The following is a 72,089-nucleotide window of genomic DNA, read 5'->3' on the forward strand; positions in this document are numbered from 1 at the left end:
CTGGGGAGGCCACACGTGCTTGACTAGTTACGTGCACTGGACAGGTTGTTTTGCCTGTATGCTTTTCGAAAGCGCATATATTTTGGCACCATATAGCCTAAACGTAGCCATAGCGCTGAGGATAATCGCGTTTTCGAAATTCTATACACTGATATCGCTATTACTGACGGCCGGCTACAAATCTGTAATTGCAACCACCTGCTTAGCTGTGATTGTTAAGAAGTTAATAATCAGAAAATAGTCAATCAGCTTATGGGTTAACTCACCAGCTTTCCGGTGCCCGCCAAAGTGGTAATAATATACCGCAAAAGCTACATTTTCCCCCCAGAAGGACTATTTTTGGAAATTAATTCCCAGGAAACCAAACTCGGCTACAAGACGACTGGACTCATCTTGACTGTCCTTGAGTATAGGCAAGTGCTACTATAAGCAACTGCATCGACGTCTTCTTTGGGCAGTCTGCAAATCTGCCATACTGGCTTATTTCAAGAACCATGTGCCGGCATTTGTGCTAAGAATGTCGAGACATATGCTTCTTAAGCCAGTACAGCAGATCAACAGGCTGGCTAAAAGGGCATGTCTAGAAGACTTCAACACGCGTTCTGAACTCTGGAATTAGAGCCCATGCATGCGTTTCAGGGATCACACTGAAGGGCTTCATTGCAGTAATTTAGTCACAAAAAGAGTAAAAATGCTTCGATACGAAGTGCGTCTCATTCTTTCCGGCTGAAGGGGGCTCCGTGTGCTGTTGAGCAAATAAACTTGCAAGTATTTTTGTAATGTTGCCGTCAACAAGACTCACTGCAGCTAGAGCTGCACGCACTTGATTGCAAACTATCCGCCAGAAGCCCATACTGCGAGCTTTTGAGCGTCAGATGACGCTAAAAGATTAAAGAAAAAAAAAACAACACTTACGTTTCGCCCCACAAGTAAATACAATGAATTCTCTGTTTCAAAAGATTTGAACAATTTTGCTCGAATGTTACGACTCAGGGAATACTTTTGCCATAGACCCCAACTTACTGCGAGTAGAGAATTCTGTGTTACCAACCAACATTGGACTCCTAACATGGGAAGAGACAAACAATTGGACATGTATATTAATGCGGTCCAGAACGACATAATTCGCGCCTACAAAAGCCAAACTGCAGGGAGACCGAACCTGTCCAAAAAAGAACGGGATGTGTTGAAGGCTCCCAGCAGACGGACAGATGTAATCATAAAGCCAGGGGATAAAGGAGGCGGTAAAGTAGTCATGGGTAGCGAAACATACATTGAGGAAGGCATGAGACAACTCTCTAACACTTGTTTCTATCAGCGTCTTGAAGGAGGCTGATAGAACTCCACAATACCAACAGTATACAGCAGAGGCTCTGGATCCGCTTGCGAAAAATGGGGACATAACCCTACGGTTATCTAAAGCCCTCACCGCACCACACCCGTCGCCAGGTCGATTTTACTTGCCGCCGAAAATCCACAAAAAGGATGATCCTGGCCCTGGCAATGGTACGATTACGGAACCAATTTCCACTTACACTGACACATTAATCAGACATATTCCAACAAAACACCCATCCTAGAAACGCGACACAAATCATTTCCTTCGCGAAATAGCAGGCCTTAAACTCCCGGAAGAAGCCTTTCTGGTAACACCAGGCCAACCTCTCTGCCTTTCCTGTCAATAAACCCTATCTGTCTCTCTACGCTAACAATCCTGATTCCGATGGTATCACACCTCTGACCGAAGCGTACAAGCAAGATAGAAAGGAGGAGTCCCCTGCTCCACGTGTTCTAGAAATACTTGCAAAAATCGTACTCGAAGACAACAACTTTGAATCCAACAATCAACGCTATCTGCAAATTAATGGCACAGCCATGGGTACAAGTATGGCCCCACCTACACCAACATCATCATGCATAGTACTGAATCTAAATTTTTGCAAGATTCTCTCATTAAGCCCATCCTATACAAACACTTTTTGGATGACATTTTTTTTGAATTTTTTTTTACACAGAGCAGGAACTCCTATTTTTATTGAAGAATTCAGCCTTGTCAACCCCAACATATCGTTCACTCACGTGTGCTCCCACAGCTCAATTAACTTCCTAGATGTGGAGATTTTGGTAAAGGAACGCCCACTTACAACCAGCGTATATAGAAAACCGACGGTCCGTCAACAATACTTACACTTTCAAACTTGTCATCCTCGCCACTCTAAAACAAGTATCCCATACTCTCAGGCATATCGATTTACAAGAATCTGTTTCCAAGATTAAGACTTCATAAGGAATTTCAACCGCATTCGAGAAGTTCTCACCAAGTAACGATATCACCCGCCATTGTCGACGATGCAATTCAAAGGGCATCTAAATTGAACCGAGAGGAAATATAGTGGGACGTCAACGCAGCGAAGAAACAGATGGCCGGGCAAACTTGGTACTTACCTTCACAAGTGACCCTCCCCAACGTAAAAAATATCCTTCAAAAACATTTCGACATTCTCGAACAAAGTGAGCGCCTGGCGAAAATTTTCACTACTTCCCCTCACGTAGTCTACAGAGGACCGAAATACATTCAAAACATTCTAGTACACTCAGAAACGTATAACCATCTGGGGTTGGGGTGTCGACCATGCGCAAAAAGTAGATGCCAGGTCTGCAAACATATATAAACAACAAGCTGTGCAATAAGCACAGCCTCAGGCTTTGAATCAGGCTTTAATCTACCTCCTAGAATGCAGTGTGTGCAGTATGCAGTACATTGAGAAGACGGTTAACCCTCTACGAATTCACTTTAATAACCACCACTCTCAGGCCCTATCTCTACCTAACCTCCTCTTGTCAAAACACAATAATGAGAAAAAACACCCATTTGACGCATTTAATTTAACAGTGTTACAGAGTTGATTCAAAAACACCCGTGAACAGCAGCAACGCGAGTCGTACTTCATTTATAGGTTCGGAACAATTGCCCACGGCATTAACGAAAGCCTGGGCGTTTTGTCTTCCATCCGCCTCTTGCAAAGCCTGTGCTCACCTCCTGAGTCCCGGATTTACATACCTCGGCCGTTCCTCCCTTTTCGAATCCTTTTCAAGCTTCCGCCCATACGCTTACAAAGATGTCTTCATCCCACACCGCACTCTTCCCTTCCCCAGTTCGACCATCTTGGCGAGCGCGGCACAAAGAACCGTCGCTTAATTAAGCGCGCACGCGACTTTCTTTCCCAAAGTCGCCTACGTTTCTGATTTTTTTTTTGTTTTTGTGGGTGTGCGCATCTGTGCGCATCTACAGCCCACGTGTGTCTGGTTAAATTCTCCTGCCCGCCTCGACTCATCGTGCCGAAGGAGTTCCATAAGGGGAAGTACTCCGCGCTTTTCACATTTGTTCCGTTTTATTTTGTTTACTCGCTTACGTCGACCACACGTGAGTGCGTCTAAAATCTATTCTGTGCTTCGGCCACTCTCCGTTTCTAAGCATTTTTCTCGCTGCCGCTGCGTTGCGACCCTCCCGCACTTTTTTTCTCTCTATCTTTTCTCCCCGCGATCCCAGACGGGGGTGACGGGCGACGACACTTAATCACCCCCTTCCTGTACAATTTTCTTTCATTTTCAGTTTTTTTCTTCTTTTGAGCTGATCTTCTCTCCCTCATCGTTTGTTGTTTTGGTTCGTGTGTGGGACACATGTACAGAAGCCAGAATCGTCTAACTTCCGCCTTGTAAAAGGACAGGTTCTGTCCGAAACGTCGACTCGCAGTATTTGTTTACCTAAATGAAGCGTTTTAAATTTCGCATTTTGCCTCTAGCAGCCAAGCACGATTATCTTGTTGTGCTATATATATAGCGAAGTATACGCTTCGTTAAAGGAAACATATTTATTCGACTCGACGTTTCGATCGGAAGACCGATCTTCTTCAGGAGTGATTTTACTTTGTTAATGCATCCCCTTTTATAGGGGTGGGCACAGTACAGGTAAGTGGGAAACACAAAGCACATAGCAGGAAAATATACATAAAAAATTGTTAGAGGCTATGCGAGGCACACGAAAAAAAAGACGGAGAAAAAAAAAGGAGAGTGCGAGGAACAGGTACTATATATACAGGGTGTCCCAGCTAACTTGGGCCAAGGTTTATAAAAAAACTAAGCGTTCTTCAGAACTGAAATCGCGTGGATGTTGTTGATGTTTATCTAAAGTTACAGTACCATTTTTTCGGTTCTCCTATTTGAATAATTAGTCGAGATAAATAAATTAACTTTTTAAATATAGCTTGAAACGTTCAGGGGTCAATAGGAAGATTGTGGAGCTCCACAAATATCGACCAACCCAGGCACTTCCAACGAGATAGACTTAGCGTGGCCGTTTTTATTCAGGAAAAACGAAAGCCCGCGGAGTTTAAAAAATACCACGTGACAGAGCGCTCTGTGCGCCCGGGAGCGCCCCGATTACAGCGCTCTCATGAGTGCTTTGTAAGAAACATCACCCGCTTCGGACCTTTCGTGCTGCCCAAGACAGGGCTTCGCGATGTGCTTGGTTCCAAGATAAGCGCCAGAGGGTTCGGGCGGCAGTTGAAAGAAAGCGCGGCTCCCGTTTCTGAGGGCAATAACTGCACACTCACGTTAGCAGAATGCTTGCGGAAGAACGATGACAATCTCATGAGTTTTAATTTGGGAGGAAGATCCCAACAAGGAAAGACGTATATAACAAGACTGATAACGTCGTGTGAATTAAGCTGAAAAACAGGAGACGCGCTTTCTTTCCGCCGCCCGTACCCACTGGCGCTTATCTTGGAACCAAGCACATCGCGAAGCCCTTTCTTGGGCATCACGAAAGGCCTGAAGCGGGTGATGTTCCTAACGAAGCACGGATGAGAGCGCTGTAATCGCGGCGCATCCGGGCGCACAGAGCGCACTGTCACGTGGTATATTTTAAAATCCGCGGGCTTTTGTTTTTCCCGAATAAAAATGGCCATGCTAGGTCTATCTCGATGGAAGTGCCTGGGTTAGACGATATTTGCGGAGCTCCACAACCTTCCTATTAACGCCTGAACGTTTCAAGCTATATTTAAAAAGTTAATTTATTTATCTCGACTAATTATTCAAATAGGAGGAGGGAAAAAATGGTACTGTAACTTTAGATAAACCTCAATAACATCCACGCGATTTCAGTTCTGAAGAACGATTAGTTTTTTTATAAATCTTGGTCCAAGTTAGCTGGGACACCCTGTATGTATGTATATATATATATATATATATATATATATATATATATATAATAAGTTGGGGAAGTCACATTGAAAAACTTAACAGATTTATTCAACGTTTCGACCAGGGACTGGTCTTTTTCAAGAATGATCATACAGTGCATGGAAGGGTCTTCTTATAGCAGTGAACATGGCACACACAGGGCTTGAAAAAGAAAAATGAGAAAAAATCAAAGGGGAAAGAGGAAGACAGCCGAGACACGAAACCCAAACGTCAAGGTGCGCCAGCAAAGGCGCCGCCGTGAAAGAGGTGAAAGAGGGTGGTGGGCCTGGGCGGGCACGCGACTAGTTAAGGGGAAAAAAAAAGCGTAGGGGTGGTTAACAAAAGAAGGCAAGTGCCTGCCTATTGTGTGCGTAAGTATCGCCTCTAGCCACCTGTGTGTGGCCCCGCGCGACTCCAGAAGAAAGCACGAGAACGCACAGGTTGCAGTTGAGCTAAGTGTCTCCACGGGTGCCACGCGGACCCCCAAAACCAGATGAGGTTGCATATCAAGACCACATGGAAAGCTCCTTCTTTACAGGAGTAGAAAAAAAGAATAAGTAAAGACAAAAAAGACAAACAATGGCACTGCGATGGCCGAAGGAAACAAAACCACATGAGGGTCGCACGTGAGAACCACATGGATAGGCTCCTTCTTTACAGGAGTGGGAAAAAAAAAGTATAAATAAAGACAGAAAATGGCACTGCGATGGCCGAAAGGAACAAAAACACACACACGCACAGGCGACATGAATACACAGAATATACACAAAATTGTGTCACTTTTGTAGCATTCTTTAGCAGAGGATATGTGGGAAATGCGTAAAAGCCCACAAATTAAGTTAAAGGCAGCGCCAGAGTGTTAGAAAGTGTACCAAAAAGGCAAATTTCATTACAGGAAACAACGCTTAGGAATAACACAACAACAATATTAGAATAAATACAAATGGCACGCGAGATAACACAGGCGCCCAAAATAATAGAGTTCAAGAGTGTGAAAAATTGTCCCAAGAAACAAAGTTTACCCAAACGCCGTGATCAGCACCAACAAAATGATAATAATGCGGTGAATACACATGAGAGACGAGCGTCACAAAATTCGTGCTTAACCACAACAAAAATAATGTCAGTACCTCGACTAGAAATGAAAGTGTTAAATACATAACAAATCGTTATGCAACTGTCATCATAGTAGATTTAAGAAACAATATTTTCGATGCAAAAGAGTTCACAAGGAAAAGAAAAACAAACAAACAAAACATTGCAGGAAGATTTAGCCAGAAAGGCAGGAGAGTTTGCCAGCGCTTTCATTAATTCCAGCAGACAAGGTGTTAAATTTAAATATTAGATATGATTCACAGGCTTCCCTGTCGTAATGTGTCTGGAAGCCAGATTGGAGTATGGTGGCCTTGAAGTTTCCAAATGAATGGCCTTTTGTCGTTACGTGTCTTGAAAGAGGCAGATCTGGCAGTGATCTTATGTGTGCTCTGTGGTTATTTATTCTCAATCGGAAAGGAGTTTCAGTTTGCCCGATATACTGAGCACGGCACACACCGCACTCGAGGAGGTAGACTACGTTGCTGGTGTCACAGTTGAAGTCTCCTCGAATTTTGAATGAGAAAGACGACGCTGTGCTGCGAGCTTCTGTGACCTTATTCATCATTGGACAAAGTTTACAGCGCGGTTTATTGCAAGGTGTGCACCCTGAGACTTCACCGTTGTCTAGAGGACTTCGCTTCTAACTGTGAGACACTCCGCAAGGATTTGGTCCGACAGCGCTACCCGAAGCCTATCATCGACGATGCCTTGGAAAAAGCTGCAGTACAAGACCGCCGTACAATGCTAAATAACACCAAGACTGCGCAGACGAACTACACAACTAATCTGATATTAACATACTCTCCAACAGCACCGAATGTTAACGCTATTCTCAGAAAGCATCACAACATTCTCCTTCAGAGCGACAAAATGAAGCGCTTGCTTCCCGAACCACCCCGTGTCGTATATCGGAGGGCAAGAAATATCAAAGATGCCGTAACCTCCTCGAAACTAGACAACGGTGAAGTCTCAGGGTGCACACCTTGCAATAAACCGCGCTGTAAACTTTGTCCAATGATGAATAAGGTCACAGAAGCTCGCAGCACAGCGTCGTCTTTCTCATTCAAAATTCGAGGAGACTTCAACTGTGACACCAGCAACGTAGTCTACCTCCTCGAGTGCGGTGTGTGCCGTGCTCAGTATATCGGGCAAACTGAAACTCCTTTCCGATTGAGAATAAATAACCACAGAGCACACATAAGATCACTGCCAGATCTGCCTCTTTCAAGACACGTAACGACAAAAGGCCATTCATTTGGAAACTTCAAGGCCACCATACTCCAATCTGGCTTCCAGACACATTACGACAGGGAAGCCTGTGAATCATATCTAATATTTAAATTTAACACCTTGTCTGCTGGAATTAATGAAAGCGCTGGCAAACTCTCCTGCCTTTCTGGCTAAATCTTCCTGCAATGTTTTGTTTGTTTGTTTTTCTTTTCCTTGTGAACTCTTTTGCATCGAAAATATTGTTTCTTAAATCTACTATGATGACAGTTGCATAACGATTTGTTATGTATTTAACACTTTCATTTCTAGTCGAGGTACTGACATTATTTTTGTTGTGGTTAAGCACGAATTTTGTGACGCTCGTCTCTCATGTGTATTCACCGCATTATTATCATTTTGTTGGTGCTGATCACGGCGTTTGGGTAAACTTTGTTTCTTGGGACAATTTTTCACACTCTTGAACTCTATTATTTTGGGCGCCTGTGTTATCTCGCGTGCCATTTGTATTTATTCTAATATTGTTGTTGTGTTATTCCTAAGCGTTGTTTCCTGTAATGAAATTTGCCTTTTTGGTACACTTTCTAACACTCTGGCGCTGCCTTTAACTTAATTTGTGGGCTTTTACGCATTTCCCACATATCCTCTGCTAAAGAATGCTACAAAAGTGACACAATTTTGTGTATATTCTGTGTATTCATGTCGCCTGTGCGTGTGTGTGTTTTTGTTCCTTTCGGCCATCGCAGTGCCATTTTCTGTCTTTATTTATACTTTTTTTTTCCCACTCCTGTAAAGAAGGAGCCTATCCATGTGGTTCTCACGTGCGACCCTCATGTGGTTTTGTTTCCTTCGGCCATCGCAGTGCCATTGTTTGTCTTTTTTGTCTTTACTTATTCTTTTTTTCTACTCCTGTAAAGAAGGAGCTTTCCATGTGGTCTTGATATGCAACCTCATCTGGTTTTGGGGGTCCGCGTGGCACCCGTGGAGACACTTAGCTCAACTGCAACCTGTGCGTTCTCGTGCTTTCTTCTGGAGTCGCGCGGGGCCACACACAGGTGGCTAGAGGCGATACTTACGCACACAATAGGCAGGCACTTGCCTTCTTTTGTTAACCACCCCTACGCTTTTTTTTCCCCTTAACTAGTCGCGTGCCCGCCCAGGCCCACCACCCTCTTTCACCTCTTTCACGGCGGCGCCTTTGCTGGCGCACCTTGACGTTTGGGTTTCGTGTCTCGGCTGTCTTCCTCTTTCCCCTTTGATTTTTTCTCATTTTTCTTTTTCAAGCCCTGTGTGTGCCATGTTCACTGCTATAAGAAGACCCTTCCATGCACTGTATGATCATTCTTGAAAAAGACCAGTCCCTGGTCGAAACGTTGAATAAATCTGTTAAGTTTTTCAATGTGACTTCCCCAACTTATTATATTTTTATCAGTTGCCTTGAAGATTTTGTTATCCCTTATATATATATATATATATATATATATATAGGGTGTTTCACCTAAGATTTTACACAATTTTTTAAAGTAGGCTTTTTGAGTCAGAAGAGCGCTTTTTTCGGCAGAGTATCTAAGGGCTAACTAGCAAGCTGGTTAACTAATTTTGAATAGTTAGGTTCTATCTCTTACTGTTAGGATCCTTAACCATAGAGGGGCGTGTAGCCTGTCGTGAGCAATATCCATATCAGTTTTTAAAATTTCGAAAACGCGGGTACCCTCGGCGCTGCGGCCCAACAAATTTTGACATGCACTTTCGAGAAGCCTGCAGGCAAAGCAACTTCTGTAGTGCACGTAACTCATCGAAATAGCCAAAATTTCCTGGGCCACACCGGCGAGTGTACCCGCGTTTTCGAAATTCTGAAAACTGATATGAATATTAATTATGGTGGGCTACACGCCTTTCAATAGTTAACGAGCCTAAGAGTAATAGTAAAAAGTCAACTATTCATTATTATTTAACCAGCCCGCTATAGTTAGCATGTCCCAGCTGTATTCTGATGTACTCCACCGCGGACATTAATTGGCCGAAAAAGCGTTTTTCTAACTTAATAGGGCTATTTTAAAAAATTGCGTTTGGCCCCGTCCGGCATTGAAACAGACAAGACGGTCAGCTAGAATAATGTAACAAAGCTTAATGCAACGTTCCTTCCTTATTGTATTTGAATGCAAAAATGTTGTCCGCCCCTGCATGTTTCTTCCATTCCGATTAAGATTAATTCATTCGTTAGGTCGCACTTACACATTGAAAAAATACACCACTCTTGTACGAGGTAACTGTGCAATGCAGGACCTCTGCAGAGCCAGTCGCATCATTTGCCAGGTAAAGGCTGGCTTGAAGCCGTGATGGCCATGTCCGAACGCTGTTCTTGCTCGCATAATTATCAGTGAAGCCATTAATCAGGAAATAAATGCCAATTGTTCTGCCAGCAGTCACAACGATGCGCGAACACTTTCATGACGTAGCGAAGACACTCCCAAATCCCAATCCGCATGTACTGACAGCGACGGCATTGCGGCTCTGCTTGAAAATGTCAGGTTAACGGCACCGAACAAAAGCTATTAGTACCACGCGAATGCCTGTGATTACATGGGCTCAGGCTTATAAAAGACGTTCACTTTGGGCGAATGTCTTCTGCGGTTTAGGCTTGGCGGAGAGGCAAAGCGACATTAGGCTGCGGAGTACAAGCCCGTGGATTCGGTGCAGGCCGCGGAGTCGACTTTTCGACGGAGAGGAAACGCACACACGAGTCTGTACTCGCATTTCACCGTACGGCACTGAACCACAGGTGGTCGAAACTGAACCGGAGCCTTCGTCATAGGTGTGTCTCGTGGCACCCAGGTGTTAGTAGAGTAAAAAAAAATCAATTACAGATTGAACACAGACATCAGCCACTGCAGAACTGCTTACTGTCTGACAAGAGAATACAACGGTTACAACGCAGCGATAACATGTTCAGCTTGGTAGAAACTAAATTGAAAGCTCGCGAAGGCCGCAGAAGACTTTACAAAAGCGGTAAAAGTCTCGCCGCTATCTCCGCAGCCGTACCGAAGGAATGTTTGCGATGAAATAAACACACAGCGCCGAGAGATAAGAAGTTGATTTTCCGGCGGAACGGCGCAGACAGGTGTGATGTCGCGTACTCGATGATGCGCAAACAGGGTGCAAATAAACAACGAAAGCGCGCGACCGTACGCCACGTAATGATTTCGTATTCTAAAGCACGCCGTCATAGGGAGCATGCAAATAGCCACCAAGCCGTCCAGGAGTGCTGCAGCAGACTGTACTGACCAGTGTTGCCACCGCGTTGCACCAAACTGAATATGGCGCCACTTTCCCAATACAGCGGCTCCAATGCGCTACGTTCGTTTGTGCTATCGCCCTTGAGTTGCGCGGAGCGCCCTGGACGTCGCCCCGAACTCGACGATTTGCGATACGGCGACCCCTTGCCCACGGGAAGCGGTAATCGGCGGAAGTTCCGATCGCCCACCGATAGCTCTCACCGCCGGGTATACACCTTTTTCAGTTTTAGCCTCGCTCCCAGCGCGCCGAACACCGCCATGTTGCTTTCCTCCTCTCTGGCTGGTTCGGAAAGGCGGTGTCCGTGCGTCCCGTGCGTTCTCTGCGGTTCTCCGTGTTCACTGTATGCGGTTGCTTAGCTGTAGTAGCCCGATTTGGGTGTATGTGCGATTAAAGCTGAAACGAGGCCTTCGGGAAACCACTGCGCTGTCGTCTGCTGTCCAAGCAACTACAGGAAGCGAAGGCGGCTTGAAGTGGAGCAGTGTGAAGAACACAGAGAGCCACGGCGGCAGTGCGGTTGCGGGCTGTTTCAGCTACACATACCTTACACGCGAGCACCTACTGCTGATGTCTTTAAGATATGTGTCGTCTGTGACCCATGCAAAATCAAAACATAATAATTTGCGTAAATGATGCAGCAGCACTGCGGGTTACGTGAAACACTTCTGTTATAACTGCCGACATTGGCGACTGATTATTAACGACAACGGCACTGCAAACATAGCTATTTGACAGTACTTGAAAGCCATTATGCATTGCACAAATGCCACAGCTGTTTTCTTGCAGTAAATATCCGATAAACCAGCAGGACTTAAAAAACTGAAGGCCGCAGCTTTGACGTGTCCACCTTGCATCGTGACACCTCATGCTTCGACCAAATACTCTTTTCAACTGACGCCATAATGCAAAGTGCCGAATGTTAAAAAAAAAATGTGCCTATTAGGGACGTGCAATCAGCAAGCACGCGATATCCACCCGACCACACGCACGCGCTTTCTCTTTCTTTCGGCATTAATCAGCGGACGCACCCGAGACGGACCAAGCAGATACGCCCCTCAGGACTGTCACAGCAGGTGCACCAGTTTCGAGTGTATAAATTACATCGGTTTGAAGGCCAGATGCCTCTCTACTACATCTTTTCCCGAGTTTAGCGAAATGTCAGACGACGCGAAGCTCCAAATCCAGTTTCCTCTGTTCCTGCGACACTGCTTCGACGCGCGGCGCCGACGGATGCACTGGCGCTCCGAAGAGCGCTGCCACACACTCGCATGTTCACGCTAAGAGTAGACCACCCTACATTTGCACGCTTCACCAGTTATTTTACCGTTAGTACGAAGTAGTCAAGAAATTTATGCAAAGCCAAAAGCCGCAACAGAATTCTGTGCGCTTATGCGCTCCAGCGGTGCTTCTCCGTGTAGCACTAAAGAAAGTACCGTTTTTCGGGACAGTGCAGCGGGAAAATGTAGTGAAAGACGCGGTCGAACGCAATTTCAATCTGTTCGTGTCACCGGCGCAACGTAGAGCAGACCGCTTGAGCGCTTGCTGTTAGCTCGGAACGGAGCAGTTTTTCTTTTATAATTATAACTACAACATAGAAGCGCTAAGCAAGTTTCGTGCTCGCATTAATAAGTCTCCATCATAGATACCAGAAAGCCGTTAAATGAATTGCGCACACTTGCGTAGAAGCGCACCTCCAATGTCGATTTTCGGCACAACTTGCAGGGAAACATCCGCGTCGCCGCTAGCCGAAGCACGGGCCATTTTGTTCACAGTTGCTCAGTGCATACAGTGCAACACTTTGTAGGTGAAAATCATGCAAAATTCAACACTAGGATAAGGCTGAACCGCGCGGCGAGTACTCGCTGCCTGTATTGCAGCGGCGGCCGCCCAAGCCAACATGGCGGAGAAATCGGCCAGACGCAAGACGGCGCTGCTGTCGAAAGATGGCCGCGCGCACCTGAAAAAGGTCTATAGTGACCCCTCGTTTAGCATAGTCGAGTCGTGTACTATTAGTAATCAATGAAACGCGAACAAGAACACTAAGGTGCCTACATAAAAACACCGATATATTAGATTTTAGAGAGCAGATACAAGCGAGGTTGATTAACACTTCCCAAGAAGTGTCTTCTCGCTTTCTAGATGAAATTACCCTCCACTACTACTAAGCTTCCCCTGGCTAAGAGCTTATTATTTTGCTGTTTGTGGCTCAGTTGTCTTGTTTGCGTTTCATTTCCTGCGGATGGTACGCCACTAACAATGGCCACAGCGATGGGTGGCGCGGAACAGAGAGTGGCCTAGCTATCCAATAAGAACTGCACGATGCTGCCTACGCAGTCCATAGAATGAAGACGAACGACAAGCGAGGAAGCCCCTGGAGGGCGCAGGTGTCAGAATGCACTGTTTTCTTAAAGCGCCAGCTTTACTGAGTGGCCGTGACGTTCGGTTTCTGATCACTAGGTGGCGGCACTCAAGTCCCGTCCATGGAGGCCGCGTATTAGTGGAGGCGAAATGCAAAAGAATCATGTGTGCTGTGGTACGCAAGTGCAAGTTAAATACCTCAGGGGGGGAGGGGGTCGGAATTTGTCCGCAGCCGCTCCTTAGGATGCCTCGTTCTTCTTCCCTCATCTCACTCCTCCGTCATACCTTGCCTCGCTACGCGATTCAGATGTCCACTGTGAGTGCGACTGGTACCGCGTCATTGCTTTTATAATGAAACATTTGCATTTTCTTCCTTGTTTTCCCATGATTGGCGGCGTTAATGTAGAAACTCCAGCGATAATACCACCAATCCTTGCTTTCCTATTATTTTTGTACGTGCACCTGCGCCTAGCGTTTCCTGCGCCTCAACGAGCCACCGTGCCAAATTGGCCCTTGTTGCGGCGAATGAACAGAAACAATTGAGCTGAAAGAAACCTTTAGCAGATTTTTAGAACAGGTACAAACCGGAATGAAAGAAACTGACTCAAAGAATATAGAAGATTGCTAGAAGAGAAATATGGACATTAACCATGACATACATTTAGCCGTTTTCTGCCACTATAATTACAAAGCCAGTTAATATCGAGTTGGTGGCATCAGGGGCACGCAATGATGTGAAACGTTCCCGCAGTAGCACTTCTAGTGTTATATTTGTGAACCCTTGCGCCTTCGGGGGAAGTCAGTCCAAGGAAGCAGCTCAAAAGAGCATGCCCAAGGGTTTCGGAAGATATTAATACAGATGCTGTCTGCGAGAACAATGACCTGCTACACATTCCAGGGTATTTTGTGAAGAACCAATCCCAGTGCCAAAAATTCAGCTAAGAATATCACACTGTAAAAAATATTTATTGAAAAAAACAGAAATTTTCTGGCAGCTGGCCTGCCAGAAATTTTCTGTTATGCTGTTTTCGGTTTTTTACTTTTTCTTTCATTTTACAGATCTTTTCTGTTTTCGACTAACAGAGAATTTCTGTTAAGACGATAGAAATTTTCTGTTATGGTATGTTTTCTGTTTTTACTTTTTCTGTCATTTCACAGGGTTTTTTGTTTGCAATTAACAGAAAATGTCTGTGAGGATGACAGAAACTTTCTGTTTTTACTTTTTTCTGTCATTTCACAGGTTTTTTTCGGTTTGCTGCTACCAGAAAAATTCTGTGATGTTCCATTTTCTCTTACCATATTTTCTGTCATTTAACTGCTTTTTTTTCATGACTCGCAGAAATTTTCTGTGAAGCTCCATGTTCTGTCATTTCACACACTTTATTTCTCTCAGATCATCTTTTAATGACTGACATAAAAACAGATACAGAACATTAGGAGTGCTGCCACATTTAAACAGAATAAAATATTTCACTGCTTTTAAACAATCACAAGCAGTGGGAAGGTCGCATTCAAGAATATTGGAAAATATGCAGTGTTAAACAACGCGATCACGGCTGGTATTTTACTATACCGTAATGCCTTTCAGCATCACTGAATTGAGGTAAACGGTAGGTGGGTGGGCAAAGAAAAAAAGAAAATTACATTGCCCTGCCTGCAGGCATACAGTAAAAGCATGCAAAATATGCAGCAATGGCAAGTAAAGTAGAAACGAAACCTGTGCCTTCCTGTCATACAGAATGGCATGAATCACTCTAAAATAGCAAATACAATACAATGAATACGACGCAAAGTAATAATACCTGAACAATGAACACAACCAATCACTAAAGTAATGGCAAGCATAGGCAAAAGGAGAGTGTATTCGAAAAATATGCTTTGCTCACGACTAGTGCTGCATTAAGCAGCAAGATGCCAGCAACAGGACATAAGGCATGCCACAGGCTGTTTGCCTTATCACACTGTAACTGCAAAACATTTTTTACTCTACTTAGTACGTCCAATCTTGAGAGTACAATAAATTTAAAATGAAAATAGTAACACATACAATATAGATAGTGTTGAAATTCATACAACCAGCCACTAAAGTGTAACAGCAAGTATACACATAAATAAGGTATCTTGGGGAAATTGAGTCTTGGCTGACACTAGTACGGCATGAAGCAGGGAGATAGAAGCAACAGGACATAAGGCATGCCACAAGCTGTTTGACTTATCAGTGTAACCATAAAACATTGGTTCCCCATATCGCGTGTTGCGGAAATAAACGCGCCCCGTAAAATGCTTCTTTCAGCTAAACGGGCTCATTGTTCGAGCTCAAATTTCGCATAGAAATGGCATTTGGTCGGCAGAATTGTTTAATACCACGTTTGCTTGGGGTACTTACCTGATTCGAACAGAATAAGTCGGATATTCACATCGTCTGCGGCGACGACGAAGGAAATTAAGCTGCTCTCTGTCAGCTATTGCACCGGTTGTGCCATCTCGTTTGTTCGTCATGAAGAATCAGCAAAGGAGGGGGATTCGGGGGGTTTGAAGTCGCTCTTTCAACTAGTTTTTTAATGCTCACAAAAAATTTATCTTGCTGAAAACTTAGCTTGGCAAAACTAAGTTTTCAGCAAGTTAAATTTTTTGTGAGCATTAAAAAACCAGTTGAAAGAGCGACTTCAAACCCCCCAAACCCCCTCCTTTGCTGATTCTTCACGACCAACAAACGAGATGGTGCCACAGGTGCGATAGCTGACAGAGCAGCTTAATTTCCTTCGTCGTCGCCGCAGACGATGTGAATATCTGACTTATTCTGTTCGAATCAGGTAAGTACCCCAAGCAAACGTGGTATTAAACAATTCTGCCGACCAAATGCCATTTCTATGCGAAATTTGAGCTCGAACAATGCGCCCGTTTAGCTGAAAGAAGAATTTTACAGGGCGTGTTTATTTCCACAACACGCGATACATAGTACATACACTCTTGTGACTACAATATAAAAATGAAAATAGTAATAGATTACAATCAATACAATGCAGAAAGTAGTTTTACATTGAATACAATCAGTCACTACAATGTAATAAAAATGTACATAAAAAAAGTGTCTTAGGTAAACTGTGGCTTGCGCCTGAGACTAGTACTGCATTAAGCAGCAAGATGCAAGCAGCAGGACATAAGGCGTGCCATGGGCTGTTTGCATTATCACAGTGTAACTGTAAGCATTCAATCTTGTGACTGCAACAACTTTAAAAATGAAAACAGTAATATGGTACAATAGAATGAACACTACAAGTAATACAGCCAGTCACTTAACTAACAGCAAGTATACGTATAAGCAAGGCTCCTTGGGCAAATTGTGGCTTGCTTGAAGCTAGTACTGCATGATAAAGCATGCCACAGGCTGTTTGCTTTATCACACCGCGTAAACATAAAATATTGATTTAAAAAACTCGAATTTCAGGAAAATCAAAAGTCAAAGCTTTATCACACCGCGTAAACATAAAATATTGATTTAAAAAACTGTCGAATATCAGGAAAATCAAAAGTCAAAGTCTTGCAGCGATGTGATGAGGGAAGCAACCTTTGGAGAGAGGCAGTGTTGCTTCTTCTTTGAGCGCTCTACCTTGGTTCCCCGGACAGGGTTCACAGCGGCAATGGTCCTGAAGCAAGGGCAGAGCATTGTTACTCTTCGGACAGTGAGAATATCTATATTGTCTTCAAAGAAATAATAAACATTGCGAGAAGACTGCACCCTTCCTCCCCCCAAAAAATTAATCCTTTGAAGCCCACATTTCAGTTTCATCATGTGCACTAGTGAATGTATTCAGTAATCTTTAGTATTCGGTACAAAACAAGACTTCAAGCCAAAATGAACCTTTCCTAAATGTTCACTTTAATAAGGTTTTTAATGATCATAGTGCTTTGTTACTGCTTTGTTACTTGCGTGAAAGCTGCTCACTGAACTCCATCACTAGGTTTTAAAGGGTTGCAAAAACAACGCCATGCAACCTGTTGTTCTCGGGAAAAATCCACTTTGTCTGCACTTTCCCAATTTGTTGATGTCTGGGTAGCAGCAAAAAAATGCATTTATTGCTGAGAAAACTAAACTGAAAAATTTTCCGGTCACTCAATTCAAATTGTGGCATGTGCGCCGAAAAGAACTTCATGACCACATTTTGAAGTTAGTTGCGGGGCTCCTTAGAGCCTTGTGATCCGCACTCAGAAATCTGACTTGTCAATAGACTGCAGTCTACTCTTAGAAAATGAGGCAACTATGACAACACCTGTACTTTGTTTCTTCATTTTAAGTAGCTTATGAAAGCACCGCTTCAGTCTCTTTGCAATAAGACCACAGTAACCTGTTGACAAAGGTCAACTTAAGTTTGCATTCAATGTTCCTTCAAAGCGCTCTCTGACACCAGGGCAGCAATGTCTACAAATACACAGGCCGAATCATCAGCATGCCTATTTTGTGTCACCCAAAAGTACAGCCATGAGCAAAAATCTTTTTTGACAGGTAATAAGTTTGCAGTACATATTTACGTTCTCTGTTTTTACAAAGATCTAGATGCGTGACAAGGGATATGCACATTTTAGTGAAGCTGGAATTAGCAGAACTGAGCAGAGGATTGTTATTACTAATGCCCCACTAGTGATATGTGAGTCTAAAATGATGTCTAGTGCTGCAGAGCACGCTGTTAAGGGAATGTGACATTACCCTCTCACATCTGCACACAGCTTCCACTGTCCCAGAATAAAGTGCCTGCTGCATACAAAATATTCTCTGTAGGCAGAATCAAAACAAAATTAAGCAATAGCTTCAAATAAAACTTCTGGCTGAGCATTGGAAGTCGCACATTTTCAGTGCTGTAGCATTATCTCCAGACGCCATTAGTACGGTTAACATGCAGGCCTCAATAATGCAAGTATTAACAGCCTTTTTCAGTATCCTGGCTTACACTCAGTTTGAACTGGGCTGCAAGGAAAAGGTACTTTCACTATCATGCTTAGCTGTCCTCGAGGCTAGTCAACACAGCTGAGCGTGTCTGTACAGCATCCTGGGCTCCTCACTCCTTCCACATTTACATCCCCCTACAGATGCACTTTGGAAGAACTATGTGTGGCTTACAGCGCACCCATCAAGAAAGCTTCATGTCAAATGCAGCAATAACAATGCTGTATCTCTCATCAGCAATCCTCACGTAATTAACTGAGGAGCCAATTTATTCAGACAGCACATAGCGATGCGTGTGCCACCACAATATACAATGCTGGATGCATAGGTTATCCTGTATAGTATACAGCTCAAGACTGTAGGCTCAGATACCGCTGAAAGGGAGTCTTCCAGCTGATGGCACCAACCAACCATTATGATGTCGTGGTTATTTTGGCTAATTTGTGGTTAATCCTTTCCCTTTGCCAGCTGGTGTGAAGGATTAGCAAGTGCATGGGAATTAACCATGAAGTCATGAGAATCAGTCGACACCATTGGTTTTTTAGGGGCATTTGCCGGTGCATTCTTCAGCTGTATCCAGCTATAGTCACAGTGCCTAACAATTCATGCTGAAATGAATGCAAATCAAAATACGCAAGAGAAAAAACCCAAACTTTCCATTAGCAGTGAACCTTTGTCCGACAGGTGGGAGCCATGCCAGCTTTAGGGGAGGGTGACTGGTGCAATTGCACAAGACGTCACCAAGATGGGGATGTTGAGTTGCCCTGTGGGTGTCATCCTACACCCTCCCATCCTCTACCCACCCTCCCTCTGTCCCTTGACGTTCAGAACAGACATTTCCAGTGCTCTTCAAAATGAGGGAGATAATATGTATGCCTGAAGCTCGCCAAAATAATTGTATAACTCGCTGCTACAGAGGGTTGCAAAGAGTGCTTGTGCTTACAGACGTGGCATAGTTTCAGGCGTCGTTTGTTGCAGGCAGGACCATCTAAATGACATTCATTCCACCCATAAGCTTTGCTGCGGCAGAAGGGAAAGGGGTAGGGGAGGACAGTTGTGCTTACAGAGCTTTGTCAGTTCACGGCTTAGCCCTTGTCCCGTCTCAGTTGTGCTGGTTTGTTCTATCGAACTTAAAACTGCCTTCAGGACGCCCTTTGTATTATCTGAATTGGAACACATCTGACTGTGTCAAGCTGTATTGCCGTTAATGGTGGTAGGAAATAATGTGTGCACCATTTCTCCCTTGTGCATACTCTGCTCTGTGAGATTTTCATTATAACTAGTGCTTCTTTTAGGCACCCAGTGGTTGCCACTGCAAAGTGGTACTGCTTGATTTTAGGCATTAATTACAAACCTAAATGTAGACTAGGCATTGTGCTAATCATCACCTTTTGAAGCACAGGATTTTGGACTGTGAGCCCATATTTACTCGTCATAAGAAAAACTTGTTGTGGACAAAACAAATGTTTTCAATTCTGAATGGCAAAAGAAAATGGGCACAGAAAATTGGAATGATTTTGTAGAGAATGGTTGTAGTGCTACCATTGTTGCTATGTGCATAAATCTAGACAATAATTTTGTGCAGTGTTCTGGCAACTTAGAAACAGATTTAATTTCCTGTGCCTGGCATTATGTCGGCAGTGTTTGTTTTTATTTTGAAATTCATTTGCTTCCCCCAGTCTCCTGTCCTGCCTCTTGCATTGTAGTCATGGACTGTGCTAACGAACTCTCCAAACAAGCTGTCTTGCCTTGCCTTGCGCGCAGTTCTAAGCAAGACAATTTATGAAAGAAAAAGAAAGCCGAAGTGCTAGAATTGCTGGTGCGTTGTGACAGTTTTCAAAGAAAACAGAAAAGATGGAAAGAGCCCTTTTTAATGTACAGGAAAAAAATTAATTATCATAGTAAGGTTAAAACTAACCTGATCTAGCCAGGCTAACTTCGCACAGCCTGCTGTTTAAGCTGAGCAAGTTCAGTTCATGCTGACAATAGCTGTTTCGCCCCACTCAACTTTTGCCCATGTGTACGAAGAAAAGTGGTATGCCAGACCTTCACGCCAGTTTTCAGCCAAGGCACTGTAATACTTAGGTACAGAAGGAATCCGTGATGGTTTGGTTTATGGGGTTTAACGTCCCTAAGCGACTGAGGCTATGAGAGACGCCGTAGTGGAGGGCTCCGGAAATTTCGACCACCTGGGGTTCTTTAACGTGCACTGACATCGCACAGTACACAGGCCTCTAGAATTTCTCCTAAAAAGAAATTCAATCCGTGATGATAAATATAATGCTGGTATAATCTTCTATATTACCAACCGGAAAAAGGTTTCAATTCCACTGTCACCCATTTTAACGCTTTCAAAATTTTGCTATGCTGTCTTTTCTGTAGGCACTATTAAGAGCGGAGCATGGAAGACTAAAGCATCATCTTCATGAGCTAAATAACGGTTTCAAAAGAAGTGGGAATGCCATGGGAAAGCCAGTATCGTCTTTAGGTCATAATACTGACGACAGCACAAATGCTGAAATGCAACAAGAAAAATTTGTCACCACCCTATGCAAGGTGCATGGGCTCCATAATGCGCTGTAGTGAAAGTGCTACCACTATGGTTCACCTTTTTTTGCTGGTGTCATTGTGTTTTTCCTCATTTTTCAAGATTCCTCATTGATACTCGCTGAAGTAAGAGCAAGGAAAGTGACCTGAAGCCATGCATGAGCGTGAAGAAAAGGGGTCACGTTCTGGCTACCACGATGCTTCAAGTAAAACTCAAGTTTGGGAGAGTTGGTTCGTGTTGAAAGAAAAAAACTGGTGATGGCGCAAGAAACGGGGACACAGAAGGCACACAAAAGACAGGATTGACGCCAACTCAGACTTGAGTATCTTGCAGACGCACCTGACGTGCCCCCAAGTTGGCTGCAGAACACAGAATAGTGACTGAACCTCCAAGGGAACTATTTTTTGGTTCAAGCAGTACGAGACCACTTGAGACTGGCACATTGAGATGGCAATCAGGTTGAGACATGTAATGGCAGGTTCGGTGCGGAAGCTTCGAAAGAGGAAAGGGCCCATTGTGGGAGAAATATGGTCAAGTAAAACTCTAGTTTGGGCGAGTTGGTTCATGTTGAAAGAAAAAACTAGAGTTTTACTTGACCATATTTCTCCCACAATGGGCCCTTTCCTCTTTCGAAGCTTCCGCACCGAACCTTGCATTACGTGTCTCAACCTGATTGCCGTCGCAACGTGCCAGTCTCGAGTGGTCTCGTACTGCTTGAACCAAAAAATAGTTCCCTTGGAGGTTCAGTCACTATTCTGTGTTCTGCAGCCATCTTGGGGGCACGTCAGGTGCATCTGCAAGATACTCAAGTCTGAGTTGGCGTCAGTCCTGTGTTTTGTGTGCCTTCTGTGTCCCCGTTTCTTGCGCCATTACCAGTTTTTTCTTTCAACGATGCTTCAGTGGAAGTTCTGCCACTCCATTCAATATGCAGACATGATGCACCTCCCATTTTTTCAATCAACTGATAATGTGACTACGCAAATTTTAGTAGACTTCCACTAGCATTTTAGTCTGACTGCTTCAGCATTCAGCATCCAGCTCATTTTCTTTTGTGGTGGCAGCCCTTCCTTCTACAAGCTCAGCTCTAAATATACAGGCATAGGTGCTTTAACTGGTACTAAACTGACTGCTCATACTGACAAAAACGTCAAGACATACTCTAAGTGACTTTTTACTTCACACAAGTTACACAAGATTTTGCTGAAAAAACTAGCAGTCCATATGAAATAATGTTTACCAATAAAAACAAAAGCTGCCTTCTGAAAAAAAAAACACGAGAAAAGATTGAATTATGAAAATATATATATATATGGGTGCGTTCAGATAGAATGGTAATCGAGGTCCCATGACCGTTTTTTGTTTTCAATTAAATTTTTTTATGTGATGGATATGTCTTCACAAAGAAATGAACCTTGGTTTTGCAACAAACACTGTAGTTTTCTTGGGAAAATATCACATGTTACAAGAGGTGGAGAATGTCATCTTTCTCCATCTCCGAAAGTTGCAAGTTTGGGGCCCTCCGGCATGCACCATAGTTTTTGTCACGCATAAGTACTTCCTTAGTTAATCTTTAGCACCTTGACTGTACTTTTGCAAACATTAGACAACAATTTACAACAAAATGTATTGAGATATCCCCGCTGAATCTTTTTCTCAGTATTCCCCAGTTGATTGTCCTCATTTGAGGTGAATTTCTTAATTCTGGACCAGTAAGTGTTTTCTCTATAGCGCCTCAAAATTGGCAAAAATTCAGAAATGCCAAAAAAGCGGCAGGTTTGCAGCGGATTAAAAAAAACATCATTTTCGATTTTCTTTAGCATTCTCTAAGCACTCCTCAGTACCTCGTAAGTATAACATACTAAGAATGCCTTCTAGCATATTGTTTTAATTGTGAAAGTAAATACACAACTGAGAGCATGTTCGCATTCTTTAGTATTGCGTAGTATTCTCTCTTACAAAGCGTATCCATCAGATATTAAACTGGACACAGACCAAATGAGGTAACAATTTACCTCGTTTAATATCAAAATCATTTTAAATTTTTTGCAGCTTGTTCTTGCAATCGTAATACGTAAATTCACTATTTTGAGGAATTTCTCGGGAATTACCCAATGTTGGCCGAACATTTGGCGTACTCCATATTTTCTTCATTGTCGGGTGCTTTGGTATAGAATAAATGTTCTATTGATACTAGACTCTTCGTTACTTCATATAAAAATGAAAATTCTAGTGGGTTTGGAAGAAATCTACATCTAACACCTCGGGGTTAAATCATTCTTAAAGGGACACTGAGGAGAAATTGAAGTTGGCTTGTATCGACAGAATACCAGCTCCTGATTACAAAAACGCCACTCATAATGACAACAAAGCTCTTGTAACGTAGAAAAGAGCAAGAACCAAAGTACAGGTATCGCCGCCACAGGCCAAACTCGCAAGTACAAGCGTGATGAGATCATAGAACAAAACAGTGTTGCTAGAACGAATGGTTCTAGCAACACCAGGAACCGAGAAACCATGCATCACTGAGGCGCAGCCAATGCATGCGCAAATCTCCTTGACGTCGCCAGATGGCGCCACGTGCCCGGCTGCTACGCGCGCTCCTGAAGCATCGGGACAAATCAGCGCCTGTTTTCCGGCGGTAGGCGGGCTCCCGGTATTCCGCTAGCGGTAACAAGGTACACGGTATGCTAAAGGTGTCTATTTGCGAGAACTTCGTTGACGACTTCGAGAACGAGATCCATCGTAACGCTGGCAAAACGCCAGTGCAAACGTAATCGAAGCGACTGTAGCGACGGCCGCAATAGCCGATAGATGCATTCAACGTGCGGCCGGCGGTAGCTTTCTTTTCGGCTGCTGCTAGGCCGCACTGCTGGCAGCCAGAAATCACGGAGTCTGCGTTACGTCATGTGCACGTCATGTTTCACGTCTCTTAGTCCTCTGTCGTCATAGACGAATCCCAAGTTTGAATCAGAGCGGCGGGAAAAACTTTTTCAACTTCGAATCCAAATTTCTTAGAAATAAATGCGTCTTTCGCTGCCGGCCAAGTGGCAACAAAGCCATGACATGCCGAACTATCGGATTTTACTATAAAAAAAATATTAATAGTGCTCTCCTCAGTGTCCCTTTAAGGTGCACTGGAGACAAAATGTCTTTTCTTCTGTGGGTACCATTTTATTTTCAGTTCCTATTCAGGACAAGTATAAGTCGGAACGCAATTCTAAATATGGTGCCGCTTTATGCACAGGTTGTAAGTAAAGAAAAGCGTAAACAAGAAATAAAGGTTCCATTAAGAAAAGACATGGTGGGGCCAGTTGCTGATGCGTTTCTTTTTCTGGCATGTCAATCAGTGCTACTTTTTAGACAAGCAGACAGAAATACATGACAGGACGCAATCAATTAAACATGGAGTGAGCACCCGCCCTATCGTACCTTTCCGTGTGCTCGTGTAATAAGGCAGCACTGTAGGACTTTGTGGGAAAAAAAATAAAGGCAGCAGTTTGTGCGACATTTGCGCAGTATATTGTGCAGCACGAAGCCAAAACCTCTCTTCCACTCCTAACAGTGGTCGAATCCACGTAGCAAGCGCTGCCTTCATTTGACTGAATGCACTTCTAGATGTGGAGCATCTAACTCTATGCACATTCCTTGCCGCTTTCCACTCTTCCTTCTTTTTCTCTTGGGAGGCTGTAAGCTTGATTGGCGGAAGCTCCAGAACGATAATATCCTTGAGTGTTTCTTGAATCGTGCCTACAAAGCCGCTGGCTATTTGTATGGCCTGACTTGAAGGTGCTCGCAGGTTGTGGTGTGCTGCTCATTGTTTTACTAAGCCACCAAAGCCGTAGAAGTAATTTTACAGTGCCCAGTAGCATAAAACAACCATTTTGCCTCTTGACAATGTGCGTTGTATCTCATGAGACGAATTTATTCTTTAAGTGAACGGGAGCCTCGTCACTTACATAAATTACCTTTGTGCAGATAGGCGCATTGTCCTTGAGGTGGCCTTTATTTCTGACAGAGCCAAGCATGCAAGAGCTGAGGCATGATACACATTGTCGAAAATAGCAGCACAGATGCCCGCCAATATTCTTGCCATGACAACGAAGGTAAAGAAGCTGACTTTTTGCCAAAGGTATGCTTTTACTGCGTCTGGAAGCAATACTCTCCTGTTTTTGGCGAAATCAAAATGCAGAACAGCACAGTCTTCCAGCTGTGCTTTTCTTCATGTATAGCCCTTCCTTGTACACATCTCATAGACGTAGGTAATCCATCCAATGGTCATTATTTCAAATTCTGTCATCAGTTTTTTTTTTAACTATATAGCTCATCGGATTCCAATGTGGCAGTGAGCCCCTCGTCGTCACTGCTCATTTCAGATATTTTGCAAGTAAAACTCCATCTTGTTTGCAGCGCCAAGAATTCCTGAGGAAACAAGGAGTAGGTTCTTGGCATGCACAGAGACTGCACATCTTCAGGAGAAAGGGACCTTCTGGACGCGTCCTGCAGTCCCTCAAGGCACACCTCAAAGTTAGCATAGCACGTGCCACTGCAGCGAGCGTTTCAGCCACTTAGTTCACAAGGATATGAAATTTTATGAGGCGGACATGGCTGGCAGGGTGAGCTAGCTTGCAAAGACGGTAAGCTTCTCGCGAGGACCGGATCATGAAGTGTTTAAGTACTGATTCCTTCTCACCTTCCTTCTCCATTCTTATGGCATATATTTAGTGTTCAGAATTTGTCTGGAGCGATCGAGTGTATCCATAATGTAATACTCTAAAACCGCGTTGATATCACCATGCTTTTGCTTATATCTCGTGAATCTTTCCTCTGTTGACCACATGCCTTTTTCATACACCAACTTCTTTGCTTTTTGAATAACACATCTTGTTGCCTGAGGAATGATTACCTGCAAATCTAGCACAGTGAGGGTGCGTGGTAGCACTGTCAGCAGCTGGGAACATTCTTGAAAGGACGTGTGGTGCTATCAACTTTCGGATTTCGCGAGGCATTATGTAGCTTCGGAGCGGCTGCCAAGCGCGGCTGTTTTCTGTAGCGGAGGTAGCTCAATAAAGGCTTCTTTAGAGTAGCGACGGGCGCATTGAATTTTTATGTAAACTCCCAATAAACACAAGTTAACCCCGCCTTTGTCGCTCAGCGGTTAGGGCACTCGACTGCTCAGCCCGAGGAATACGGGTTCGATCTCAGCCACGGCGGCCATGTTTCGATGGAAGCGAAATGCAAGGCACCCATGTACTGTGCGATGTCAGTACACATTAAAGAACCACAGGTGGTCGAAATTTCCAGAGCCCTCCACTACGACATCTCCCATGGCCTGAGTTGCTTTGGGATGTTAAAAGCCATGAAACAAGTTGGTCCTAAAAGGACGTGCTATAATATGCCTCGAGCCATATAAGTCATTGTGTTAAAAGAATATGCAAAGCAAGTAGGACCATGAAATCTTTCATTATAGGAAAATACACACTATGAAATTACACCTATGAACTCAGAAACTGCATCGTTTCAAATTTAGCCACTTAGATTCAGTACTATATCCATGTTCTGATGCTTGCGCTTCATAAAACAGAATACTACGCAATACTAAAGACTGAAAACATGGAAAACATGAACTCTATTTTGTATTTATTTTTCAATTTCAAACAATATACTACAGACCATTTTAGTATGTTATACTTACGAGGTACAGAGGAGTGTTCAGGGAAATTTTTAGGAATATCAAAGATGTTTTTTTTTTCAAATCCACAGCAAACTTGCCGCTTTTTTAGCTATTTGAAATTTTGTCAATTTTTACATACTATAGAGAAAAAACTTACCAGTCCAGAATTACGAAATTCACCTCAAATGAGGAAAAGTAACTGGGAAATACTGAGAAAAAAATTCAGCAGTGATATCTCAACACATCTTGCACAACGGTTGCGCTGAAAAGTGCCTTTTTTTGCCGTTCTTGAGAAAAGTTCATGATTTTTTGCCGGAAGAAGAAGGCAAGAAACAAAATGTTATCTAATGTTTGCAAGAGTACAGTCAAGGTGCTAAGGATTAACTAAGAAAATACTCATGCGTGACAAAAATTATGGTGCATGCAGAAGGGCCCCAAATTTGCAACTTTCCGAAATGGAGAAAGATGACATTCTCCACCTCTTGTGATATGCGATGTTTCCCAAAGAAGGCTATGAATTTTCTTGCAAAACTAAGGTTCATTCCTTTGTGTGGACACATTTGCTCATCACATGTAAAAATTTAATTGAAAACAAAAAATGGTCATGGGGCCTCGATTACCGTTCTTATCTGAACACACCCATATATATACAAGCCAGAATGTCCGAATCGTAGCTATAGCATACTCTCCAAATAATGTCAGAACCACGTCAGCTGCCAGAGCTCAAGAACAAAGAAGCCCCAGCAGCTGTAGTGAAAATACGATCAAACCATCAGAAAGTTTGTCTCACACTTACAAGAACACAAGTCCTCATACTTACAAATAGCGAAAGAATGCTGACAATTTCTGCGAAGTACCACCTATGACTTATCAAATCCATCAAATCGACATGGTGACACATTCAAATCTATCCATAAACAATGGATGGTTACATGGCGACAAAAGGGTTACTGGCATTGCGTGCACATGTTCACTCTTCAGCAAAATCTCTCCCCCAGGTCCTGTGCTGCCCTGGCCAAATACCTATGACCCCTATGAGCAAGCAGTGTGTATAACTTCCACCAAAATAGCCATACACTGCTACAAAATCTCAGATGCAATATAGTACCACCCTCTCCAGGCCTTTCATATTAGTAACTGGGCACCATGCAAATCAGGTAGTACAGCCATAATCTGTGAAGAAGTGGTTGAAGATCAATTCCAGAAAAAATAGTTTTATGTGTCTTTCCTTTCTACATATTTCTTTAGAGCGCTATTTTACCAGCTGCAGTAACAAGCAGCAGCAGCAGCAACAAAATTTCATTCCATAGCTGATTAGTTGTCTGGGTTCAGCAAAAATTTTCTTACTTTTTGAAGATTGCTTACCTATAACTATGATCATCACTGCTTATGCGAGAAGTGCCAAACCAAAACCAGAAAGATTATCACAACTCAGTTAACAAGTGAGATAAGTACTTACCGCTGTGTGAACTCTAAGCAGAGGCTTGTTTCTTTGGGGTACACAACATTGAAAGCGAAGTGTGCCAGAAACATCAGCTTGAAAGCCTGGCACGGGTTGGTTGCATGCATAACTGGCAAGGTGTCGATGGATACAGTGAAGTTCTTCGCCGTAAGGAAACTGCCTCCTGCACAAAACAAGTTTTAAATCAGGAATACTCGGCTGAGTGTGACACCACAGAGGATTATACCTTTTGCAATGATGAAAGGAGAACATGGCACGTCCCCGATGTCATCATCACTGGCAGATTCCTGGTGTAAGAGAGAGTTAAATGTGTATAAGAATTGTCTACTAAAGTAGCACCACGTGAAAACTGCAACTTTAAGCCAGTTACAAATAAGCATGTAGCGAAGCATAAGTATAAATAAGGCATTTCTGCGCTCAGGCTCTTATTTTTCCCAACAATGCGTGGTGAAATGCTTTGGATTGTAAACAAATAAGTGTCAACCACATGTTAAAGCCCTAAAAATCTACACAGGCATTTACATGTGTTGGATTGTGTACAATACATAAACACTGCATTATTTTAGTCAAATGCAGCCCAAGAACAAAGCATAAATGCCTTTCAAGAGCAAAAGAGGCCCTCCATCAGGTGGTGTCAAGGGACTGTCCTAGCACTGCAGTTAATCCGGCAGACCGGTAGTGAATAACCTTGCACCTGCCAGCCCCCTCAAATGTCACAGGGGATTAACCACGTCATTGACAGGCTAGTCTGTGAGGCAATTACCGCTACATTTTTTAGTTGTAGCTGCTTTAGATAATGTTGGGTTATCTAATCGTATTAGATGATGCTACCTTTAGATAATAACAGTAATGTAGAAAAGAGATATTGCAATATAGTATTGCATGTGGGGCTGAAAACGCCAAACTGACACTTGAGCTATGAGGGATGCCATAGCGGACAGCTCCGGATTTGATCCATATCTTAGACTGCAATGCTTACCTCGACTACACTGCAGAATAGCTCCCGGTCTTCATCGAAGATGGCAAGTAGGAGGAGGGGAGTGGCTTCGTACTCTACGGTCATTGATTTCGTTTCAATTCTGGCTTTTTCAATCTCCTCTAGGCATGCCCTGACGGTTGGCTTCTTAATTAAACTGTGAGCATACCTAAAAACCTGTCGGCCAACAGTCTTCACATGATCATCAAATGTTTGTGAGGCATTGAACCCTAGCAATACACTGACATGTGAAAACAAGTATGTTTCTTTGAAGAGGAACGGCCAGTTTTCTCTCACAATCAGCACACTTCTGCTGCCATTGATCATCTTCCTCTGCGATGGATATGTATCGTTCATTAGCTGGGCGACCCGAGAACTGTTTGGTGAAGCCAGCCTGAATTCGGTTTGCAGCTCTTCTCTTTTTTTCTCTTGAGTTTCAGCCGTTTCCGTCAAAGGAAGGTCAGGCTGCCAGGCTACGCAGCCATAAGAGTCCTTTTGTAGTTGCGGCTTTTTTGTGGTCAACTCTTCCGCTTCTGAGACACACCGCTTTGTACTCTGAGAACTGTGCCTTCTTTTGTTATTAATACAATTCTCCAGCTTCCATAGAAGAGTTTCCAGTCCTGTTGCTATGACGGTACCATTCAGGGTGTCCTCAAAAGTTCTTGGAAACTTGCTGACAATTTCACTCGCAATGGCTCGCAGCTCTTTGCGCCCGGGCTTCTGGTAGCAGGTAAGCACCCTTTCACTTATTATCCTGACCATTTCATTCAGATCACTTTTCAGTGGGCGCCTGCCCTCTTGACAAGCTTTTATGAGTCCGGGAGAAAATGCATCCCATGGAATATCAAAAGATTGGGATAACAAGCTTGTAGATGCTTCACTTCCTTGTGGAATATTTACTTGCTCGGCTGGGGAAGCAGCTGTCTGGAATTTTTCAAGTAGAATGCGTCTGGTGACTCTGTTCAGGAAGATTAGGTCAGCCTCCACAATATACTTAAGGTGCTCAATTGACTGAACGCCACAGTCGAGCAGTTTCTGCACAATATGTTGCACCACTTCATTGTCCAGGTGCGGTAGCCAGTTGGAAATATGCTGCTGCAAGTCCATTCCACCTGTCAAAAGCAAGAAATCAAGGAAAATCCAATATAGCATGCTTCAAGACAACAACAGGGTACTTGTTGCGGGCAAGTTTGTACTGCACTAATGGAGTCCAATCAAGGAGGCTTTCAAGCTTCATGCATTTGAAAGGACCGTCACTATTGACAATGTTGTAGAACTGCATAGCAGGCTCATATCTTGTGTGGACAGTCCTTAATAAAAAAAAGTGGTTGTCATTGCTAGCAAGAATAAGCCTGATTTCCCCAAAAACAGGAGCCCCGTCCACCCGCCTCATAACGGCAAGCATATCTTGTTTGTAGAGCAGGCCGTGGATAGTAGCTTGACATGCTGATAATATATTTCCTTGGTCAGAGATCACCTCCTGTACTTCTTTTTGTATTTCTGGTGTGCAAAGCTCACTCGAGAATGAGGAAGCATTGACTAAGCCATCAACACCTTCTCCCGTGTTCTTATATGCCTGGTAAAGCTGATGGCGCTCAGAAAGCGTGTGTGTCAGGTTTCTGAAATTCTGGCAATTCCTTGCACACTTGCGGAAGTAGCCGTGCTTGGTTTCACATCTCATTGTCCACATTTTTATCAGTGGACCAAACTGCATAATCAGAAAGGGGTAATGAAGCAGGTAATGATGCTTAGGTTTCATGGCAACATCAGGGAAGAGATTTGCTCTGCCTGTCATGTAGTCCTCTATAATGTCTTGCAGCCTCATAACCATGGGGAGTGTGACTGCATGTGCAGTAACAAGCTGGACAATCTCAGAAAGCAAAAGAACTTGTTGCCAGATTTGATTTTCAGTTGACTGAATTGAACCAAGCAGGAACAACGGAAGAAAGCGCAACATGTTCCAGTTTTGAACAGCATGGCCTCCTAGCGTTTTTTTGAGGTGAACTTCACACGGTCGGTCAGCCAAATCACCATGTTTAAAATGAAAACAACTGATGCGCTGATTTAGGTCTTGTAGAGAGATCCACTTGAGGACTGTTACAAAATGCTGAATATACAAAGTGAGGTCAAATGAAACAATGCCCTCGAATAAATCATGTGCCAAACAAGGAGGAAGACCTGGAGAACACACATGGAAGTACTTCAATTGATTGAATAAGGAATTCAATTTCACTCCTTTCTCTATACATGAGCCACTGGCTTGTAGGGCTAATATAGCACTATTGTAATTGGCTGGTGTTCTGATTTCTGAAACACCTGACAGAGCATTAGGAGAAAATAGGTCAGCTCTGTCAGCCATGCAAAACCTACAGATGTGACTTGCAGAGCTAAAATTTTCCACAAAGCCCCCAATTCCGTGGCTTCCAAGGTTATCTCCAAGGATGGCAACCAAAGTGCCAAACAAACGCATTCCTCTCGAAGTTATAAAGTGGCCAGCTTCCAGTTTCTTCAAATCATCGAGCAAGGGTGCGAACACTTTGGCCTGCCCGAAATGTGCAAAATCATTTTCATTGCAGAGCAAGCACAGTTTGAGAGAATGAGTTGCGTATCTCTTCCATGGATAGAGATTACCAAGAATTAAATAAACAGCTAGAAGTTTGTGTTTCTTTTTTGCAGAACCAATTGGATTCACGACCTCAAATGCGTCTTGAAAGAGTATAAGCTTCAGTGCTTCAGGATGCTCTTTGTAAAGTAGAATAGATTTGAACATGTTTCCATCAGTAAAATCTTTCAGGACGCCAGAAGTCTCAGGCAGCATACTATCACACTGTGCAATCACCTCTTCATTCTCCAGCATGGCTTCAAGTGTACTTAGTATTGGTACATAATGGAAGGTGGCATTCTTGTTCTTTTTGTTTTTCCCCAATAATATTTCAACAGGCGATACATACAGAAACTGCTTTTTGAAGAAAGAGGAACGGCTATGTTCTGTCCTGAACACACCATCTGGTGCTCGATGCAGTAGCAAAACATGATCGCCTTGAAATATTTCATCTATCAGTTTATCTATTTCATCACTGCCAAGAGCCTCTTCCTTGAGCTTTTCTTTGAGACAGAAAGCCATTGCAGAAGCATTTGCATTCTGTATGTCATGTACAGCCTCAGCAATAACTTGAACAGTAGATGATGGCACATGGAGCTCAGATAAGAGTCGCAGGTACAGATGAGCAAAAGCAGTGCTAACATGGTTCTTACAGGTTTCTTGTATGCTACCTTGACATGGCTCCATTGCGCTACATAGCACTTCCTCTTCAGAGAGATTGCTCCCAGTTTGTTCAGCATCATGTGGAGGGGTAGTAACCATTGCTAGAATAGGCCTAGCCTCTTGAACTTCCACATCTGGTGCTGTGCAAAGGGGCTTCCCGTGGTAACGGGAAAGATGGGACGAAAAAGATGCCTTCTTTTCATATGCTTTCTCACATAATGGACATCTTACTTTTGTACCTTGTACAATGTGAAGTTTCAGGTGGGCAATTAGAGACTTATAATCTTTACAAACTTGTATGCAGCTATCCACTGTGCAGACTAAGTCACAAGGCTGTACACTGATGGCAACACAGCCTTCTTGTTCAGCACGTCGAATGCGTCTGTGTTCACGGCAGAAGTGACTATAGAGTGAGCCAACTTTGCGAAATCTTTTGAAGCAGTCTTGAAAGGGGCATTTGACATTAAAACTGTTCACATTTTTGTGTAAAGCGATGTGCCTGAGAAATGCAGAAAGTGTCGAGCTAACGCAGCCACAAATGCTACAGGAATACATCTGAAAAGACCACAACAGCAATGAACAGCATTACTCAAATGAAACAGTATTGGGGAATGACCATACTACATGATGTGCAGTCTTAAGAGAAATCATCCTTACGGTACATTTCATTGATCTCATTCCTTTCACTTTGAGCATGTTTTTAAATACAGGGCAGCAAAAATGCTACAGCCGAGTTATACAAGTGGGTTTCAACAGCTAGGTAGCTCTTCAAATCCAGCAATGTAGTGATACAACAATGTTGCAATTCCATCAATAATGAACAGCTGAAATTCCCAAGACACAAGTTGAGCATATTTTTAATAGCCATTGTATATTTAGAAGTTCTGATTGTTAGACTTTATTCTCATCCTCTTTAGATGTGGCCGCTAAATGACATCTTATGAATTCACATGCTTTAACGTATGAGAGAAACCTTCCGTACCAATTCTAAGCTCTGGATTTAGAGCATGTGCAGTCAAAATTTCTCTGTGTGGCTAACCTGATCACCCACAGGCCACTGTGCGTCCTACTAACTTGCTTCATTCAAATGGGTGCCCATGAAGACCACATTGTCTTCATGTGCACTCAAACTTCGAAATATGTTCAGGTACGTTCAAAATAATTCTTTACTGCAGAATATTAGACGGTAAGTTTTTTCTAAGTGCTTTATTGAGTTTCTAGACTGATTCACCAAAAATTTGTAGGGAAGTTCACAGGTGATGCCGAATGAAGCACGACAAATTTTGAAAAGACATATATAGCTCCACTGGTGGAGCTTGTCAAAACTTCATTAACATATGTCCTGCCTACCACAGAGTTTTATACCCGTGTACAAATGGCATTTGAGTCGGCATTTGGCCTTGACAGACTCCTGCGATGCTTCACGAGAATTTCCAATTGCATTCAGAAAATTCAGGGGGCACTTTGGCTCCCTATAGTGCTGCAAGGCGAAAGCGTTTCCTGGCGCACTGTTTTTTATTTATTTTTTATTTTTCATATCTCATATTTCCAGTAGAGTTAGTTCTTGGGCTAGTTGGTGTACTTGATTTACACTCATAGTTTTTCAGCGCAAAGGCACGCGGCCAAAGAAAGGAAGCAGGAAGAGAAGAAGGACGAACACAGCGCTGACTGTCAACTGTTTATTTAGGGACGCACACACAGCTTAAATACACTCAGACCAGCGCAGGCGCACACTGTGCAAGGTAAACAGGAAGAAAACTCATTTCACATCATTATCGCAAAAACTTTGATAGGAACATCTTTTCTGCGGCATACAAAAGAACTGAAGTATCGCTGACACATTCTGACCCTGCTCTCTGAATATAATATGCCTCTATCGTTTCACGGGTTGTTTTTGATTTGCTTGTGCTCAGAATCCGTACTCCTGAAAATACCGGTGTACAGTCCTTGCAAGTAGCGCAGTGCTCGACAAGGTTAGCACCTTCCCCATACCTTAAGTCTCTTGCGTGCTCCCTGAGCCGGTCGTTGACGCAGTGCCCAGTCTGCCCGATGTACGATCTGCCACACGTCAAGGGGATGTCGTACACAACGCCTGTGGCGCATTCCGCAAAGCGGTTCACGTGCCTCTCTTTACACCCAGGTTTTTTGTTTTCACCTGTGATGCGTCGGGCCAACTGGCCAAGCTTCCGAGGGGCTGAGAAGACCAACGGCACGTTGTGCCAGTTTGCCACCTTTTTGAGGCCATGGGAAACTTTGTGCACGTATGGCATCACTTCAGGCCTTACTTTAGCCTGCGGAGGGGTTGCCTCCTTGCCAGGCTTCAACCTCTTCAAGAGCGCTTCTGCAACAGCGACAGCAACCGACCCAGGGAAACCGGCGGCCTCAAGCCTAGCCAATTGTTTCCCGAAACTATCTTGCATATCATGCACACATGATTTTCGGAGTGCAGACTCTAAGCACAGTTTAGCGATCCCTCTCTTCACAATTTTAGAATGGGATGAGTTATAAGGAAGAAGCTCTTTTTGTGCTCTAGGCGAGTAATACCAGCAAACATGCTTATTGGAGAACCTAATGTTTGACTGGTATCGTGAATTTTTTCACTGATAATGAGCTTTGTCTTTTACAGGCAGACAAGGTCACTGGTTTTGTTGCCATGCCTAGAGCAATGTTTAATGAGAAAGCTTTGCAAGCAGTGAAGAAAAATTTCGTGGCAGTGAAAAAACGGGACACCCAGAATAAAGGCAAATTCGCGGATTTTTGTAAGCGATTAGAGCTACTGCCACTTGCTAAAGCTATCACAAGTAGTGAAAGTCATGGGTTACAGGTGTTTTTCACTGCGAAGACCCATAAACCTGATGCGCCGCTCCGTACAATTGTAAGCGAAAGGGGAACATGGCAAATTAATGTCAGCAGATTCCTTCAAAGAGTGTTGAATGACCTCAAAATTAATGATCCTTTTATAGCGAGGAGTTCTATGGATGTAGTTCAGTTCCTAAAGGATAACCAAGATATAAATTATGCCTTTTCGGTTGACGTTAACGAACTTTTTTATTCCATTCCTCATCAAGAACTGTTTGCTGCTGTCAAGGAATGTATTGACGATAACAGACCCGTTCAGTTTCAGAATGCGTCGGGGATGACTGTAGATAACTTTTTAGCGCTTTTAGAATTTTATTTGTGTAGTACATTTATCACCTTTGACAATGAGTTTTATCTGCAAATGAAGGGAATTTGTATTGAGTCATGCGTTGCCCCGGTTTAAGGTGATATCTTTTTAGCGTGCATTGATCACCATTTGCATGATCATTTTAATCATTTTAAGAGTGAAATTGTTACAAAAGTGTTTCATTACGTGGACGGTTTTTTAATTGTTTTGAACAAACATTGCGTCATTCCCAATGAGGATACACTTATGAGTGTACTGCATGACTTCGAAAATGGCAGGGGGCTCACTTTCATGTACGAGCTCCCGAATGAAGACAGCCTGCAGTTCTTGGATTTAAGAATTAGGTTCACCAATAAGCATGTTTGCTGGTATTACTCGCCTAGAGCACAAAAAGAGCTTCTTCCTTATAACTCATCCCATTCTAAAATTGTGAAGAGAGGGATCGCTAAACTGTGCTTAGAGTCTGCACTCCGAAAATCATGTGTGCATGATATGCAAGATAGTTTCGGGAAACAATTGGCTAGGCTTGAGGCCGCCGGTTTCCCTGGGTCGGTTGCTGTCGCTGTTGCAGAAGCGCTCTTGAAGAGGTTGAAGCCTGGCAAGGAGGCAACCCCTCCGCAGGCTAAAGTAAGGCCTGAAGTGATGCCATACGTGCACAAAGTTTCCCATGGCCTCAAAAAGGTGGCAAACTGGCACAACGTGCCGTTGGTCTTCTCAGCCCCTCGGAAGCTTGGCCAGTTGGCCCGACGCATCACAGGTGAAAACAAAAAACCTGGGTGTAAAGAGAGGCACGTGAACCGCTTTGCGGAATGCGCCACAGGCGTTGTGTACGACATCCCCTTGACGTGTGGCAGATCGTACATCGGGCAGACTGGGCACTGCGTCAACGACCGGCTCAGGGAGCACGCAAGAGACTTAAGGTATGGGAAGGTGCTAACCTTGTCGAGCACTGCGCTACTTGCAAGGACTGTACACCGGTATTTTCAGGAGTACGGATTCTGAGCACAAGCAAATCAAAAACAACCCGTGAAACGATAGAGGCATATTATATTCAGAGAGCAGGGTCAGAATGTGTCAGCGATACTTCAGTTCTTTTGTATGCCGCAGAAAAGATGTTCCTATCAAAGTTTTTGCGATAAAGATGTGAAATGAGTTTTCTTCCTGTTTACCTTGCACAGTGTGCGCCTGCGCTGGTCTGAGTGTATTTAAGCTGTGTGTGCGTCCCTAAATAAACAGTTGACAGTCAGCGCTGTGTTCGTCCTTCTTCTCTTCCTGCTTCCTTTCTTTGGCCGCGTGCCTTTGCGCTGAAAAACTATGAGTTTATATTTCCATTTTTATTTTTTTTTGTTTCTTTTCATTGATTTTTTCTATTTTTATTTTTTCATATTTTTCAGTTAATTTTTATTTTTGTTCCTGTTCTAATTATTTTTATTGATTATTTTCTTATTTTTATTTTTTTATTTCTTTTATTTTATATATGAAACCCATGCATTCAATAGATGCGCCAGTGGTACCGTCTCCGCTCCAAATGCCAAAGGCCCTGGTTCGATTCCCAGCCTCGACGCAGTTACTTTTTAAGTAGTGACGCCGAAACGCGGGCAAATCTGCCGACATGGCTGCCGACAGCAGTATTGAGGCATTAAAGGCTTTCGCTTTAAAAGCTTCAGCATTCACTCGCCGTTTTACAATAGTGCTGCTGCCGTCGAGTTTCGCTTGTGTTCGTTCGCTCGTTTTCAGCGCGTACGACGCGGACGTCGGTGGTCAGAAGACCGCCGCTAGCACACCGGTCAGTCCCGTAGACCGACGACACCAGCACGACCAGCGACCTCACATCATTGTAGTGTGTTTTCGAAAGCAACAAATCCGGACAAATCCGGCCACCGAACGGTCACCCGACCTGTCCTCAGCAGATCCGCGGCTCAGCAAAACTCACGCTGAGGCGATGGCCCGAGTAGCTGCGCTTGTCTCTACTTTATCAGTATTAGAAAGAAGAGAAGCAAGCGATTACATTTCATATGTGCACACCTCAACACTCACCAACACTCACCAGGATTGCCAAATTATTTAATTTTAATCAATGGCATCGAGCCGATGTGACCCAAATACCACCGAGCAATACTTCAGGCGGCCGGCATCAGTCGCCGGCGTCACTCGAGGGCAATAAATTAAGCCGTCCAAATTAATGAGAACGGTCAATGAACATACTTCAAGATAAATTGATTTAAAATCAAGTGTTGGTCACATCGGCGAAAGCAGAGACAATAAGCGAGAAACGCTGGTACTAGCGATGTCAACAACAGCATGGCTATCGTGTGTTTGCCAGGGCGATCACATCGGCGCTTCCTAAAGAATTATCGCATTGCGTAAACAAGCAAGGGTACAACCAATGCCAAAGATATAAAGCTCAGCTTGCGTTTTATCTCAAGCAAGCAATGCACAAATTAAGGTGCGCAGTCGTCGTGATCGGCGCATTGCTGCGGCAAGTTCGCGCTCGCGTTGTTGATGCTGCACTGTTATCTCGAGGCGCCCATTTAGCGAGTACACGAAGTATTTGGTAAAGAATCTTCAGAAAAACGCAAGCAGCAGATATTCAACAACCACAGAGGCCAAGCAGACCCGCCGCACGGTGGTGGGCGGGCGGATATGGTTGGATGGTTGCATCGGGCGGTGGCTTGCGCCTACTAGCCTAGGAATCCACACACCCCTCCCCCTTGTTTAATTTTTTTTATTTTAATCTGTGTAATTTGGCCATTTTTCATAAAGTTACTCCTCCCTTGACCTCTTCCACGGGCTGGCCGAAGCAATGGTGATTGCCATTGGAGGATCCGGACTGAGCTAGCGTGTCGAAGGCGCTCAAAAATCTCGAATGTCGACTCGAATGACATCAGTGCCGTTGAAAAACTTCCCTGTGGCAGCGAAAGTTTGGCATTTGAAACGCCCGTGTAGAAACTTTTAAGACTGCGTTGAGCCGTGCAACGCTATTTCGGCCGAAAAATAATATCACAATGTTAAATCTTGCAAAATAAGCACAATTATTGCATTACTTACACTTGCAGGAATTAACATCAATAAAAATAAAAAGAAACACTTGTGATCCTTCCTTGGACGAGAAACGAATTTGAAAATCCCGCGCTCTGTGACGCACTCCTCCGCTAACCAATCGCGTACTTCCCTGGCCTAAAATTTCCCGCGCTTTTCACTCGGTTCTTTTAAGTGTGCATATCTGCAGACAAAGCAAAATTTGTGCACACTTCATTTTCTCGCAAACTATAGCACTCTTACGTGTTTCTCGCTTGTATTCTCCCTCTTCCGCGCGCTGTGCACCTTTAGTGAGACACAGTAAAGCAGCAGTGACGCATCGGCGGTGAAGCGGCTGTGGCGGCCACGCTATTTCGAAAGAGTAGCATTCGCTCTCCACGCAAACGCAGGCGTGCTCTTGATTCTTTTCAAGTGCATTAGGACGCTCAAAACTAGTTGGGGAGACTGCTAGTCTTGAGATCTGTTGCGGTAATTAAAGCTATCCGTCCACTCAAGATTTTCCAATGTCCTCAGACGATTTATTTTCACTGCCCTTTTCAACAGCAGTACAAGCCCGCAACAAGACTTACAAAAGACGACAAAAAGCGTATCATTTATAACGGTAAAAATGTGCACCACTCACCTTGTGTGCGGACGGTCTTATTGGTGAAAATCCCGGACACAGCACGCCGGTATCTTAGTTCACGGGACCGCTCATCACGTCCATGCCGTTACAGTGTAATGCCGTCAATGGAGGAATGCAGGAACGCAGCAAATACGACTCCTTCACATTCTGCGCGCTAATATTTCCCGTAGAAACTTTTTGACGCTTAAAATATGTAATGTGATTTTTGAAAGGTTGCAAAGGTTTTTCGGATCACTTTTTTTTGTGTAACGGCAGTGCCACGTCACCAACGTTCGGTGAAATGGGGGTGTTGCGGCTCCAAAAACAGAAAATTACTTTCTTTTCCGTGAACGTGTTTCTGTTAATGGCGCAAAACAGATATTCTCTGTATGACAACAGAAAATTTCCGTAAAAATGCTTGTCATTTCACACACATTTCTTACAGTGCAGTGTGTAATCGAGGGCAGGAGCTGAATAACTGGCAGATAGTGTTTGCGAATAAATTCCGATCGCTGTCTTCTCGGTGCCCTCAGAGGCACCAGTAGCGACGCCAGTGTGATGGCGGAAATTTCTCTCGCTCCCTTCGCAACATTCCTCTCACTGTTTGAAGCGCCATAGCATTCGGCCGTTCTACAGCGGAGCTTGCCGCGCTCACTCAGTGGTTGAACCCCTGGGAAGCTGAGCCCTAGGACTCAAAATGAAATCCCGACTGCGCCAGCCATGTTTTTACAGAAGTGAAATGCAATAGAGTCTTCTGGGCTTGCCAAGTCAGCGCACGTAAAGAACCCCAGGTGGCCCAAATTAATCCTGATTCCTGTACTCCGGCTATCTTTTGCCCCGCCGAGGTGGCTCAGTGGTTACGGCGCTCGGCTGCTGACCCGAAAGACGCGGGTTCGATCCGGCCGCGGAAGCTGAATTTCGATGGAGGCGAAATTCTAGAGGCCCGTGTACTGTGCGATGTCAGCGCACGTTAAAGAACCCCAGGTGGTCGAAATTTCCGGAGCCCTTCACTACGGCATCCCTCATAGCCTGAGTCGCTTTGGGACGTTAAACCCCAATAAACCAAACCAAACCTTCTATCTTTTGTATTTCCCTCGCATCTTCCTGCATTCTCTCATGGTGCAGTTAAGGCGTCCATTGAGAAATTGCGCACTTACTGCGCCTTTACTAACCTTAAATCGAGGTATCCTTGTTGGTAGTCTGAAAACATTCCCGGCGGAGAAAGAATTGTTGAAATATAACGAAGACAACGGCATCCAAACGCACATCGTGTTAGGCTATCGCTAGTAACAGAAATGAATGAACGAATGAATGAACACTTCACTGGGTTCCGGTTCGTCCTTAGCCGAAGATCCCAACAGGCAACGTGATAGACTGCGGCGATGATCAAGTGGATTAAGGCACCAGGAAACGAATCAGTTTTAATGCATAAGCATTTCTTGTCGTCTCACGAGTGGCGTGTGCAGGACCTGTCAGCAAAGGGTGTCATCAGAGTGTGTGTGTCGTGGGTTCGGATCCCATCGGCGGCATGTGGTTGTTTTTTCTTCTGCTTTTCTAATCAATTAGCTTTAAGCGATAACAGATTCAGTAATTTTCTAAATTGATCAACACCACAAAAAGTAAATAAATTTAAAAAATCCCCTCGGTCCCTTGGTTTCTGTGGCTGTTTTCGTCTCCCTCTCTCTCTCTCACACACACACACACACACGCACGCACGCACGCACGCGCACGCACACGCACACGCACACGCACACGCACACGCACACGCACACGCACACGCACACGCACATGCACACGCACACGCACACGCACACACACACACACACACACACACACACACACACACACACATAGTATCATTGTAGCGTCCGTTCGTTCGCGCTCAAGGCCGTGAAAAACGGGTGTTATCATTTTTGTTCGTGAGTCGAGAGGCGACCGGACTAACTTCCATTGATCACAGCCATGAAGAGCTGCATCTGCGTTTTCCCATATTACTGTAGATGATCTTGACTTGTACTCTCAAAGTTTCCTTGCCGGCTTTAAATTGAGCGATGCCGCGAGCGGCGGCATTCGTATTTTGACGACTGACGAGCGCGTTTGTTGCTTATGCCGCTGCCCTGCTGTTTAGTTCTTTTGCGGGCGCATGTCAGCCCAAACACAGAGCTTCGTTTGCAAGTCTTGTTGCTGTCTTCCAAACCGGTGGACTGCCGTCACTACAATGTGACATCTGGCGGAGGTGCCGGGTAGCCTTCCATGTACCGGACACTCCCTGCAAGTCGTGACGCCAGCCCTCTGAGTCATTCACCGCAGGACCTGACTCCAGTCCACCGCGTAGGCCGACGTCTGCTAGGGGACGCACCTGAGTTCGAGTCTCTGCCGGACCCTACCCAGAAGCGAAAGCAAACAGCAACGTCCGCCATGAGCTTGCCCCAGACGTCGACTGCAATCAGGCTGAAGCAGCCCCGGGTGCCACCAACCTTCGACGCTTCGCCTGGTGCCGACCCCGAAGAATGGCTGGAACTGTTCGACCGCGTAGCTATCTTTAACAACTGGGACGATGCCATGAAAATTAGGTACGTCTTCTTCGCCTTGGAGGGACCAGCAAGAATCTGGTTTGATAAAGAGGAAGCTAGCCTTACGAACTGGGAAACCTCCAAGGAGCAGCTTTTCAAGACTTTCACAAACGTCGTGAGAATGGAGAGAGCCTAGCAGCTGCTACAGTCTCGCATATACAACACCCAAACGAGAAAAAACAGCGCTTGCAGACAAAGGACCAGAACAAGAAGGACACACAACTGCGCTGACTAACAACTTTTATTTCGGAAGGGGGCCGATCCGCGCCTTTTATACAAACTAGAGGGAATGATGCGCACGCGCACAGATCAGCAAAGTGGGAGCATGGAAAGAGCCAATACATAGACCAACTATTCTTATCGTCACTGATAACCAACAACGCAGCCAAAACAAGCGAGAAAAGAAAAAAGAAAAAAGAGATAGAAACAACGGGGGAAACAAAGGCAGTGAGCGTAAAGAAACAATTCCAAAAAGTTCTAAAAAGATCCCGAAGAAGCCAACAACCAACACGGCTAAACGAATGACGATGAAAGGTGACAAAGATGAAAAGACAAGCATAAAAAGTGCAGGAAAAGCCTGCGGAATATGTAAAAAAGCGGCACAGCTAAAAGATGACGGAATTAAAAGCGTTAAAACAGATACAAGCAAAAACCTGAGAAGCCGATGAGAATAAAAACAAGCAGGAAAGGTGGTCACTAAAACATGAAATTGAACAGACAACAGATCTCTAAAAACAAGCAATGAATCGTAAAAAACGTGTGGGCGATAAAACCTAAGGTGAAATAACAGAGAAGTTTTTACAGAAAAGTTTAAGATGGAAAACATCGCAAAAAGGGGGCATCTTTTAGCTGTGCCGCTTTTTTACATATTCCGCAGGCTTTTCCTGCACTTTTTATGCTTGTCTTTTCATCTTTGTCACCTTTCATCGTCATTCGTTTAGCCGTGTTGGTTGGTGGCTTCTTCGGGATCTTTTTAGAACTTTTTGGAATTGTTTCTTTACGCTCACTGCCTTTGTTTCCCCCGTTGTTTCTATCTCTTTTTTCTTTTTTCTTTTCTCGCTTGTTTTGGCTGCGTTGTTGGTTATCAGTGACGATAAGAATAGTTGGTCTATGTATTGGCTCTTTCCATGCTCCCACTTTGCTGATCTCTGCGCGTGCGCATCATTCCCTCTAGTTTGTATAAAAGGCGCGGATCGGCCCCCTTCCGAAATAAAAGTTGTTAGTCAGCGCAGTTGTGTGTCCTTCTTGTTCTGGTCCTTTGTCTGCAAGCGCTGTTTTTTCTCAAGATGAATCCCAACCAACTCGCCCAGCAACACACCTTACCCAAACGAGACCGTTCCAGTGTACACTGAGGAGACGAAGCGTCTCTTCCGGCGTCCCGACGCCAGCGTGAAGGGAGAAGAAAAGGTAAAGCTGCTTATGCGAGGAGTTAAAGAGCAGCTCTTTGCCGGCCCCGTACGGAACCCACCGAAAACCGTCGCGGAATTCGTAGAAGAGGCATCCATCATGGGAAAAACTCTTGATGCCAGAGCCCGCCAGTATGACCGCCAGCAGCGCGTTTTCTCACCAAGCTGCCTGGACACCACTAACAACGATAACCTCCGGGAGGTTATACGTAAAGTAGTGCGAAAAGAGCTGCGACGATTGCTGACAACAGGAACACAGCCGCAGCTTACATCGCTCACTGACGTCATCCGGGGTGAGGTTCAACAGGCCTTAGGTGTGACACCGACAACCAGGAATCCTTTGCAGCCCCCAGCCATGACTTACGCCGCAGCAGTGCCCCGTCCTGCACCTCGATGACAGCTAGGACCCAAGCCCCTATCGCTCTCAGCCAGCTGCGCTGGACCGCCGCCCTCTCGCACCAACCCGCCCGTCCTACGAGCGTCGCACACGGCCGAGGAAATGCGACGAGTGGAGAACTCCCGACAAGCGCCGCCCACTATGCTTCCACTGTGGCGAAGCCAGTCACATCCTCCAGCACTGCCCATACAGAAGAATGGGCATCCGAGGGTTCTCTTACGCCACCCCACGACCCCGACCCGGCCAGCGACCAGCCGAAATCGAGGAGTTTTAGCGTCGGGAAGAATCCTTATCGCTGAGCAACCTATCACATTCCCCGTCGCCATCGTCACCGCGCTTTTTATCTCCTAGCCGACGTTACGCCGTGCGTGAATGCTCCCCCAGCCACCGAAGGTTAAACTAAATAAAACAGCCTCTAGAAGTGAGGTTGCTTCTAAGCTCAAGAACAAAGATCCTCCATCGACGAAAACGCAAGACCATGCCTCAACTACGACGACAACACCGACGACGACGACGCGAACATACTTGAAGCTTTTGCCGCTGCCGGGAGAAGTAACGTCGGAGTACGCCCACCGCAGCCTCACTACTCGACGAAGCCGAGATCGGACACCGCAGACAACGTGCAATAGGAGAATGCGAACAAATGACATTGAAGTTACGGTCGACGGTCACGCGGTTACTGCCTTGGTCGTAACGGGAGCTGACTACTCCGTCATGAGCGGGCCACTCGCTGTCCGACTCAGGAAAGTAACAACAGTTTAGGATGGTCCGCTGATCCGCACCGGAGGTGGTGACCTTATTACGCCGTCAGGACGCTGCACAGCGAGAGTTGCAGTAAATGGGCGAACCTATGATACAACCTTCCTGGTTCTATAGCAATGCTCACGAGGCGGAATTTTGGGAATGGGCTTCCCGAATGAACATCGGGCGATCACCGACCTTCGATCTAAGTCGATCAACCTTTCCACGGACAAAGCCATACCTGCTGTGACGAGCGCGACTCATCACGTGGCCTTAAGGTGGCGGTTCCACTGCCGCCATCTTGCGAGTAGTTCAGATTCTGCCACCAGGCTACGACACTGATCCATCGCTGAGCAAATGTCTACCCGTCTTGGCCCCGAGCGACCCCAGACCCCAGACTGGTTTTGGTTGAGATGTTGAGCTATGTGTCCGGTCCTTTCTTGACCCGCGCTGCGTGAAGGCTTTTCTTTTGCTGCTGCGCCTGCCTTCAGAGGATTACAAAAGAACCATGGCAAACCCGGCTGCTAGTCCCCGTCGTGCCTGGGGGGAGGTGTTGGCTGGGGTGGTTCGGCATGCTTCTTTCTCTGCCTGTCCCTTGCCAAAGCCAAAGCGAGTGGGGCTTCCTTTATTCGGTCTATGGTTCAGGAAGGGTGAAGGGAAAAAGTTGGAGAGCCGGGACAAAGAGGGTACCGTCTTTGTCCAAACGGCGTCAGAGGTGGGGTGATCCTTGTTCGGGATAAGGATGCCCGGCACGGGAACAGAGGAACGTTTCCTTCCCCTGGTTGAGCAGCCACAGAAAGCTGTACCCTCGATGTTACTATCTGGAGGGCCTCCTTTGAGGGTATGTGCCGTTTCGTTCTTGAGTTTTATCTGTCGTGACATATATTAATGGGAGCAAAGAAAAAGAAAAAAAATAATGCTGTCCAGCCGGCACCGGAAAAGGCACAACGTTGATACAGTGGAAACTTGGAAGAGTTAGTGATAATTGTCAACATAATTGCACAGCGCAAAATTACTAAGTAAGCGAAAAGAGAAAGCGGACGCCAGAAATGAGAAAGGTGTGATATCAAGCAAATTATTTATGTTTATGTCCCATGTATATATTTCTAGCGTTTTTATTTTTTTTTTCAATGAACCTTATAGTTGAAATCGGTTCCTTTCTTGTGTCCTTCCTTCTGCCTGCCCTCGTCTTTTGCGCGTGCAATCACTTCGTCACTGTTGATGCAAAGTAATATTAGTAGTAGTCGGAACACTCCTGGTCTAGAGTGTAACCTGCCAACTCTAGCGCTCAAAAATATATATATATTTTTATCAAATGATATTACATCTATGATAAGAAAACTATAACAAAGACAGCTATACAATTTAGTCAACACTCGGCGGATGCCTGTCCAACCTTAGAAACTATGGTTGGTAAAGAAAAAGGTAGATAGAAGTGGGCAATTGTCAATTTCTGTTTACCCTTGAGATGAATCGACGTTGCGCAAGAGACGTGAATTGCTATTGAGAGGGTTAGCACCGCAGGGTGTCGGAATCTGTTCACCTCAGAAGAAAATATTCGCCGTACATGCGGCGGCACCTTGCAACCAATTCCGATCAACTTAGACAGAATTTTGCCAAGGTTCACAAAAATGCAGTACAGATGCATACCATTCACGAGGCGGACTCAGACTAAACATTGTACGAAGAAAGGGGGGGGGGAAGTGCAGGAACGCTGCCAAAAAAAAGGGGTCGGCTACAAAGCGATAGTTCTGTAGGCACTTAGGGCGACCGCCTCCCCTGTCCCGTTTGGACCCTCAACTGCGTGCTCTTATTTATGTTAGACGTACGTCTTTCTTGCAACCAGTTTGCATCATTAGGTTGCTTATTCCCTCCAGAATTTTCCATCGCGTGCTGAAATGTATATATTTCTCGCCTTGCGTCGATTTGCCCCGATTTGGGTTGAATCAAAGATAGAAAAAGCGCGCGCGCGCGTGGGTGTGTATGCGCGCGTGTCCACGCGCGCGTACCTGGAAACTGAAGGAGCAGCTGTTATTTTCACACCATCTATTGTCTGGCAACTATAGCCTCGTTTACATGAACCCGACTTCGGCGGGTCGATCCAGGAGATCGAGTTGAGAAAGGTCAGCCCGACTCGACGACTGCGTGTTTACATGAACTCGATTTTAGCGAGTCGAGACCGGTTCAACAGCAGCGGCACCAAGCGTCGAGCGGCGCAGCGGGCAAGGGCAGTGGCAGCCGGGAAGATTCATTGCGGCATACACGGCTGTCTCGGAGGCGCTACGGCGCAAGCGAATAACAGGTTCGCATTTATCACCTCCCCTTCCACTAACCCGACTCCGACTCCATCCGGTTTACATGCTATCTGCTGTTGGCGTCGAGTGAGTCAACCCACCCCCTGCAGCAGAGTTGACTGGACTCGCTCCCTCGACTCCCGGACCCGACTTTTAGGTGTTTACATGAACCCAGTAACCGGTTTTCAGCTCAAATCCTCAACTCAACCCGTCATGTAAACACCGCTTATAACATGCTTGTAATCATTTTCCGAGAATTCCTTTTCCTGCGGCGCTAGTCTACCCCACCTGCAGGAGGGGCGCGCACCTTTTGGCTCAGCTGGAAAGAGAAAGGGGCGGTCCTTTGTGCCAGTTCTGAAAGAGGGAACTTCTCAGCGCTATAGTCGGTTACAACTAAAGAACGAAGCGGCACATACAACTCAGGGGAGCCCCCAGCCATTCACGTCGATTTCTGTGGCTGTGCATGCAGCCAAGTCTGCGAAAGAGAGGGAAGGAGACGGCGTTTTGTACCCGTGCCGCCGAGAGTGGAATGTCCTTTGTTCGGGATAAGGCTGCGCATAGCCTTAGCTGCATAGCCATTAGTAGTTTATTAAAATAATAATAACACAAAAAGAAAGGAAAAGATTTTGCTGCCCCCGCATCTGCCATCGTCTCTAGGAGCACCTGAGCAGGGGCACCAGTAAGGAAAGGGATAACGAGCTGACAGGGAGGAGAGAAATAAAAGTGTGAAAAGACAGGGAGAAAGGAGAAGGTAGGTGTGGTAGGAAGCAGTAGGTGTGGCGTCCCCGTCTATTGTCTCAGCTGCATTGGCCACTACATGGGGGAAAGGGCTGGGCTGCTCACCTTTCTCATATGTCCGCGCGAGAGCGTTTTTTTGCGCAAAAGCGCTGAGTGCTCTCGGTGGGTCATGTTCGGCATCAGACGGTCGTGGCGGCTTCAGACCGGTGCTGTCGAGGCGCACCGGTGGACCGGTGGAGACCGAACAGAAAACTGTTCGGTCGACGCGCTTGGCTGGGCGGTCTCCTTTGATGGGCATGTGCTGCTTCGTTCTTGTACCCGACTTATATGCCACATGGATTCATTTCAGCGGTGGAACATGGCGCCCTCTGAACCACGGCATTCGTTTGAAAAAAGTGCGAGTCTAGTTCAGGAAAACTGCACCTTCTCGATGGTTAGTGCTGAAATAGTGCAGCTGCACCCGCCATGGAAGCAGATGATGGTTTGCTGGTTGTGATAAACGGCGGAGACTCAAGTAATTTTCACTCGTCGACAAGCTAGAAAGCTGCTCGAGTTCTCCAAAGAAACGGATCGAGGCTGGTTCATGGCAACATGTCATTGAGATGTGCTGTTTGAACGTTTCTTCATGAGATACGAGATGTTGGCAGCCGCTGATGTAGGCTGTAAACAGCTGGCTGCAATTCACTGGCATCTCAAAGGCTAGCGACGGCCAGGCCTGCACTCGACCATCCGTTTTGGAAGCAGACAGTTCCAAACTGCGCTCAAAGTGCCGGAAATAGCGGTACACACCCGCGGCACCGCCGCTGCCGCAGAACTTTGCCGAACTGGTGCAGTGAGTGCAGGCGAATCGAGCGCTCTCCAACTTCCCCTCCACAACACTAGCCGGAACAACGAACAACCGGCAGCACGAAGCGAAAGCCTGTCTCTTTCCCTTTCCTGACGCTTTAGCGATGCCAAAGCTGCCCTCGAAAAATAATACGACGCCCAGAATGCGTTTCGTAGCGTCAGGTGAAAAAAATTGGCAGTGGCTTAGCTCTGCTATGCCTGGATATACGTAGCGTAAAGCGCTCCGGTGTTTCGGCCGCACGTTTCGCCTTGGCTCGATTGCTCATACGCTGCTCGACGGCGAATTGCCAGGCGACAGTCTCGGGATCGGAAGAATTTAAATTTTCCAGTCTTCTGCGCCGTTTGGCAGCGGCTCGACTCTCGTTAGCTTACCAGAGCTTACATGCCGAACGCGACCGTCTTTTCTCCGCGCACCCTCCTCGCGCATGCGCAGTAGCGCGCGGCGCAACTGTCGTAAACACGGCTCCGGCCAGCGCCTCCTTGAGGAGGCGCTGTTCCGGCTAGAGGCATCACCACCTAGACTAAGAACTTGTCTAGGTGGTGTTGCTAGAGGTCACGCGTCGGAGAGGAGCGCACGCCGGCGGCGCCGGCAGCGAGGAGCTCGCACCGGCTGTGGCGAGGAGGCGACGCACCTGCGCCTCTCGTGACGTCACGCGGTTTTCGCGCATGCGCAGAACGAGCGACGCGCGCGCACACACGCAAAACTCGGCTCTGACCCGCGTAGTGTGGCTTTAAGCTACAAAACAATCCAGCAAAGCAATATGGCGGAAAACTGCTTGGAAGTTCGACACACACTACAGAGGGCAAAATGGAGGGAAACGTGCAAACATCGTAGAGATATCGTTCCCTCTCATGAACACCTCCTGATTTTAAGTGTTTAGCAGCGCCACACTCGCTATTTTTTTGAACTGTGATTATTTAGTACACGTGCGTTGGTGTAGATGGCGCTACTTACTACATTTGTCTACATTTAGTGCATGTCCCTGCATTATTGCTATTATTGTTTGTATTTTGTGGACTTTGTTGTTGGTAATCATTACTAGTTGATTAAAAGAATGAGAGACCGACATTTTAAGAGTATATTTGGCAGAAAAAAAGAAGCCGCGGAACGTTTCAAGAGCTTGTGCCCTTCATAAGGAGAGCAAAAAAGGTAGCTAAAATCAACTAGACATTACACATTCCCCAAAAGCCGCAGAGTAAAGGCGATGCTTAGCCGCGTAGAGCGAAGTATTAAGTTTCTTCACGCAAAATCTCAGAACTTCCACGTGCTGGTTACCTGAACAGTATTGCATTCCGTTTTTAACTGTTTCGAAAAAACGTTAATTTTGATCAGGAATAACATTTAAACTAAACAAGGCAGATGAATGAAATTTTCAGGATGGAAGAGCGGTTAGACGATCTCAAAATGTACAAAAAGTCGCCGCAGTGCAATGCATATCCCAAAAGTTATTATAGATTCCATTGTTCTGTTTTCTATGCTTTTCAAACATGCGTGGCTAATAAACTAACCTATACACGTACTTCTAAATGCTTAAAAACGTTCACTAGCATCAGATCTCAAAGTATCTCGAAAGATTTTTTTCTAGGTGCAAGAGGTTTTTCACAATTTTGCATTTCCTGAGACAATTTGAGCTCAACTGCCAGTTTTCACCTTTGCGTATTCTTTTACAGTTGAAACAAATTTCCAGCTATCATTAAACCAAATGCATCTTTTGAAAGCAGAGAAAACTAGATTTTCGGAGATATCTGAACCATATTTATGAAGCGAACGAGCGAGGTACAGTCGACGTAGAAACATCACCAAAAATGGTTTCCGCTCACCGTCAGAGTGGGACCGCCACCTTAAACGTACTCGACGAAGCAGTGAGCGTGCCTCCCCGATCAAGTGTCGTCGCCTGCATAGGTACTGGAGTCATCGAAAATTCCGAAGGTGTCGTCGAGGGGAACACCCATTTACTCCTGGATCGAGGACTGGGCGTCGCAAGGGGAGTCGCCCAAATCCGAAATGGCCATGCCCAGGTGCTGCTAACCAACTTCACCGAAGAATACCGGCAACTAAACAAAGGTACGACCATTGCTTTTTTCCACGAGCTGGCAGACATCAGAGACATATTTTCCCTCCCCGACCAACCCGTAGAACCATCTGACCGAGGCCAACAACCCACGTTTGATATCAACCCTGCATTACGGAGCAGACAAGACCAAATACGCAGTCTTCTTCAAAGGTACAGCGATTGCTTCTGATCAGCACCGAATGTGCGACGAACCCGGCTTGCCAAGCACCACATTGTCACATACGAACACACCCGGCCACTGCGGCAGAGCCCCTACCGCGTATCTCCGCTAGAACGCTAAGCTATCAGCAAGCAAGTTGAGGAAATGCTTCGTGACGACGTCATCCAGTCATCAAGGAGCCCCTGGGCAGCACCTGTCGTCCTACTGAAAAAGAAAGACGGTACCCTTCGCTTTTCCGTCAATTAATTTACCGCCGCCTGAACAGCATTACGAAGGAGGATGTCTACCCCGGGCCCTCCCGCAGCGGCAGTTTCACGCAGCAGCAGCGCTCGGATCCTGAGTTGCAAAGCCTATTTGATTATCCGAAAGGCAAGACCGCATCGCTTCCGAAGGGTTCAAGCGCCAACTGGCGTGCTTCGTCTTTCACAATAATGTCCTCCTGAAGAAGAACTTCGCGCCCAACAGGACAGTGCATCTTCTTGTCGTGCCCAAAAATCCCAGGCAAAAAAATTATGCAGGCATGTCATGATGAGCCGACTGCAGCACATCTCGGTAATGCTCGCACGTTGCACGGAATCCAGGAGAAGTACTATTGGCCGCGGCTAGCTGCTGACGTTTCCCATTACATGAAAACATGCCGTGAGTGTCAGCGACGCAAAACGCCTCCGATTAGACCAGCCGGGCTTCCGAACCCCAAACCACATCCAACTAAGCCCTTTCAGCAAATAGGGATGGACCTCCTCGCCCCCTTTTCGACTTGTTAATCAGGTAACAAGTGGATCGTCGCGGCCACCGACCACATGACCCGCTACACCGAAGCAAAAGCATTGCCAAATGGTATCATAACAGAAGTCACAAAATTTTTTCTCGAACGATTTCTGCTGCGACACGGCACCCCCGAAGTGCTCATCACAGACAGAGGAACGGTGTTTAAAGCGGAGCTGACGCACGCCATTTTAAACTACAGTTAGACAAACCATCGGAGGACAACTGCCTATCATCCGCAAACCAACGGACTCACAGAGCGTCTGAGCAACACCATCGCAGATATGCTCTCCATGTACATCGACGCAGAATACAAGACGTGGGACACCATTCTGCCCTACGTGATCTTCGCCCATAACACTGCCGTCCAGGAGACAACCAGGTTTACCCCAGTCCAGCTTGTATACGGCAGGAAGCCCACGAGAACACTCGACGCAATGCTTCCGCAAGTTTCAGACGAAGACAACCTCGACGTCGCCGCCTACCTTCATCGCGGCGAGGAAGCCCGAAGACTTGCGCGGCTTCCAGCGCTGGATTAAGGGGGGTCTGAGGGGGCTGCAGCCCAGGGCCTCACCTGGGACAGCAGGAGAAGGGGCCCATTTGTTCTAACTTGCTTAGTATATATATACGGAATTGCGGGCAATGGAACTTGAGCGACACGTATGAAGCGAGAAAACCAGAATGAGGAGATGGGCCCTCACCTTATGTAACTTCATTTAGCTAATCAGTTGGGGATTGCTTGTCGAGCTGCAAAAACAGGAATCCCCTACCACTCCGAGGGGGCCCTCTTTCTTACGAAGAAATATATGCGTTTGCTTATGGATTGAGGAATGGTTTTCGTGGTTTTCTGCCAATCCCCTGTACAGTGGCGTCTGAAGGTGTAGTGTTCAAGGTGTAATGTGTTTGAGAATCCTGGTGTCAGCATAACAGGCGTACTTCCGCCTTGTCGCCAAGCACTCTGCTGGAGCTGCTTTCACAATCCGCTAAAAATCCCCTAATTTTTAAAACTACACATACATCCGATGTAAAAAATACTTGCTGTGCGCCCTCAGGATGGCTTACAATGGGAGGAAATGCGACGCTTTGCTGTCACAAGTATGATTAGGGCAGGGTAGTCAATGAAACCAGAATGCGCAGTGGCATTGGAAGCGGCGTCTACTTGTGCGATTATCACATACAGACCGTTGAGAAAATAAACGCACGAAATAGAATGCTTTTTTCAGATACATGGGTGGATTGTTCGAGTTCTAATTTCGCACAAAAATGACATTCGGTCGTCAGAGTTGTTTCACACAACACCGGGTTTTCTTCTTTAGCTTTAATAAATTGAAAAACAAATCAGGCAACACTAGCTTATTGGAAGGCCCACAGTTTCACTTAGTGCTCCGGTGGCCACTAGGAAAGCGAAACACTCGTTTATGGGTTTATATTTAGGTTTATGGGAATTAACGTCCCAAATCAAGTCCGGCTATGCGGATCGCCGTGCATAATTTCCCGTAGATAATTCGCCGTAGATTGCTCTAGATAATTTCGAACATCTCGGGTAAAGTGCACTGATATCGCAGAGTGCACGGGACTCTGGCAATTCGCCTCCAGCGAGCTGTGACCACTGCGGCCGGGCAATTTATTTTATTCGTTCTTTTTTCTTGGGATTGGTTTTGTAGAGCCAGGTGAAATTCAATTTTTTAAAGAAATAAAAGGCGCAGTAACTGCCTCATATCTAGGTGGACACCTCAACCGTGTTTTGAGGGGAGGGAGGAAGGTTTGAATGAAAGCAGAAAAAGAGGTGCCGTTGGTTTATTGGTTTATGGGGGCTTAACGTCCCAAAGCAACTCAGGCTAAGAGAGACACCGTAGTGAGGGGCTCTGGAAATTTCAACCACCTGGGGTTCTTTAACGTGCAATGACATCGCACTGTACACGGGCCTCTAGAATTTCGCTTCCATCGAAATTCGACTGCCGTGGCAGGGATCGAACCCGCATCTTTCGGGCCAGCAGCCGAGCGCCATAACCACTGATCCACCGTGGAAGCAAAAAAAAAGAGGTGCCGTTGTGGAGCACTCAGGAATAATTTCGACCACCTGGGGATCTTTAACGTGCTCTGAAATCGCACAGCACACGGGTGCCTTTTTGCATTTCGCCTCCATAAAAACGCGGCCGCCATGCGGCTGGGTTTGAACCCGGGTACTCGGCTCAGCGCTGAGCACGCTCACCACTGATCCAGGACTTAAATTCTGCTATTCAGATGTGCCCCATGGACAGTATTAAACGTTCATCGTGTAATCAAATTATTTTAATAATTGTTAATATTTCCCTCTTGGGGCACTAATTAACGAGTGTTTCTATTTCCTAGTCGTTGCCGGAGCACCCAGCTCAATTATAGGAAGCTAGCTCAGCCTGCTTTTCTTTAGTGCTTTAGCAATAAAACAGTGCTGCATACAAAAACCAGTCTTTCGGCTTGTGTACAGTGTCACCGAAAGAGGAGAGTAGTCGGCACGCGCAGCGTGCTTCAATGCAGCCCCGCAAGTTGTCGGTAGGCCCCCGTGGCTCTTCCATGGCATTCAGCGCTCGGCCACAGACAGACACGTTTCGCGCATTCCAAGAGTCGCATTGTGTTTTGTGCGCTATAAAATTAATGCTACTGCGTTACTGTTGCATGAATCCCAATGATCGCACTTCGTTCTTTTTAATTAGGTGAAATTACAACGAAGCATGGGATATATTCCAGTACTGTAGCAGGGGGGTCAGTGGAGGGAAAGGAAGAGGGGGCCTACATTCACATTAGCCAGGGCCCCCATTTTTCTTAATCCGGCCCTGGCGGCTTCGCATAAAGACTAGCAGCACACCGACACCCGACGCTACAATCTGCGCCGGCGAGACACGCATATTACAAGCCGGGTGATTGTGTTTGGATATGGACGCCAATTCGTCGCCATAGATTGAGTGAAAAGTTGCTGCGACGCTACTTTGGCCTGTACAGGGTTGTCCGTAGCATCAGTGATCTCGACTGTGAAGTCAATCTCAGCGACGACGCACACGCCCGGAAGTCGTACATGTCGTACGCCTTAAACCATATTATGAACGCTAAAGGGCTCGAAGTTTGCATTCTCCGTGTTGATTTTCATTTTTGAAGCATCGAGGCGACGCTTCTTTAGGAGGGGGGCAATGCCGCGTATCATTGTAGTGTCCGTTCGTTCGTGCTCAAACACGCAGGTAAGGGATGTTATCATTTTTGTTCGTGACACGAGAAGCGACCGAACTAATCTCGATTGATCAGCCATGAAGAGCTGCATCTACGTTTTTCCAGATTACTGTAGATGATCTTGACCTGTTATCTCGAAGTTTCCTTGCTAGCTTTAAATTGAGCGGTGCCGCAAGCGGCGGCATTCGTAGTTCGACGACTGACGAGCACGTCTGTTGCTTACGCCGCCGCGGAGTGATTAAGTTCTTTTGCGGGCGCAAGTCAGCTCAAATAAAGAGCTTCGTTTGCAAGTTTTGTTGCTGTCTTCCTGAGCGCTGGACTGGCGTCACTACAACGTCACAATAGCATCCGGCGATGCCTTTATATAACGCCGGAAGGAAGGAAGGAAAAACTTTATTTTACTCTAGTCCTTTTTCCTGCGGTTTGGGAGCATCTTCAGAGACGTTTTCTCCTTGATTTTACCCCCAGGAGTCTTCTCTGTCGAAGTCGTCCGCCTCTAATCAGTGGTCGGTTGCCCTCAGTCCAGGGCTCCGCTGGCCACTGCCGCCCGTTGAGCTCGCTGTACCAGACCTTCTTGGTCTTCACAGCGGTCGCTGGACAGCAGAGTCTCCCACTGCTCCGCACTCGGGTTTTGTATTTTGGGGACCACGTCTATCTTTTGGCAGGCCCATGTGATGTGATAGAGAGTAGGTTTTCCGTCGCACCAGGGACATTTGTCCGCGTATATGGTAGGGTGCATTTTGTTTAGTATATGTAGGTTTGGGAAAGAGCCTGTTTGTAATTGTCTCCAAGTGACAGCTTCCTCTCTGCTGAGAGATTTGTGCGGTGGGGGATACCGCAATCTTCTGCCTCTGTAGTTTTGTAGTATGGCCGAGTAATCCCTGGGTGCTGGCGCCGGGAAATCAGTCAAAAAGTCTGTTTCGACAATTCCTGTTCGCAGAGGAGGTGAAATAAAGAAAAACAAAATTACTTCATCAAAAATAAAGCTCATATCTTGCTCGCTATCCCTGGTAGCACATGATGTTGCTACAACATTGCAGCATTGTTACTTATGTTGTACTTTGTTGCACAACGTTCAACAACTTGTTACAATGTTAGCACAACGTTCCAAATGTTGCGCAACATTAGCGCACTTATAGCAATGTTGTTTAAACATTACTGATGGAATGTTGCTGCAATATTAGACATCGCTAAAACGTTACGCACGCAACACAGCACCAATGTTATACTGCCATATGTTAGCGTAACGTTGCAAAATGTTGTTTTATGTTTCCCCATAGTGCGAAAATATAAAAACTAATGGCTCATACTTGCAGCCATGACCCTGTCTGTCCGTCCATACATCTGAAGTGAGTCATACCTAGTCATTACTACTAAGAAGTCATGACTAACTAGTCATTAGCTAGTGAAATAAATAGTCATGGCTAACTAGTCATTAATCAGGTATCAACTAATTAGCCATGACTAGTTAGTCATTAACCAGTCGTGACTAGTTAGTCATCAAGTAATTAGTCATGACTAAGTAGTCATTAACCAGTCATCAACTGGTTAGTCATGACTAGTTGGTCATTATCCAATTAGTCAAGGGTCATGACTAAGTCGCCCCATAGCCACCTTCTGTGTGCCTACGGCAAGCTGTGTGGAAAGGCTTTCGCCTCGTGCACTTTGGATCGCCAAAGTGCACCCTGCATTTTTTTGTTTCTAGCACAAAATATTCGTTGTCAAGCTTAACGCTGGTTTACAATGGAGCAAGCACAAAAATTTATGGGGCGTCCCTATAGACCTCCTCCATGTTTGCAAACAAGCGAGGTGGCGCTGCAGTCGCTGCAGGCTCGCGGTAGGCAAGAGGCCAGGGAGTGGCGTCGAGTTGAGGTGGCACAGCGCCGGTTTTCAAGGCTTGTAGGCGCGTTTTGAGTTTCTGAGAATCATAGCATTGGTTAATGCTTTCAACTTAGTATTCCTCGAAGTACACAGACTCGCATTGGCCATGTACGGCGTATTTTGCCACAGTGTATTGTACCTAGGCATTGAATAAAATGATAAGTTTTTGACACTCTGCACCAGCCAGAATGATTTTACCTCAGGACAGTAGTGAGGTAAGCACTCGCGTTTTTTCGGCAGAGCCGACGTGCGCTCACCATCTGTTGACACACGTGTCGCGCAGTGCGAAAAGTGGGGACAGCGTCGATCGTGTCCCGATCTCATATGTCTCGCGTAACCGCTGTTTTTAGCCGTCAGATCAGGCACCAGCCAGGCCGACTTCTCCCCTTCTTAAACTAGTCGATTTAGTGAAAAGTTTGAATTCCTGAAATTATATTCTTTCCTAGCCCTGGGTCTTTGGTTTTGTGACGAAAAAATATAGCAAAATATTCAGTAGAAATTCATAAAATTACGGTTTTTTGATCTGTGGTCGTAAAATATTGTGAGGTAAGGGGGTTTCTGATGGTACTTGCACGTCGCGAATTCTGCGGGTTTCCGACAACGGAGCACCACAATGGTAGCATCACTACGAAGAGGGATCAGAGGTTTCGTTGATTTCAGTGCCGCATTTCTTTGACCAAAGCGAAAGCGTAGAGGCCATAACAAGGGAGTGAACTTAAGGTTTGTTTTGGATCTACCACATTTTCAGTGATTGGCATCCCTCCCCCCCTTCGTAAATTTGTAAATAATGGAAATAGAATGATTCTGTTTGTCGCGAACGGTTCCGGATACGTAGAGAAGTGCAATAAATGTCCCGATTTTTTCCCTACAGGAGCAGTAGTATGTTAGTTATTTTTATAACAAAAGTTTTCATGTGACTATGCAAGCATAAGTACTGATAATCTAATAAAAAAAAGAAGTAATACCGCCATCATAGAGAACAGGGCTTTGGGGACATGCTGGCATAAAAACTTCCTGCACTTTATACTTAATTATTCAAGACCCGGGGTGACTTGACGAGGGTGTTAATTGTAATTACCGAAGAACTGTACCAGGTATAGCTGAAAATAAAACGCATTACTAAAATTACCAGAGCAATTTCATACTTGCACCAAATTTGGTTACATATATCATGCATCAATAAAGAAAAAACTTTTCATTGCCTCATCCCCTGTAAATCTCGCTTCGTGCTATTTTGGTAGCCCGCCTGCGGTTGCTTCTTTCCAAACAGGCTTCGCGATCATGTACTACTTCATGAAGCAACTTATGATACATTCATGACGCAATGAAAAGGATGTGGTTTTTATCACACTTAAAGTACGCGGTTCGAAGCATGCCAACGTGACCGCGCAAGATTGTCACAACTTACCAGACTGCTTTCTACTAGAATCAAATGATCATGTCGGTCATGTTAAGAAATAATTTCAAGAATATATTAAATGCCCTAAAACGCGCCATTATATTTTCGTATAACTTCTACACACGTTAAAACATGATGTGCTATCAATGTTGACTCGCAGCGCCTGTCGACACCCAGACTTCGCGCTTTTACTACCGCGGCCCATTTCCTAATGCGGTATTTATATGCAAGAAACCTATTAAGGCTAATCTAATTTTCCGTTTTATGATACTACGTGGATAAACAACGACACAGCTGGTCAGTACATGCTACTTTTCAGTGCGCAGCCCGTAGACCGACGACACCAGCACGACCAGCGACCTCACATCATTGTAGTGTGTTTTCGAAAGCAACAAATCCGGACAAATCCGGCCACCGAACGGTCACCCGACCTGTCCTCAGCAGATCCGCGGCTCAGCAAAACTCACGCTGAGGCGATGGCCCGAGTAGCTGCGCTTGTCTCTACTTTATCAGTATTAGAAAGAAGAGAAGCAAGCGATTACATTTCATATGTGCACACCTCAACACTCACCAACACTCACCAGGATTGCCAAATTATTTAATTTTAATCAATGGCATCGAGCCGATGTGACCCAAATACCACCGAGCAATACTTCAGGCGGCCGGCATCAGTCGCCGGCGTCACTCGAGGGCAATAAATTAAGCCGTCCAAATTAATGAGAACGGTCAATGAACATACTTCAAGATAAATTGATTTAAAATCAAGTGTTGGTCACATCGGCGAAAGCAGAGACAATAAGCGAGAAACGCTGGTACTAGCGATGTCAACAACAGCATGGCTATCGTGTGTTTGCCAGGGCGATCACATCGGCGCTTCCTAAAGAATTATCGCATTGCGTAAACAAGCAAGGGTACAACCAATGCCAAAGATATAAAGCTCAGCTTGCGTTTTATCTCAAGCAAGCAATGCACAAATTAAGGTGCGCAGTCGTCGTGATCGGCGCATTGCTGCGGCAAGTTCGCGCTCGCGTTGTTGATGCTGCACTGTTATCTCGAGGCGCCCATTTAGCGAGTACACGAAGTATTTGGTAAAGAATCTTCAGAAAAACGCAAGCAGCAGATATTCAACAACCACAGAGGCCAAGCAGACCCGCCGCACGGTGGTGGGCGGGCGGATATGGTTGGATGGTTGCATCGGGCGGTGGCTTGCGCCTACTAGCCTAGGAATCCACACACCCCTCCCCCTTGTTTAATTTTTTTTATTTTAATCTGTGTAATTTGGCCATTTTTCATAAAGTTACTCCTCCCTTGACCTCTTCCACGGGCTGGCCGAAGCAATGGTGATTGCCATTGGAGGATCCGGACTGAGCTAGCGTGTCGAAGGCGCTCAAAAATCTCGAATGTCGACTCGAATGACATCAGTGCCGTTGAAAAACTTCCCTGTGGCAGCGAAAGTTTGGCATTTGAAACGCCCGTGTAGAAACTTTTAAGACTGCGTTGAGCCGTGCAACGCTATTTCGGCCGAAAAATAATATCACAATGTTAAATCTTGCAAAATAAGCACAATTATTGCATTACTTACACTTGCAGGAATTAACATCAATAAAAATAAAAAGAAACACTTGTGATCCTTCCTTGGACGAGAAACGAATTTGAAAATCCCGCGCTCTGTGACGCACTCCTCCGCTAACCAATCGCGTACTTCCCTGGCCTAAAATTTCCCGCGCTTTTCACTCGGTTCTTTTAAGTGTGCATATCTGCAGACAAAGCAAAATTTGTGCACACTTCATTTTCTCGCAAACTATAGCACTCTTACGTGTTTCTCGCTTGTATTCTCCCTCTTCCGCGCGCTGTGCACCTTTAGTGAGACACAGTAAAGCAGCAGTGACGCATCGGCGGTGAAGCGGCTGTGGCGGCCACGCTATTTCGAAAGAGTAGCATTCGCTCTCCACGCAAACGCAGGCGTGCTCTTGATTCTTTTCAAGTGCATTAGGACGCTCAAAACTAGTTGGGGAGACTGCTAGTCTTGAGATCTGTTGCGGTAATTAAAGCTATCCGTCCACTCAAGATTTTCCAATGTCCTCAGACGATTTATTTTCACTGCCCTTTTCAACAGCAGTACAAGCCCGCAACAAGACTTACAAAAGACGACAAAAAGCGTATCATTTATAACGGTAAAAATGTGCACCACTCACCTTGTGTGCGGACGGTCTTATTGGTGAAAATCCCGGACACAGCACGCCGGTATCTTAGTTCACGGGACCGCTCATCACGTCCATGCCGTTACAGTGTAATGCCGTCAATGGAGGAATGCAGGAACGCAGCAAATACGACTCCTTCACATTCTGCGCGCTAATATTTCCCGTAGAAACTTTTTGACGCTTAAAATATGTAATGTGATTTTTGAAAGGTTGCAAAGGTTTTTCGGATCACTTTTTTTTGTGTAACGGCAGTGCCACGTCACCAACGTTCGGTGAAATGGGGGTGTTGCGGCTCCAAAAACAGAAAATTACTTTCTTTTCCGTGAACGTGTTTCTGTTAATGGCGCAAAACAGATATTCTCTGTATGACAACAGAAAATTTCCGTAAAAATGCTTGTCATTTCACACACATTTCTTACAGTGCAGTGTGTAATCGAGGGCAGGAGCTGAATAACTGGCAGATAGTGTTTGCGAATAAATTCCGATCGCTGTCTTCTCGGTGCCCTCAGAGGCACCAGTAGCGACGCCAGTGTGATGGCGGAAATTTCTCTCGCTCCCTTCGCAACATTCCTCTCACTGTTTGAAGCGCCATAGCATTCGGCCGTTCTACAGCGGAGCTTGCCGCGCTCACTCAGTGGTTGAACCCCTGGGAAGCTGAGCCCTAGGACTCAAAATGAAATCCCGACTGCGCCAGCCATGTTTTTACAGAAGTGAAATGCAATAGAGTCTTCTGGGCTTGCCAAGTCAGCGCACGTAAAGAACCCCAGGTGGCCCAAATTAATCCTGATTCCTGTACTCCGGCTATCTTTTGCCCCGCCGAGGTGGCTCAGTGGTTACGGCGCTCGGCTGCTGACCCGAAAGACGCGGGTTCGATCCGGCCGCGGAAGCTGAATTTCGATGGAGGCGAAATTCTAGAGGCCCGTGTACTGTGCGATGTCAGCGCACGTTAAAGAACCCCAGGTGGCCGAAATTTCCGGAGCCCTTCACTACGGCATCCCTCATAGCCTGAGTCGCTTTGGGACGTTAAACCCCAATAAACCAAACCAAACCTTCTATCTTTTGTATTTCCCTCGCATCTTCCTGCATTCTCTCATGGTGCAGTTAAGGCGTCCATTGAGAAATTGCGCACTTACTGCGCCTTTACTAACCTTAAATCGAGGTATCCTTGTTGGTAGTCTGAAAACATTCCCGGCGGAGAAAGAATTGTTGAAATATAACGAAGACAACGGCATCCAAACGCACATCGTGTTAGGCTATCGCTAGTAACAGAAATGAATGAACGAATGAATGAACACTTCACTGGGTTCCGGTTCGTCCTTAGCCGAAGATCCCAACAGGCAACGTGATAGACTGCGGCGATGATCAAGTGGATTAAGGCACCAGGAAACGAATCAGTTTTAATGCATAAGCATTTCTTGTCGTCTCACGAGTGGCGTGTGCAGGACCTGTCAGCAAAGGGTGTCATCAGAGTGTGTGTGTCGTGGGTTCGGATCCCATCGGCGGCATGTGGTTGTTTTTTCTTCTGCTTTTCTAATCAATTAGCTTTAAGCGATAACAGATTCAGTAATTTTCTAAATTGATCAACACCACAAAAAGTAAATAAATTTAAAAAATCCCCTCGGTCCCTTGGTTTCTGTGGCTGTTTTCGTCTCCCTCTCTCTCTCTCACACACACACGCACGCACGCACGCACGCGCACGCACACGCACACGCACACGCACACGCACACGCACACGCACACGCACACGCACACGCACACGCACACGCACACGCACACGCACACGCACACGCACACACACACACACACACACACACACACACACACAGTATCATTGTAGCGTCCGTTCGTTCGCGCTCAAGGCCGTGAAAAACGGGTGTTATCATTTTTGTTCGTGAGTCGAGAGGCGACCGGACTAACTTCCATTGATCACAGCCATGAAGAGCTGCATCTGCGTTTTCCCATATTACTGTAGATGATCTTGACTTGTACTCTCAAAGTTTCCTTGCCGGCTTTAAATTGAGCGATGCCGCGAGCGGCGGCATTCGTATTTTGACGACTGACGAGCGCGTTTGTTGCTTATGCCGCTGCCCTGCTGTTTAGTTCTTTTGCGGGCGCATGTCAGCCCAAACACAGAGCTTCGTTTGCAAGTCTTGTTGCTGTCTTCCAAACCGGTGGACTGCCGTCACTACAATGTGACATCTGGCGGAGGTGCCGGGTAGCCTTCCATGTACCGGACACTCCCTGCAAGTCGTGACGCCAGCCCTCTGAGTCATTCACCGCAGGACCTGACTCCAGTCCACCGCGTAGGCCGACGTCTGCTAGGGGACGCACCTGAGTTCGAGTCTCTGCCGGACCCTACCCAGAAGCGAAAGCAAACAGCAACGTCCGCCATGAGCTTGCCCCAGACGTCGACTGCAATCAGGCTGAAGCAGCCCCGGGTGCCACCAACCTTCGACGCTTCGCCTGGTGCCGACCCCGAAGAATGGCTGGAACTGTTCGACCGCGTAGCTATCTTTAACAACTGGGACGATGCCATGAAAATTAGGTACGTCTTCTTCGCCTTGGAGGGACCAGCAAGAATCTGGTTTGATAAAGAGGAAGCTAGCCTTACGAACTGGGAAACCTCCAAGGAGCAGCTTTTCAAGACTTTCACAAACGTCGTGAGAATGGAGAGAGCCTAGCAGCTGCTACAGTCTCGCATATACAACACCCAAACGAGAAAAAACAGCGCTTGCAGACAAAGGACCAGAACAAGAAGGACACACAACTGCGCTGACTAACAACATTTATTTCGGAAGGGGGCCGATCCGCGCCTTTTATACAAACTAGAGGGAATGATGCGCACGCGCACAGATCAGCAAAGTGGGAGCATGGAAAGAGCCAATACATAGACCAACTATTCTTATCGTCACTGATAACCAACAACGCAGCCAAAACAAGCGAGAAAAGAAAAAAGAAAAAAGAGATAGAAACAACGGGGGAAACAAAGGCAGTGAGCGTAAAGAAACAATTCCAAAAAGTTCTAAAAAGATCCCGAAGAAGCCAACAACCAACACGGCTAAACGAATGACGATGAAAGGTGATAAAGATGAAAAGACAAGCATAAAAAGTGCAGGAAAAGCCTGCGAAATATGTAAAAAAGCGGCACAGCTAAAAGATGACGGAATTAAAAGCGTTAAAACAGATACAAGCAAAAACCTGAGAAGCCGATGAGAATAAAAACAAGCAGGAAAGGTGGTCACTAAAACATGAAATTGAACAGACAACAGATCTCTAAAAACAAGCAATGAATCGTAAAAAACGTGTGGGCGATAAAACCTAAGGTGAAATAACAGAGAAGTTTTTACAGAAAAGTTTAAGATGGAAAACATCGCAAAAAGGGGGCATCTTTTAGCTGTGCCGCTTTTTTACATATTCCGCAGGCTTTTCCTGCACTTTTTATGCTTGTCTTTTCATCTTTGTCACCTTTCATCGTCATTCGTTTAGCCGTGTTGGTTGGTGGCTTCTTCGGGATCTTTTTAGAACTTTTTGGAATTGTTTCTTTACGCTCACTGCCTTTGTTTCCCCCGTTGTTTCTATCTCTTTTTTCTTTTTTCTTTTCTCGCTTGTTTTGGCTGCGTTGTTGGTTATCAGTGACGATAAGAATAGTTGGTCTATGTATTGGCTCTTTCCATGCTCCCACTTTGCTGATCTGTGCGCGTGCGCATCATTCCCTCTAGTTTGTATAAAAGGCGCGGATCGGCCCCCTTCCGAAATAAAAGTTGTTAGTCAGCGCAGTTGTGTGTCCTTCTTGTTCTGGTCCTTTGTCTGCAAGCGCTGTTTTTTCTCAAGATGAATCCCAACCAACTCGCCCAGCAACACACCTTACCCAAACGAGACCGTTCCAGTGTACACTGAGGAGACGAAGCGTCTCTTCCGGCGTCCCGACGCCAGCGTGAAGGGAGAAGAAAAGGTAAAGCTGCTTATGCGAGGAGTTAAAGAGCAGCTCTTTGCCGGCCCCGTACGGAACCCACCGAAAACCGTCGCGGAATTCGTAGAAGAGGCATCCATCATGGGAAAAACTCTTGATGCCAGAGCCCGCCAGTATGACCGCCAGCAGCGCGTTTTCTCACCAAGCTGCCTGGACACCACTAACAACGATAACCTCCGGGAGGTTATACGTAAAGTAGTGCGAAAAGAGCTGCGACGATTGCTGACAACAGGAACACAGCCGCAGCTTACATCGCTCACTGACGTCATCCGGGGTGAGGTTCAACAGGCCTTAGGTGTGACACCGACAACCAGGAATCCTTTGCAGCCCCCAGCCATGACTTACGCCGCAGCAGTGCCCCGTCCTGCACCTCGATGACAGCTAGGACCCAAGCCCCTATCGCTCTCAGCCAGCTGCGCTGGACCGCCGCCCTCTCGCACCAACCCGCCCGTCCTACGAGCGTCGCACACGGCCGAGGAAATGCGACGAGTGGAGAACTCCCGACAAGCGCCGCCCACTATGCTTCCACTGTGGCGAAGCCAGTCACATCCTCCAGCACTGCCCATACAGAAGAATGGGCATCCGAGGGTTCTCTTACGCCACCCCACGACCCCGACCCGGCCAGCGACCAGCCGAAATCGAGGAGTTTTAGCGTCGGGAAGAATCCTTATCGCTGAGCAACCTATCACATTCCCCGTCGCCATCGTCACCGCGCTTTTTATCTCCTAGCCGACGTTACGTCGTGCGTGAATGCTCCCCCAGCCACCGAAGGTTAAACTAAATAAAACAGCCTCTAGAAGTGAGGTTGCTTCTAAGCTCAAGAACAAAGATCCTCCATCGACGAAAACGCAAGACCATGCCTCAACTACGACGACAACACCGACGACGACGACGCGAACATACTTGAAGCTTTTGCCGCTGCCGGGAGAAGTAACGTCTGAGTACGCCCACCGCAGCCTCACTACTCGACGAAGCCGAGATCGGACACCGCAGACAACGTGCAATAGGAGAATGCGAACAAATGACATTGAAGTTACGGTCGACGGTCACGCGGTTACTGCCTTGGTCGTAACGGGAGCTGACTACTCCGTCATGAGCGGGCCACTCGCTGTCCGACTCAGGAAAGTAACAACAGTTTAGGATGGTCCGCTGATCCGCACCGGAGGTGGTGACCTTATTACGCCGTCAGGACGCTGCACAGCGAGAGTTGCAGTAAATGGGCGAACCTATGATACAACCTTCCTGGTTCTATAGCAATGCTCACGAGGCGGAATTTTGGGAATGGGCTTCCCGAATGAACATCGGGCGATCACCGACCTTCGATCTAAGTCGATCAACCTTTCCACGGACAAAGCCATACCTGCTGTGACGAGCGCGACTCATCACGTGGCCTTAAGGTGGCGGTTCCACTGCCGCCATCTTGCGAGTAGTTCAGATTCTGCCACCAGGCTACGACACTGATCCATCGCTGAGCAAATGTCTACCCGTCTTGGCCCCGAGCGACCCCAGACCCCAGACTGGTTTTGGTTGAGATGTTGAGCTATGTGTCCGGTCCTTTCTTGACCCGCGCTGCGTGAAGGCTTTTCTTTTGCTGCTGCGCCTGCCTTCAGAGGATTACAAAAGAACCATGGCAAACCCGGCTGCTAGTCCCCGTCGTGCCTGGGGGGAGGTGTTGGCTGGGGTGGTTCGGCATGCTTCTTTCTCTGCCTGTCCCTTGCCAAAGCCAAAGCGAGTGGGGCTTCCTTTATTCGGTCTATGGTTCAGGAAGGGTGAAGGGAAAAAGTTGGAGAGCCGGGACAAAGAGGGTACCGTCTTTGTCCAAACGGCGTCAGAGGTGGGGTGATCCTTGTTCGGGATAAGGATGCCCGGCACGGGAACAGAGGAACGTTTCCTTCCCCTGGTTGAGCAGCCACAGAAAGCTGTACCCTCGATGTTACTATCTGGAGGGCCTCCTTTGAGGGTATGTGCCGTTTCGTTCTTGAGTTTTATCTGTCGTGACATATATTAATGGGAGCAAAGAAAAAGAAAAAAAATAATGCTGTCCAGCCGGCACCGGAAAAGGCACAACGTTGATACAGTGGAAACTTGGGAGAGTTAGTGATAATTGTCAACATAATTGCACAGCGCAAAATTACTAAGTAAGCGAAAAGAGAAAGCGGACGCCAGAAATGAGAAAGGTGTGATATCAAGCAAATTATTTATGTTTATGTCCCATGTATATATTTCTAGCGTTTTTATTTTTTTTTTCAATGAACCTTATAGTTGAAATCGGTTCCTTTCTTGTGTCCTTCCTTCTGCCTGCCCTCGTCTTTTGCGCGTGCAATCACTTCGTCACTGTTGATGCAAAGTAATATTAGTAGTAGTCGGAACACTCCTGGTCTAGAGTGTAACCTGCCAACTCTAGCGCTCAAAAATATATATATATTTTTATCAAATGATATTACATCTATGATAAGAAAACTATAACAAAGACAGCTATACAATTTAGTCAACACTCGGCGGATGCCTGTCCAACCTTAGAAACTATGATTGGTAAAGAAAAAGGTAGATAGATGTGGGCAATTGTCAATTTCTGTTTACCCTTGAGATGAATCGACGTTGCGCAAGAGACGTGAATTGCTATTGAGAGGGTTAGCACCGCAGGGTGTCGGAATCTGTTCACCTCAGAAGAAAATATTCGCCGTACATGCGGCGGCACCTTGCAACCAATTCCGATCAACTTAGACAGAATTTTGCCAAGGTTCACAAAAATGCAGTACAGATGCATACCATTCACGAGGCGGACTCAGACTAAACATTGTACGAAGAAAGGGGGGGGGGGGGGAAGTGCAGGAACGCTGCCAAAAAAAAGGGGTCGGCTACAAAGCGATAGTTCTGTAGGCACTTAGGGCGACCGCCTCCCCTGTCCCGTTTGGACCCTCAACTGCGTGCTCTTATTTATGTTAGACGTACGTCTTTCTTGCAACCAGTTTGCATCATTAGGTTGCTTATTCCCTCCAGAATTTTCCATCGCGTGCTGAAATGTATATATTTCTCGCCTTGCGTCGATTTGCCCCGATTTGGGTTGAATCAAAGATAGAAAAAGCGCGCGCGCGCGTGGGTGTGTATGCGCGCGTGTCCACGCGCGCGTACCTGGAAACTGAAGGAGCAGCTGTTATTTTCACACCATCTATTGTCTGGCAACTATAGCCTCGTTTACATGAACCCGACTTCGGCGGGTCGATCCAGGAGATCGAGTTGAGAAAGGTCAGCCCGACTCGACGACTGCGTGTTTACATGAACTCGATTTTAGCGAGTCGAGACCGGTTCAACAGCAGCGGCACCAAGCGTCGAGCGGCGCAGCGGGCAAGGGCAGTGGCAGCCGGGAAGATTCATTGCGGCATACACGGCTGTCTCGGAGGCGCTACGGCGCAAGCGAATAACAGGTTCGCATTTATCACCTCCCCTTCCACTAACCCGACTCCGACTCCATCCGGTTTACATGCTATCTGCTGTTGGCGTCGAGTGAGTCAACCCACCCCCTGCAGCAGAGTTGACTGGACTCGCTCCCTCGACTCCCGGACCCGACTTTTAGGTGTTTACATGAACCCAGTAACCGGTTTTCAGCTCAAATCCTCAACTCAACCCGTCATGTAAACACCGCTTATAACATGCTTGTAATCATTTTCCGAGAATTCCTTTTCCTGCGGCGCTAGTCTACCCCACCTGCAGGAGGGGCGCGCACCTTTTGGCTCAGCTGGAAAGAGAAAGGGGCGGTCCTTTGTGCCAGTTCTGAAAGAGGGAACTTCTCAGCGCTATAGTCGGTTACAACTAAAGAACGAAGCGGCACATACAACTCAGGGGAGCCCCCAGCCATTCACGTCGATTTCTGTGGCTGTGCATGCAGCCAAGTCTGCGAAAGAGAGGGAAGGAGACGGCGTTTTGTACCCGTGCCGCCGAGAGTGGAATGTCCTTTGTTCGGGATAAGGCTGCGCATAGCCTTAGCTGCATAGCCATTAGTAGTTTATTAAAATAATAATAACACAAAAAGAAAGGAAAAGATTTTGCTGCCCCCGCATCTGCCATCGTCTCTAGGAGCACCTGAGCAGGGGCACCAGTAAGGAAAGGGATAACGAGCTGACAGGGAGGAGAGAAATAAAAGTGTGAAAAGACAGGGAGAAAGGAGAAGGTAGGTGTGGTAGGAAGCAGTAGGTGTGGCGTCCCCGTCTATTGTCTCAGCTGCATTGGCCACTACATGGGGGAAAGGGCTGGGCTGCTCACCTTTCTCATATGTCCGCGCGAGAGCGTTTTTTTGCGCAAAAGCGCTGAGTGCTCTCGGTGGGTCATGTTCGGCATCAGACGGTCGTGGCGGCTTCAGACCGGTGCTGTCGAGGCGCACCGGTGGACCGGTGGAGACCGAACAGAAAACTGTTCGGTCGACGCGCTTGGCTGGGCGGTCTCCTTTGATGGGCATGTGCTGCTTCGTTCTTGTACCCGACTTATATGCCACATGGATTCATTTCAGCGGTGGAACATGGCGCCCTCTGAACCACGGCATTCGTTTGAAAAAAGTGCGAGTCTAGTTCAGGAAAACTGCACCTTCTCGATGGTTAGTGCTGAAATAGTGCAGCTGCACCCGCCATGGAAGCAGATGATGGTTTGCTGGTTGTGATAAACGGCGGAGACTCAAGTAATTTTCACTCGTCGACAAGCTAGAAAGCTGCTCGAGTTCTCCAAAGAAACGGATCGAGGCTGGTTCATGGCAACATGTCATTGAGATGTGCTGTTTGAACGTTTCTTCATGAGATACGAGATGTTGGCAGCCGCTGATGTAGGCTGTAAACAGCTGGCTGCAATTCACTGGCATCTCAAAGGCTAGCGACGGCCAGGCCTGCACTCGACCATCCGTTTTGGAAGCAGACAGTTCCAAACTGCGCTCAAAGTGCCGGAAATAGCGGTACACACCCGCGGCACCGCCGCTGCCGCAGAACTTTGCCGAACTGGTGCAGTGAGTGCAGGCGAATCGAGCGCTCTCCAACTTCCCCTCCACAACACTAGCCGGAACAACGAACAACCGGCAGCACGAAGCGAAAGCCTGTCTCTTTCCCTTTCCTGACGCTTTAGCGATGCCAAAGCTGCCCTCGAAAAATAATACGACGCCCAGAATGCGTTTCGTAGCGTCAGGTGAAAAAAATTGGCAGTGGCTTAGCTCTGCTATGCCTGGATATACGTAGCGTAAAGCGCTCCGGTGTTTCGGCCGCACGTTTCGCCTTGGCTCGATTGCTCATACGCTGCTCGACGGCGAATTGCCAGGCGACAGTCTCGGGATCGGAAGAATTTAAATTTTCCAGTCTTCTGCGCCGTTTGGCAGCGGCTCGACTCTCGTTAGCTTACCAGAGCTTACATGCCGAACGCGACCGTCTTTTCTCCGCGCACCCTCCTCGCGCATGCGCAGTAGCGCGCGGCGCAACTGTCGTAAACACGGCTCCGGCCAGCGCCTCCTTGAGGAGGCGCTGTTCCGGCTAGAGGCATCACCACCTAGACTAAGAACTTGTCTAGGTGGTGTTGCTAGAGGTCACGCGTCGGAGAGGAGCGCACGCCGGCGGCGCCGGCAGCGAGGAGCTCGCACCGGCTGTGGCGAGGAGGCGACGCACCTGCGCCTCTCGTGACGTCACGCGGTTTTCGCGCATGCGCAGAACGAGCGACGCGCGCGCACACACGCAAAACTCGGCTCTGACCCGCGTAGTGTGGCTTTAAGCTACAAAACAATCCAGCAAAGCAATATGGCGGAAAACTGCTTGGAAGTTCGACACACACTACAGAGGGCAAAATGGAGGGAAACGTGCAAACATCGTAGAGATATCGTTCCCTCTCATGAACACCTCCTGATTTTAAGTGTTTAGCAGCGCCACACTCGCTATTTTTTTGAACTGTGATTATTTAGTACACGTGCGTTGGTGTAGATGGCGCTACTTACTACATTTGTCTACATTTAGTGCATGTCCCTGCATTATTGCTATTATTGTTTGTATTTTGTGGACTTTGTTGTTGGTAATCATTACTAGTTGATTAAAAGAATGAGAGACCGACATTTTAAGAGTATATTTGGCAGAAAAAAAGAAGCCGCGGAACGTTTCAAGAGCTTGTGCCCTTCATAAGGAGAGCAAAAAAGGTAGCTAAAATCAACTAGACATTACACATTCCCCAAAAGCCGCAGAGTAAAGGCGATGCTTAGCCGCGTAGAGCGAAGTATTAAGTTTCTTCACGCAAAATCTCAGAACTTCCACGTGCTGGTTACCTGAACAGTATTGCATTCCGTTTTTAACTGTTTCGAAAAAACGCTAATTTTGATCAGGAATAACATTTAAACTAAACAAGGCAGATGAATGAAATTTTCAGGATGGAAGAGCGATTAGACGATCTCAAAATGTACAAAAAGTCGCCGCAGTGCAATGCATATCCCAAAAGTTATTATAGATTCCATTGTTCTGTTTTCTATGCTTTTCAAACATGCGTGGCTAATAAACTAACCTATACACGTACTTCTAAATGCTTAAAAACGTTCACTAGCATCAGATCTCAAAGTATCTCGAAAGATTTTTTTCTAGGTGCAAGAGGTTTTTCACAATTTTGCATTTCCTGAGACAATTTGAGCTCAACTGCCAGTTTTCACCTTTGCGTATTCTTTTACAGTTGAAACAAATTTCCAGCTATCATTAAACCAAATGCATCTTTTGAAAGCAGAGAAAACTAGATTTTCGGAGATATCTGAACCATATTTATGAAGCGAACGAGCGAGGTACAGTCGACGTAGAAACATCACCAAAAATGGTTTCCGCTCACCGTCAGAGTGGGACCGCCACCTTAAACGTACTCGACGAAGCAGTGAGCGTGCCTCCCCGATCAAGTGTCGTCGCCTGCATAGGTACTGGAGTCATCGAAAATTCCGAAGGTGTCGTCGAGGGGAACACCCATTTACTCCTGGATCGAGGACTGGGCGTCGCAAGGGGAGTCGCCCAAATCCGAAATGGCCATGCCCAGGTGCTGCTAACCAACTTCACCGAAGAATACCGGAAACTAAACAAAGGTACGACCATTGCTTTTTTCCACGAGCTGGCAGACATCAGAGACATATTTTCCCTCCCCGACCAACCCGTAGAACCATCTGACCGAGGCCAACAACCCACGTTTGATATCAACCCTGCATTACGGAGCAGACAAGACCAAATACGCAGTCTTCTTCAAAGGTACAGCGATTGCTTCTGATCAGCACCGAATGTGCGACGAACCCGGCTTGCCAAGCACCACATTGTCACATACGAACACACCCGGCCACTGCGGCAGAGCCCCTACCGCGTATCTCCGCTAGAACGCTAAGCTATCAGCAAGCAAGTTGAGGAAATGCTTCGTGACGACGTCATCCAGTCATCAAGGAGCCCCTGGGCAGCACCTGTCGTCCTACTGAAAAAGAAAGACGGTACCCTTCGCTTTTCCGTCAATTAATTTACCGCCGCCTGAACAGCATTACGAAGGAGGATGTCTACCCCGGGCCCTCCCGCAGCGGCAGTTTCACGCAGCAGCAGCGCTCGGATCCTGAGTTGCAAAGCCTATTTGATTATCCGAAAGGCAAGACCGCATCGCTTCCGAAGGGTTCAAGCGCCAACTGGCGTGCTTCGTCTTTCACAATAATGTCCTCCTGAAGAGGAACTTCGCGCCCAACAGGACAGTGCATCTTCTTGTCGTGCCCAAAAATCCCAGGCAAAAAAATTATGCAGGCATGTCATGATGAGCCGACTGCAGCACATCTCGGTAATGCTCGCACGTTGCACGGAATCCAGGAGAAGTACTATTGGCCGCGGCTAGCTGCTGACGTTTCCCATTACATGAAAACATGCCGTGAGTGTCAGCGACGCAAAACGCCTCCGATTAGACCAGCCGGGCTTCCGAACCCCAAACCACATCCAACTAAGCCCTTTCAGCAAATAGGGATGGACCTCCTCGCCCCCTTTTCGACTTGTTAATCAGGTAACAAGTGGATCGTCGCGGCCACCGACCACATGACCCGCTACACCGAAGCAAAAGCATTGCCAAATGGTATCATAACAGAAGTCACAAAATTTTTTCTCGAACGATTTCTGCTGCGACACGGCACCCCCGAAGTGCTCATCACAGACAGAGGAACGGTGTTTAAAGCGGAGCTGACGCACGCCATTTTAAACTACAGTTAGACAAACCATCGGAGGACAACTGCCTATCATCCGCAAACCAACGGACTCACAGAGCGTCTGAGCAACACCATCGCAGATATGCTCTCCATGTACATCGACGCAGAATACAAGACGTGGGACACCATTCTGCCCTACGTGATCTTCGCCCATAACACTGCCGTCCAGGAGACAACCAGGTTTACCCCAGTCCAGCTTGTATACGGCAGGAAGCCCACGAGAACACTCGACGCAATGCTTCCGCAAGTTTCAGACGAAGACAACCTCGACGTCGCCGCCTACCTTCATCGCGCCGAGGAAGCCCGAAGACTTGCGCGGCTTCCAGTGCTGGATTAAGGGGGGTCTGAGGG

The 72,089-nt window shown here is 46.2% G+C and overlaps 1 protein-coding gene across 1 annotated transcript; it reads right to left on the minus strand.

Moving 5' to 3' along the window:
• Window positions 1–16,414: 16,414 nt before the first annotated feature.
• On the minus strand, window positions 16,415–30,024 carry LOC149357511 (uncharacterized). The gene is made up of 4 exons (XM_089577929.1): window positions 28,818–30,024; window positions 28,065–28,125; window positions 27,836–28,001; window positions 16,415–16,862 (listed from the first exon to the last, which is right to left on the minus strand). Exons 1-4 carry the CDS (start codon window positions 29,964–29,966, stop codon window positions 16,742–16,744), a joined length of 1,497 nt encoding a protein of 498 aa, XP_089434055.1. The 5' UTR covers window positions 29,967–30,024; the 3' UTR covers window positions 16,415–16,741.
• Between the last annotated feature and the right edge of the window lie 42,065 nt (window positions 30,025–72,089).

This window comes from Amblyomma mixtum, chromosome 3, assembly GCF_055824585.1.
Source record: "Amblyomma mixtum isolate Tamu chromosome 3, ASM5582458v1, whole genome shotgun sequence".
NCBI lineage: Eukaryota > Metazoa > Arthropoda > Arachnida > Ixodida > Ixodidae > Amblyomma > Amblyomma mixtum.

What these genes read in the sequence shown, in the direction of transcription:
- LOC149357511 (XM_089577929.1), bottom strand. Translation starts at nt 29,966, where the DNA reads ATGCTATATTGGATTTTCCTTGATTTCTTGCTTTTGACAGGTGGAATG. An exon ending in TCCTTTCATCATTGCAAAAG is followed by an intron (nt 28,002 to 28,064) that starts GTATAATCCTCT and finishes TGTTTTGTGCAG; the next exon opens with GAGGCAGTTTCCTTACGGCG. An exon ending in TGCTTAGAGTTCACACAGCG is followed by an intron (nt 16,863 to 27,835) that starts GTAAGTACTTAT and finishes CCCTTGCTTCAG; the next exon opens with GACCATTGCCGCTGTGAACC.